This window comes from Capricornis sumatraensis, chromosome X (assembly GCF_032405125.1).
Source record: "Capricornis sumatraensis isolate serow.1 chromosome X, serow.2, whole genome shotgun sequence".
NCBI lineage: Eukaryota > Metazoa > Chordata > Mammalia > Artiodactyla > Bovidae > Capricornis > Capricornis sumatraensis.
This window is the reverse complement of record NC_091092.1, coordinates 139885937-139955623: the sequence shown is the minus strand read 5'-3', so window position 1 is coordinate 139955623 and position 69687 is coordinate 139885937.

The window sequence follows — 69687 nt, the reverse complement described above, 5'->3', positions numbered from 1 at the left end:
CGCCCTGGTGGCCTCAGGAGAGGCCAGTCCCCATGCGAGTTGCTAGGGGGCCTCTCGGGATTCCTCTCCCGTCGATACCGGGGCCAAAAACCTTGTGTGGAGTCAGGGCCGGAACCAAGGATTCCTCTCAGGGGCTGACATGGATCTTTGGGTACTTCTGGAGTCTCCCCAGGGGAGTCAGGCCTCGTCTCGTGTGGGGGCATGCACGTGCGATTTCCTTCCAGGCTGTAGCAGCAATGTCACGCTTCCTGTCGCGTGGATCAAAGGATCTGTGGTTTTCCCTCGAGGCTTTCCCTCGAGGCTTTCCCACAGGGCTGTCCCACGTGCCACCGTGGTGTGAGTCGATCCTCGGCGTGAAAGATGAGCCAGTGCAGGGCAAAGAGGTTCCTCTGGAATGGACTGAGACATCTGGGGGACTCTTGGCATGGTGGTACGACCATGGAGTTCCTCTCGCCTTTCCTGTTGAGAGTGCCTCCTCTTGAGATGCGACGGGAAAGCCGGGAATTCTTTCCCGTTGAAAGCAGGGAAAGGATCCCTCATCTCGAGCTACGAGGGGGAAACGGGGCTCCTCTGGATGTGGGCGGGACCATCGTGCTTCCTCTCGAGTGGAGACGGGTATGGCGGTGAACTTCTTGAGTTGCAGCAAGGGTGTGAAAGACCCTTTCGAAGTTCCAGAGGTGAGGTGTCATTAGTCTCCAGACGCCTCATGGGAAATAGGCCTCATCTCGCCTGGAAGGGAGAACTTCCTGGATTTTCTCGAGTTGCGGCAGGTATTCTCGAGTTACGACGGGGACCTCAGGCACCCGCCCTGGTGGCCTCAGGAGAGGCCAGTCCCCATGCGAGTTGCTAGGGGGCCTCTCGGGATTCCTCTCCCGTCGATACCGGGGCCAAAAACCTTGTGTGGAGTCAGGGCCGGAACCGAGGATTCCTCTCAGGGGCTGACATGGAACTTTGGGTACTTCTGGAGTCTCCCCAGGGGAGTCAGGCCTCGTCTCGAGTGGGGGCATGCACGTGCGCTTTCCTTCCAGGCTGTAGCAGCAATGTCACGCTTCCCGTCGCGTGGATCAAAGGATCTGTGGTTTTCCCTCGAGGCTTTCCCTCGAGGCTTTCCCACAGGGCTCTCCCACGTGCCACCGTGGTGTGAGTCGATCCTCGGCGTGAAAGATGAGCCAGTGCAGGGCAAAGAGGTTCCTCTGGAATGGACTGAGACATCTGGGGGACTCTTGGCATGGTGGTACGACCATGGAGTTCCTCTCGCCTTTCCTGTTGAGAGTGCCTCCTCTTGAGATGCGACGGGAACGCCGGGAATTCTTTCCCGTTGAAAGCAGGGAACGGATCCCTCATCTCGAGCTACGAGGGGGAAACGGGGCTCCTCTGGATGTGGGCGGGACCATCGTGCTTCCTCTCGAGTAGAGACGGGTATGGCGGTGAACTTCTTTAGTTGCAGCAAGGGTGTAAAAGACCCTTTCGAAGTTACAGAGGTTAGGTGGCGTTAGTCTCCAGACGCCTCATGGGAAATAGGCCTCATCTCGCCTGGAAGGGAGAACTTCCTGGATTTTCTCGAGTTGCGGCAGGTGTTCTCGAGTTACGACGGGGACCTCAGGCACCCGCCCTGGTGGCCTCAGGAGAGGCCAGTCCCCATGCGAGTTGCTAGGGGGCCTCTCGGGATTCCTCTCCCGTCGATACCGGGGCCAAAAACCTTGTGTGGAGTCAGGGCCGGAACCGAGGATTCCTCTCAGGGGCTGACATGGATCTTTGGGTACTTCTGGAGTCTCCCCAGGGGAGTCAGGCCTCGTCTCGAGTGGGGGCATGCACGTGCGCTTTCCTTCCAGGCTGTAGCAGCAATGTCACGCTTCCCGTCGCGTGGATCAAAGGATCTGTGGTTTTCCCTCGAGGCTTTCCCTCGAGGCTTTCCCACAGGGCTGTCCCACGTGCCACCGTGGTGTGAGTCGATCCTCGGCGTGAAAGATGAGCCAGTGCAGGGCAAAGAGGTTCCTCTGGAATGGACTGAGATATCTGGGGGTCTCTTGGCATGATGGTACGACCATGGAGTTCCTCTCGCCTTTCCTGTTGAGAGTGCCTCCTCTTGAGATGCGACGGGAACGCCGGGAATTCTTTCCCGTTGAAAGCAGGGAAAGGATCCCTCATCTCGAGCTACGAGGGGGAAACGGGGCTCCTCTGGATGTGGGCGGGACCATCGTGCTTCCTCTCGAGTAGAGACGGGTATGGCGGTGAACTTCTTTAGTTGCAGCAAGGGTGTAAAAGACCCTTTCGAAGTACAGAGGTTAGGTGGCGTTAGTCTCCAGACGCCTCATGGGAAATAGGCCTCATCTCGCCTGGAAGGGAGAACTTCCTGGATTTTCTCGAGTTGCGGCAGGTGTTCTCGAGTTACGACGGGGACCTCAGGGACCCGACCTGGTGGCCTCAGGAGAGGCCAGTCCCCATGCGAGTTGCTAGGGGGCCTCTCGGGATTCCTCTCCCGTCGATACCGGGGCCAAAAACCTTGTGTGGAGTCAGGGCCGGAACCGAGGATTCCTCTCACGGGCTGACATGGATCTTTGGGTACTTCTGGAGTCTCCCCAGGGGAGTCAGGCCTCGTCTCGAGTGGGGGCATGCACGTGCGCTTTCCTTCCAGGCTGTAGCAGCAATGTCACGCTTCCTGTCGCGTGGATCAAAGGATCTGTGGTTTTCCCTCGAGGCTTTCCCTCGAGGCTTTCCCACAGGGCTGTCCCACGTGCCACCGTGGTGTGAGTCGATCCTCGGCGTGAAAGATGAGCCAGTGCAGGGCAAAGAGGTTCCTCTGGAATGGACTGAGACATCTGGGGGTCTCTTGGCATGGTGGTACGACCATGGAGTTCCTCTCGCCTTTCCTGTTGAGAGTGCCTCCTCTTGAGATGCGACGGGAACGCCGGGAATTCTTTCCCGTTGAAAGCAGGGAAAGGATCCCTCATCTCGAGCTACGAGGGGGAAACGGGGCTCCTCTGGATGTGGGCGGGACCATCGTGCTTCCTCTCGAGTGGAGACGGGTATGGCGGTGAACTTCTTGAGTTGCAGCAAGGGTGTGAAAGACCCTTTCGAAGTTCCAGAGGTGAGGTGTCATTAGTCTCCAGACTCCTCATCGGAAATAGGCCTCATCTCGCCTGGAAGGGAGATCTTCCTGGATTTTCTCGAGTTGCGGCAGGTGTTCTCGAGTTACGACGGGGACCTCAGGGACCCGCCCTGGTGGCCTCAGGAGAGGCCAGTCCCCATGCGAGTTGCTAGGGGGCCTCTCGGGATTCCTCTCCCGTCGATACCGGGGCCAAAAACCTTGTGTGGAGTCAGGGCCGGAACCAAGGATTCCTCTCAGGGGCTGACATGGATCTTTGGGTACTTCTGGAGTCTCCCCAGGGGAGTCAGGCCTCGTCTCGTGTGGGGGCATGCACGTGCGATTTCCTTCCAGGCTGTAGCAGCAATGTCACGCTTCCCGTCGCGTGGATCAAAGGATCTGTGGTTTTCCCTCGAGGCTTTCCCTCGAGGCTTTCCCACAGGGCTGTCCCACGTGCCACCGTGGTGTGAGTCGATCCTCGGCGTGAAAGATGAGCCAGTGCAGGGCAAAGAGGTTCCTCTGGAATGGACTGAGACATCTGGGGGACTCTTGGCATGGTGGTACGACCATGGAGTTCCTCTCGCCTTTCCTGTTGAGAGTGCCTCCTCTTGAGATGCGACGGGAAAGCCGGGAATTCTTTCCCGTTGAAAGCAGGGAAAGGATCCCTCATCTCGAGCTACGAGGGGGAAACGGGGCTCCTCTGGATGTGGGCGGGACCATCGTGCTTCCTCTCGAGTGGAGACGGGTATGGCGGTGAACTTCTTGAGTTGCAGCAAGGGTGTGAAAGACCCTTTCGAAGTTCCAGAGGTGAGGTGTCATTAGTCTCCAGACGCCTCATCGGAAATAGGCCTCATCTCGCCTGGAAGGGAGAACTTCCTGGATTTTCTCGAGTTGCGGCAGGTATTCTCGAGTTACGACGGGGACCTCAGCCACCCGCCCTGGTGGCCTCAGGAGAGGCCAGTCCCCATGCGAGTTGCTAGGGGGCCTCTCGGGATTCCTCTCCCGTCGATACCGGGGCCAAAAACCTTGTGTGGAGTCAGGGCCGGAACCGAGGATTCCTCTCAGGGGCTGACATGGATCTTTGGGTACTTCTGGAGTCTCCCCAGGGGAGTCAGGCCTCGTCTCGAGTGGGGGCATGCACGTGCGCTTTCCTTCCAGGCTGTAGCAGCAATGTCACGCTTCCCGTCGCGTGGATCAAAGGATCTGTGGTTTTCCCTCGAGGCTTTCCCTCGAGGCTTTCCCACAGGGCTGTCCCACGTGCCACCGTGGTGTGAGTCGATCCTCGGCGTGAAAGATGAGCCAGTGCAGGGCAAAGAGGTTCCTCTGGAATGGACTGAGACATCTGGGGGACTCTTGGCATGGTGGTACGACCATGGAGTTCCTCTCGCCTTTCCTGTTGAGAGTGCCTCCTCTTGAGATGCGACGGGAACGCCGGGAATTCTTTCCCGTTGAAAGCAGGGAACGGATCCCTCATCTCGAGCTACGAGGGGGAAACGGGGCTCCTCTGGATGTGGGCGGGACCATCGTGCTTCCTCTCGAGTAGAGACGGGTATGGCGGTGAACTTCTTTAGTTGCAGCAAGGGTGTAAAAGACCCTTTCGAAGTTACAGAGGTTAGGTGGCGTTAGTCTCCAGACGCCTCATGGGAAATAGGCCTCATCTCGCCTGGAAGGGAGAACTTCCTGGATTTTCTCGAGTTGCGGCAGGTGTTCTCGAGTTACGACGGGGACCTCAGGCACCCGCCCTGGTGGCCTCAGGAGAGGCCAGTCCCCATGCGAGTTGCTAGGGGGCCTCTCGGGATTCCTCTCCCGTCGATACCGGGGCCAAAAACCTTGTGTGGAGTCAGGGCCGGAACCGAGGATTCCTCTCAGGGGCTGACATGGATCTTTGGGTACTTCTGGAGTCTCCCCAGGGGAGTCAGGCCTCGTCTCGAGTGGGGGCATGCACGTGCGCTTTCCTTCCAGGCTGTAGCAGCAATGTCACGCTTCCCGTCGCGTGGATCAAAGGATCTGTGGTTTTCCCTCGAGGCTTTCCCTCGAGGCTTTCCCACAGGGCTGTCCCACGTGCCACCGTGGTGTGAGTCGATCCTCGGCGTGAAAGATGAGCCAGTGCAGGGCAAAGAGGTTCCTCTGGAATGGACTGAGATATCTGGGGGTCTCTTGGCATGATGGTACGACCATGGAGTTCCTCTCGCCTTTCCTGTTGAGAGTGCCTCCTCTTGAGATGCGACGGGAACGCCGGGAATTCTTTCCCGTTGAAAGCAGGGAAAGGATCCCTCATCTCGAGCTACGAGGGGGAAACGGGGCTCCTCTGGATGTGGGCGGGACCATCGTGCTTCCTCTCGAGTAGAGACGGGTATGGCGGTGAACTTCTTTAGTTGCAGCAAGGGTGTAAAAGACCCTTTCGAAGTACAGAGGTTAGGTGGCGTTAGTCTCCAGACGCCTCATGGGAAATAGGCCTCATCTCGCCTGGAAGGGAGAACTTCCTGGATTTTCTCGAGTTGCGGCAGGTGTTCTCGAGTTACGACGGGGACCTCAGGGACCCGCCCTGGTGGCCTCAGGAGAGGCCAGTCCCCATGCGAGTTGCTAGGGGGCCTCTCGGGATTCCTCTCCCGTCGATACCGGGGCCAAAAACCTTGTGTGGAGTCAGGGCCGGAACCGAGGATTCCTCTCACGGGCTGACATGGATCTTTGGGTACTTCTGGAGTCTCCCCAGGGGAGTCAGGCCTCGTCTCGAGTGGGGGCATGCACGTGCGCTTTCCTTCCAGGCTGTAGCAGCAATGTCACGCTTCCTGTCGCGTGGATCAAAGGATCTGTGGTTTTCCCTCGAGGCTTTCCCTCGAGGCTTTCCCACAGGGCTGTCCCACGTGCCACCGTGGTGTGAGTCGATCCTCGGCGTGAAAGATGAGCCAGTGCAGGGCAAAGAGGTTCCTCTGGAATGGACTGAGACATCTGGGGGTCTCTTGGCATGGTGGTACGACCATGGAGTTCCTCTCGCCTTTCCTGTTGAGAGTGCCTCCTCTTGAGATGCGACGGGAACGCCGGGAATTCTTTCCCGTTGAAAGCAGGGAAAGGATCCCTCATCTCGAGCTACGAGGGGGAAACGGGGCTCCTCTGGATGTGGGCGGGACCATCGTGCTTCCTCTCGAGTGGAGACGGGTATGGCGGTGAACTTCTTGAGTTGCAGCAAGGGTGTGAAAGACCCTTTAAAAGTTCCAGAGGTTAGGTGGCATTAGTCTCCAGACGCCTTATGGGAAATAGGCCTCATCTCGCCTGGAAGGGAGAACTTCCTGGATTTTCTCGAGCTGCGGCAGGTGTTCTCGAGTTACGACGGGGACCACAGGGACCCGCCCTGGTGGCCTCAGGAGAGGCCAGTCCCCATGCGAGTTGCTAGGGGGCCTCTCGGGATTCCTCTCCCGTTGATACCGGGGCCAAAATCCTTGTGTGGAGTCAGGGCCGGAACCCAGAATTCCTCTCAGGGGCTGACATGGATCTTTGGGTACTTCTGGAGTCTCCCCAGGGGAGTCAGGCCTCGTCACGAGTGGGGGCATGCACGTGCGCTTTCCTTTCAGGCTGTAGCAGCAATGTCACGATTCCCGTCGCGTGGATCAAAGGATCTGTGGTTTTCCCTCGAGGCTTTCCCTCGAGGCTTTCCCACTGGGCTGTCCCACGTGCCACCGTGGTGTGAGTCGATCCTCGGCATGAAAGATGAGCCAGTGCAGGGCAAAGAGGTTCCTCTGGAATGGACTGAGACATCTGGGGGACTCTTGGCATGGTGGTACGACCATGGAGTTCCTCTCGCCTTTCCTGTTGAGAGTGCCTCCTCTTGAGATGCGACGGGAACGCCGGGAATTCTTTCCCGTTGAAAGCAGGGAAAGGATCCCTCATCTCGAGCTACGAGGGGGAAACGGGGCTCCTCTGGATGTGGGCGGGACCATCGTGCTTCCTCTCGAGTGGAGACGGGTATGGCGGTGAACTTCTTGAGTTGCAGCAAGGGTGTGAAAGACCCTTTCGAAGTTCCAGAGCTTAGGTGTCATTAGTCTCCAGACGCCTCATCGGAAATAGGCCTCATCTCGCCTGGAATGGAGAACTTCCTGGATTTTCTCGAGTTGCGGCAGGTGTTCTCGAGTTATGACGGGGACCTCAGGGACCCGCCCTGGTGGCCTCAGGAGAGGCCAGTCCCCATGCGAGTTGCTAGAGGGCCTCTCGGGATTCCTCTCCCGTCGATACCGGGGCCAAAAACCTTGTGTGGAGTCAGGGCCGGAACCGAGGATTCCTCTCAGGGGCTGACATGGATCTTTGGGTACTTCTGGAGTCTCCCCAGGGGAGTCAGGCCTCGTCTCGAGTGGGGGCATGCACGTGCGCTTTCCTTCCAGGCTGTAGCAGCAATGTCACGCTTCCCGTCGCGTGGATCAAAGGATCTGTGGTTTTCCCTCGAGGCTTTCCCTCGAGGCTTTCCCACAGGGCTGTCCCACGTGCCACCGTGGTGTGAGTCGATCCTCGGCGTGAAAGATGAGCCAGTGCAGGGCAAAGAGTTTCCTCCGGAATGGACTGAGACATCTGGGGGACTCTTGGCATGGTGGTACGACCATGGAGTTCCTCTCGCCTTTCCTGTTGAGAGTGCCTCCTCTTGAGATGCGATGGGAACGCCGGGAATACTTTCCCGTTGAAAGCAGGGAAAGGATCCCTCATCTCGAGCTACGAGGGGAAAACGGGGCTCCTCTGGATGTGGGCGGGACCATCGTGCTTCCTCTCGAGTGGAGACGGGTATGGCGGTGAACTTCTTGAATTGCAGCAAGGGTGTGAAAGACCCTTTCGAAGTTCCAGAGGTTAGGTGTCATTAGTCTCCAGACGCCTCATCGGAAATAGGCCTCATCTCGCCTGGAAGGGAGAACTTCCTGGATTTTCTCGAGTTGCGGCAGGTGTTCTCGAGTTACGACGGGGACCTCAGGGACCCGCCCTGGTGGCCTCAGGAGAGGCCAGTCCCCATGCGAGTTGCTAGGGGGCCTCTCGGGATTCCTCTCCCGTCGATACCGGGGCCAAAAACCTTGTGTGGAGTCAGGGCCGGAACCTAGGATTCCTCTCACGGGCTGACATGGATCTTTGGGGACTTCTGGAGTCTCCCCAGGGGAGTCAGGCCTCGTCTCGAGTGGGGGCATGCACGTGCGCTTTCCTTCCAGGCTGTAGCAGCAATGTCACGCTTCCTGTCGCGTGGATCAAAGGATCTGTGGTTTTCCCTCGAGGCTTTCCCTCGAGGCTTTCCCACAGGGCTGTCCCACGTGCCACCGTGGTGTGAGTCGATCCTCGGCGTGAAAGATGAGCCAGTGCAGGGCAAAGAGGTTCCTCTGGAATGGACTGAGACATCTGGGGGTCTCTTGGCATGGTGGTACGACCATGGAGTTCCTCTCGCCTTTCCTGTTGAGAGTGCCTCCTCTTGAGATGCGACGGGAACGCCGGGAATTCTTTCCCGTTGAAAGCAGGGAAAGGATCCCTCATCTCGAGCTACGAGGGGGAAACGGGGCTCCTCTGGATGTGGGCGGGACCATCGTGCTTCCTCTCGAGTGGAGACGGGTATGGCGGTGAACTTCTTGAGTTGCAGCAAGGGTGTGAAAGACCCTTTAAAAGTTCCAGAGGTTAGGTGGCATTAGTCTCCAGACGCCTCATGGGAAATAGGCCTCATCTCGCCTGGAAGGGAGAACTTCCTGGATTTTCTCGAGCTGCGGCAGGTGTTCTCGAGTTACGACGGGGACCACAGGGACCCGCCCTGGTGGCCTCAGGAGAGGCCAGTCCCCATGCGAGTTGCTAGGGGGCCTCTCGGGATTCCTCTCCCGTTGATACCGGGGCCAAAATCCTTGTGTGGAGTCAGGGCCGGAACCCAGAATTCCTCTCAGGGGCTGACATGGATCTTTGGGTACTTCTGGAGTCTCCCCAGGGGAGTCAGGCCTCGTCACGAGTGGGGGCATGCACGTGCGCTTTCCTTTCAGGCTGTAGCAGCAATGTCACGATTCCCGTCGCGTGGATCAAAGGATCTGTGGTTTTCCCTCGAGGCTTTCCCACAGGGCTGTCCCACGTGCCACCGTGGTGTGAGTCGATCCTCGGGGAGAATGATGAGCCAGTGCAGGGCAAAGAGGTTCCTCTGGAATGGACTGAGACATCTGGGGGACTCTTCGCATGGTGGTACGACCATGGAGTTCCTCTCGCCTTTCCTGTTGAGAGTGCCTCCTCTTGAGATGCGATGGGAACGCCGGGAATACTTTCCCGTTGAAAGCAGGGAAAGGATCCCTCATCTCGAGCTACGAGGGGGAAACGGGGCTCCTCTGGATGTGGGCGGGACCATCGTGCTTCCTCTCGAGTGGAGACGGGTATGGCGGTGAACTTCTTGAGTTGCAGCAAGGGTGTGAAAGACCCTTTCGAAGTTCCAGAGGTTAGGTGTCATTAGTCTCCAGACGCCTCATCGGAAATAGGCCTCATCTCGCCTGGAAGGGAGAACTTCCTGGATTTTCTCGAGTTGCGGCAGGTGTTCTCGAGTTACCACGGGGACCTCAGGGACCCGCCCTGGTGGCCTCAGGAGAGGCCAGTCCCCATGCGAGTTGCTAGGGGGCCTCTCGGGATTCCTCTCCCGTCGATACCGGGGCCAAAAACCTTGTGTGGAGTCAGGGCCGGAACCGAGGATTCCTCTCAGGGGCTGACATGGATCTTTGGGTACTTCTGGAGTCTCCCCAGGGGAGTCAGGCCTCGTCTCGAGTGGGGGCATGCACGTGCGATTTCCTTCCAGGCTGTAGCAGCAATGTCACGCTTCCCGTCGCGTGGATCAAAGGATCTGTGGTTTTCCCTCGAGGCTTTCCCTCGAGGCTTTCCCACAGGGCTGTCCCACGTGCCACCGTGGTGTGAGTCGATCCTCGGCGTGAAAGATGAGCCAGTGCAGGGCAAAGAGGTTCCTCTGGAATGGACTGAGACATCTGGGGGACTCTTGGCATGGTGGTACGACCATGGAGTTCCTCTCGCCTTTCCTGTTGAGAGTGCCTCCTCTTGAGATGCGACGGGAACGCCGGGAATTCTTTCCCGTTGAAAGCAGGGAAAGGATCCCTCATCTCGAGCTACGAGGGGGAAACGGGGCTCCTCTGGATGTGGGCGGGACCATCGTGCTTCCTCTCGAGTGGAGACGGGTATGGCGGTGAACTTCTTGAGTTGCAGCAAGGGTGTGAAAGACCCTTTCGAAGTTCCAGAGCTTAGGTGTCATTAGTCTCCAGACGCCTCATCGGAAATAGGCCTCATCTCGCCTGGAATGGAGAACTTCCTGGATTTTCTCGAGTTGCGGCAGGTGTTCTCGAGTTATGACGGGGACCTCAGGGACCCGCCCTGGTGGCCTCAGGAGAGGCCAGTCCCCATGCGAGTTGCTAGGGGGCCTCTCGGGATTCCTCTCCCGTCGATACCGGGGCCAAAAACCTTGTGTGGAGTCAGGGCCGGAACCGAGGATTCCTCTCAGGGGCTGACATGGATCTTTGGGTACTTCTGGAGTCTCCCCAGGGGAGTCAGGCCTCGTCTCGATTGGGGGCATGCACGTGCGCTTTCCTTCCAGGCTGTAGCAGCAATGTCACGCTTCCCGTCGCGTGGATCAAAGGATCTGTGGTTTTCCCTCGAGGCTTTCCCTCGAGGCTTCCCCACTTTGCACTCCCACGTGCCACCGTGGTGTGAGTCGATCCTCGGCGTGAAAGATGAGCCAGTGCAGGGCAAAGAGGTTCCTCTGGAATGGACTGAGACATCTGGGGGACTCTTGGCATGGTGGTACGACCATGGAGTTCCTCTCGCCTTTCCTGTTGAGAGTGCCTCCTCTTGAGATGCGACGGGAACGCCGGCAATTCTTTCCCGTTGAAAGCAGGGAAAGGATCCCTCATCTCGAGCTACGAGGGGGAAACGGGGCTCCTCTGGATGTGGGCGGGACCATCGTGCTTCCTTTCGAGTGGAGACGGGTATGGCGGTGAACTTCTTGAGTTACAGCAAGGGTGTGAAAGACCCTTTCGAAGTTCCAGAGGTGAGGTGTCATTAGTCTCCAGACGCCTCATCGGAAATAGGCCTCATCTCGCCTGGAAGGGAGATCTTCCTGGATTTTCTCGAGTTGCGGCAGGTGTTCTCGAGTTACGATGGGGACCTCAGGCACCCGCCCTGGTGGCCTCAGGAGAGGCCAGTCCCCATGCGAGTTGCTAGGGGGCCTCTCGGGATTCCTCTCCCGTCGATACCGGGGCCAAAAACCTTGTGTGGAGTCAGGGCCGGAACCGAGGATTCCTCTTAGGGGCTGACATGGATCTTTGGGTACTTCTGGAGTCTCCCCAGGGGAGTCAGGCCTCGTCACGAGTGGGGGCATGCACGTGCGATTTCCTTCCAGGCTGTAGCAGCAATGTCACGCTTCCCGTCGCGTTGATCAAAGGATCTGTGGTTTTCCCTCGAGGCTTTCCCTCGAGGCTTTCCCACAGGGCTGTCCCACGTGCCACCGTGGTGTGAGTCGATCCTCGGCGTGAAAGATGAGCCAGTGCAGGGCAAAGAGGTTCCTCTGGAATGGACTGAGACATCTGGGGGACTCTTGGCATGGTGGTACGACCATGGAGTTCCTCTCGCCTTTCCTGTTGAGAGTGCCTCCTCTTGAGATGCGACGGGAACGCCGGGAATTCTTTCCCGTTGAAAGCAGGGAAAGGATCCCTCATCTCGAGCTACGAGGGGGAAACGGGGCTCCTCTGGATGTGGGCGGGACCATCGTGCTTCCTCTCGAGTGGAGACGGGTATGGCGGTGAACTTCTTGAGTTGCAGCAAGGGTGTGAAAGACCCTTTCGAAGTTCCAGAGGTTAGGTGTCATTAGTCTCCAGACGCCTCATCGGAAATAGGCCTCATCTCGCCTGGAATGGAGAACTTCCTGGATTTTCTCGAGTTGCGGCAGGTGTTCTCGAGTTATGACGGGGACCTCAGGGACCCGCCCTGGTGGCCTCAGGAGAGGCCAGTCCCCATGCGAGTTGCTAGGGGGCCTCTCGGGATTCCTCTCCCGTCGATACCGGGGCCAAAAACCTTGTGTGGAGTCAGGGCCGGAACCGAGGATTACTCTCAGGGGCTGACATGGATCTTTGGGTACTTCTGGAGTCTCCCCAGGGGAGTCAGGCCTCGTCTCGAGTGGGGGCATGCACGTGCGCTTTCCTTCCAGGCTGTAGCTGCAATGTCACGCTTCCCGTCGCGTGTATCAAAGGATCTGTGGTTTTCCCTCGAGGCTTTCCCTCGAGGCTTTCCCACAGGGCTGTCCCACGTGCCACCGTGGTGTTAGTCGATCCTCTGCGTGAAAGATGAGCCAGTGCAGGGCAAAGAGTTTCCTCCGGAATGGACTGAGACATCTGGGGGACTCTTGGCATGGTGGTACGACCATGGAGTTCCTCTCGCCTTTCCTGTTGAGAGTGCCTCCTCTTGAGATGCGATGGGAACGCCGGGAATACTTTCCCGTTGAAAGCAGGGAAAGGATCCCTCATCTCGAGCTACGAGGGGAAAACGGGGCTCCTCTGGATGTGGGCGGGACCATCGTGCTTCCTCTCGAGTGGAGACGGGTATGGCGGTGAACTTCTTGAGTTGCAGCAAGGGTGTGAAAGACCCTTTAAAAGTTCCAGAGGTTAGGTGGCATTAGTCTCCAGACGCCTCATGGGAAATAGGCCTCATCTCGCCTGGAAGGGAGAACTTCCTGGATTTTCTCGAGCTGCGGCAGGTGTTCTCGAGTTACGACGGGGACCACAGGGACCCGCCCTGGTGGCCTCAGGAGAGGCCAGTCCCCATGCGAGTTGCTAGGGGGCCTCTCGGGATTCCTCTCCCGTTGATACCGGGGCCAAAATCCTTGTGTGGAGTCAGGGCCGGAACCCAGAATTCCTCTCAGGGGCTGACATGGATCTTTGGGTACTTCTGGAGTCTCCCCAGGGGAATCAGGCCTCGTCACGAGTGGGGGCATGCACGTGCGCTTTCCTTTCAGGCTGTAGCAGCAATGTCACGATTCCCGTCGCGTGGATCAAAGGATCTGTGGTTTTCCCTCGAGGCTTTCCCTCGAGGCTTTCCCACTGGGCTGTCCCACGTGCCACCGTGGTGTGAGTCGATCCTCGGCGTGAAAGATGAGCCAGTGCAGGGCAAAGAGGTTCCTCTGGAATGGACTGAGACATCTGGGGGACTCTTGGCATGGTGGTACGACCATGGAGTTCCTCTCGCCTTTCCTGTTGAGAGTGCCTCCTCTTGAGATGCGATGGGAACGCCGGGAATACTTTCCCGTTGAAAGCAGGGAAAGGATCCCTCATCTCGAGCTACGAGGGGGAAACGGGGCTCCTCTGGATGTGGGCGGGACCATCGTGCTTCCTCTCGAGTGGAGACGGGTATGGCGGTGAACTTCTTGAGTTGCAGCAAGGGTGTGAAATACCCTTTCGAAGTTCCAGAGGTTAGGTGTCATTAGTCTCCAGACGCCTCATCGGAAATAGGCCTCATCTCGCCTGGAAGGGAGAACTTCCTGGATTTTCTCGAGTTGCGGCAGGTGTTCTCGAGTTACGACGGGGACCTCAGGGACCCGCCCTGGTGGCCTCAGGAGAGGCCAGTCCCCATGCGAGTTGCTAGGGGGCCTCTCGGGATTCCTCTCCCGTCGATACCGGGGCCAAAAACCTTGTGTGGAGTCAGGGCCGGAACCGAGGATTCCTCTCAGGGGCTGACATGGATCTTTGGGTACTTCTGGAGTCTCCCCAGGGGAGTCAGGCCTCGTCTCGAGTGGGGGCATGCACGTGCGATTTCCTTCCAGGCTGTAGCAGCAATGTCACGCTTCCCGTCGCGTGGATCAAAGGATCTGTGGTTTTCCCTCGAGGCTTTCCCTCGAGGCTTTCCCACAGGGCTGTCCCACGTGCCACCGTGGTGTGAGTCGATCCTCGGCGTGAAAGATGAGCCAGTGCAGGGCAAAGAGGTTCCTCCGGAATGGACTGAGACATCTGGGGGACTCTTGGCATGGTGGTACGACAATGGAGTTCCTCTTGCCTTTCTTGTTGAGAGTGCCTCCTCTTGAGATGCGACGGGAACGCCGGGAATTCTTTCCCGTTGAAAGCAGGGAAAGAATCCCTCATCTCGAGCTACGAGGGGGAAACGGGGCTCCTCTGGATGTGGGCGGGACCATCGTGCTTCCTCTCGAGTGGAGACGGGTATGGCGGTGAACTTCTTGAGTTGCAGCAAGGGTGTGAAAGACCCTTTCGAAGTTCCAGAGTTTAGGTGTCATTAGTCTCCAGACGCCTCATTGGAAATAGGCCTCATCTCGCCTGGAAGGGAGAACTTCCTGGATTTTCTCGAGTTGCGGCAGGTGTTCTCGAGTTACGACGGGGACCTCAGGGACCCGCCCTGGTGGCCTCAGGAGTGGCCAGTCCCCATGCGAGTTGCTAGGGGGCCTCTCGGGATTCCTCTCCCGTCGATACCGGGGCCAAAAACCTTGTGTGGAGTCAGGGCCGGAACCTAGGATTCCTCTCACGGGCTGACATGGATCTTTGGGGACTTCTGGAGTCTCCCCAGGGGAGTCAGGCCTCGTCTCGAGTTGGGGCATGCACGTGCGCTTTCCTTCCAGGCTGTAGCAGCAATGTCACGCTTCCTGTCGCGTGGATCAAAGGATCTGTGGTTTTCCCTCGAGGCTTTCCCTCGAGGCTTTCCCACAGGGCTGTCCCACGTGCCACCGTGGTGTGAGTCGATCCTCGGCGTGAAAGATGAGCCAGTGCAGGGCAAAGAGGTTCCTCTGGAATGGACTGAGACATCTGGGGGTCTCTTGGCATGGTGGTACGACCATGGAGTTCCTCTCGCCTTTCCTGTTGAGAGTGCCTCCTCTTGAGATGCGATGGGAACGCCGGGAATTCTTTCCCGTTGAAAGCAGGGAAAGGATCCCTCATCTCGAGCTACGAGGGGGAAACGGGGCTCCTCTGGATGTGGGCGGGACCATCGTGCTTCCTCTCGAGTGGAGACGGGTATGGCGGTGAACTTCTTGAGTTGCAGCAAGGGTGTGAAAGACCCTTTAAAAGTTCCAGAGGTTAGGTGGCATTAGTCTCCAGACGCCTCATGGGAAATAGGCCTCATCTCGCCTGGAAGGGAGAACTTCCTGGATTTTCTCGAGCTGTGGCAGGTGTTCTCGAGTTACGACGGGGACCTCAGGGACCCGCCCTGGTGGCCTCAGGAGAGGCCAGTCCCCATGCGAGTTGCTAGGGGGCCTCTCGGGATTCCTCTCCCGTTGATACCGGGGCCAAAATCCTTGTGTGGAGTCAGGGCCGGAACCGAGGATTCCTCTCAGGGGCTGACATGGATCTTTGGGTACTTCTGGAGTCTCCCCAGGGGAGTCAGGCCTCGTCACGAGTGGGGGCATGCACGTGCGCTTTCCTTTCAGGCTGTAGCAGCAATGTCACGATTCCCGTCGCGTGGATCAAAGGATCTGTGGTTTTCCCTCGAGGCTTTCCCTCGAGGCTTTCCCACTGGGCTGTCCCACGTGCCACCGTGGTGTGATTCGATCCTCGGCGTGAAAGATGAGCCAGTGCAGGGCAAAGAGGTTCCTCTGGAATGGACTGAGACATCTGGGGGACTCTTGGCATGGTGGTTCGACCATGGAGTTCCTCTCGCCTTTCCTGTTGAGAGTGCCTCCTCTTGAGATGCGACGGGAACGCCGGGAATTCTTTCCCGTTGAAAGCAGGGAAAGGATCCCTCATCTCGAGCTACGAGGGGGAAACGGGGCTCCTCTGGATGTGGGCGGGACCATCGTGCTTCCTCTCGAGTGGAGACGGGTATGGCGGTGAACTTCTTGAGTTGCAGCAAGGGTGTGAAAGACCCTTTCGAAGTTCCAGAGCTTAGGTGTCATTAGTCTCCAGACGCCTCTTCGGAAATAGGCCTCATCTCGCCTGGAATGGAGAACTTCCTGGATTTTCTCGAGTTGCGGCAGGTGTTCTCGAGTTATGACGGGGACCTCAGGGACCCGCCCTGGTGGCCTCAGGAGAGGCCAGTCCCCATGCGAGTTGCTAGGGGGCCTCTCGGGATTCCTCTCCCGTTGATACCGGGGCCAAAATCCTTGTGTGGAGTCAGGGCCGGAATCCAGAATTCCTCTCAGGGGCTGACATGGATCTTTGGGTACTTCTGGAGTATCCCCAGGGGAGTCAGGCCTCGTCACGAGTTGGGGCATGCACGTGCGCTTTCCTTTCAGGCTGTAGCAGCAATGTCACGATTCCCGTCTCGTGGATCAAAGGATCTGTGGTTTTCCCTCGAGGCTTTCCCTCGAGGCTTTCCCACTGGGCTGTCCCACGTGCCACCGTGGTGTGAGTCGATCCTCGGCGTGAAAGATGAGCCAGTGCAGGGCAAAGAGGTTCCTCTGGAATGGACTGAGACATCTGGGGGAATCTTGGCATGGTGGTACGACCATGGAGTTCCTCTCGCCTTTCCTGTTGAGAGTGCCTCCTCTTGAGATGCGACGGGAACGCCGGGAATTCTTTCCCGTTGAAAGCAGGGAAAGGATCCCTCATCTCGAGCTACGAGGGGGAAACGGGGCTCCTCTGGATGTGGGCGGGACCATCGTGCTTCCTCTCGAGTGGAGACGGGTATGGCGGTGAACTTCTTGAGTTGCAGCAAGGGTGTGAAAGACCCTTTCGAAGTTCCAGAGCTTAGGTGTCATTAGTCTCCAGACGCCTCATCGGAAATAGGCCTCATCTCGCCTGGAATGGAGAACTTCCTGGATTTTCTCGAGTTGCGGCAGGTGTTCTCGAGTTATGACGGGGACCTCAGGGACCCGCCCTGGTGGCCTCAGGAGAGGCCAGTCCCCATGCGAGTTGCTAGGGGGCCTCTCGGGATTCCTCTCCCGTCGATACCGGGGCCAAAAACCTTGTGTGGAGTCAGGGCCGGAACCGAGGATTCCTCTCAGGGGCTGACATGGATCTTTGGGTACTTCTGGAGTCTCCCCAGGGGAGTCAGGCCTCGTCTCGAGTGGGGGCATGCACGTGCGCTTTCCTTCCAGGCTGTAGCAGCAATGTCACGCTTCCCGTCGCGTGGATCAAAGGATCTGTGGTTTTCCCTCGAGGCTTTCCCACAGGGCTGTCCCACGTGCCACCGTGGTGTGAGTCGATCCTCGGGGTGAATGATGAGCCAGTGCAGGGCAAAGAGGTTCCTCTGGAATGGACTGAGACATCTGGGGGACTCTTGGCATGGTGGTACGACCATGGAGTTCCTCTCGCCTTTCCTGTTTAGAGTGCCTCCTCTTGAGATGCGATGGGAACGCCGGGAATACTTTCCCGTTGAAAGCAGGGAAAGGATCCCTCATCTCGAGCTACGAGGGGGAAACGGGGCTCCTCTGGATGTGGGCGGGACCATCGTGCTTCCTCTCGAGTGGAGACGGGTATGGCGGTGAACTTCTTGAGTTGCAGCAAGGGTGTGAAAGACCCTTTCGAAGTTCCAGAGGTTAGGTGTCATTAGTCTCCAGACGCCTCATCGGAAATAGGCCTCATCTCGCCTGGAAGGGAGAACTTCCTGGATTTTCTCGAGTTGCGGCAGGTGTTCTCGAGTTACCACGGGGACCTCAGGGACCCGCCCTGGTGGCCTCAGGAGAGGCCAGTCCCCATGCGAGTTGCTAGGGGGCCTCTCGGGATTCCTCTCCCGTCGATACCGGGGCCAAAAACCTTGTGTGGAGTCAGGGCCGGAACCGAGGATTCCTCTCAGGGGCTGACATGGATCTTTGGGTACTTCTGGAGTCTCCCCAGGGGAGTCAGGCCTCGTCTCGAGTGGGGGCATGCACGTGCGATTTCCTTCCAGGCTGTAGCAGCAATGTCACGCTTCCCGTCGCGTGGATCAAAGGATCTGTGGTTTTCCCTCGAGGCTTTCCCTCGAGGCTTTCCCACAGGGCTGTCCCACGTGCCACCGTGGTGTGAGTCGATCCTCGGCGTGAAAGATGAGCCAGTGCAGGGCAAAGAGGTTCCTCCGGAATGGACTGAGACATCTGGGGGACTCTTGGCATGGTGGTACGACCATGGAGTTCCTCTTGCCTTTCTTGTTGAGAGTGCCTCCTCTTGAGATGCGACGGGAAAGCCGGGAATTCTTTCCCGTTGAAAGCAGGGAAAGGATCCCTCATCTCGAGCTACGAGGGGGAAACGGGGCTCCTCTGGATGTGGGCGGGACCATCGTGCTTCCTCTCGAGTGGAGACGGGTATGGCGGTGAACTTCTTGAGTTGCAGCAAGGGTGTGAAAGACCCTTTCGAAGTTCCAGAGCTTAGGTGTCATTAGTCTCCAGACGCCTCATCGGAAATAGGCCTCATCTCGCCTGGAAGGGAGATCTTCCTGGATTTTCTCGAGTTGCGGCAGGTGTTCTCGAGTTACGACGGGGACCTCAGGGACGCGCCCTGGTGGCCTCAGGAGAGGCCAGTCCCCATGCGAGTTGCTAGGGGGCCTCTCGGGATTCCTCTCCCGTCGATACCGGGGCCAAAAACCTTGTGTGGAGTCAGGGCCGGAACCGAGGATTCCTCTCAGGGGCTGACATGGATCTTTGGGTACTTCTGGAGTCTCCCCAGGGGAGTCAGGCCTCGTCACGAGTGGGGGCATGCACGTGCGATTTCCTTCCAGGCTGTAGCAGCAATGTCATGCTTCCCGTCGCGTGGATCAAAGGATCTGTGGTTTTCCCTCGAGGCTTTCCCTCGAGGCTTTCCCACAGGGCTGTCCCACGTGCCACCGTGGTGTGAGTCGATCCTCGGCGTGAAAGATGAGCCAGTGCAGGGCAAAGCGGTTCCTCTGGAATGGACTGAGACATCTGGGGGACTCTTGGCATGGTGGTACGACCATGGAGTTCCACTCGCCTTTCCTGTTGAGAGTGCCTCCTCTTGAGATGCGACGGGAACGCCGGGAATTCTTTCCCGTTGAAAGCAGGGAAAGGATCCCTCATCTCGAGCTACGAGGGGGAAACGGGGCTCCTCTGGATGTGGGCGGGACCATCGTGCTTCCTCTCGAGTGGAGACGGGTATGGCGGTGAACTTCTTGAGTTGCAGCAAGGGTGTGAAAGACCCTTTAAAAGTTCCAGAGGTTAGGTGGCATTAGTCTCCAGACGCCTCATGGGAAATAGGCCTCATCTCGCCTGGAAGGGAGAACTTCCTGGATTTTCTCGAGCTGCGGCAGGTGTTCTCGAGTTACGACGGGGACCTCAGGGACCCGCCCTGGTGGCCTCAGGAGAGGCCAGTCCCCATGCGAGTTGCTAGGGGGCCTCTCGGGATTCCTCTCCCGTCGATACCGGGGCCAAAAACCTTGTGTGGAGTCAGGGCCGGAACCGAGGATTCCTCTCAGGGGCTGACATGGATCTTTGGGTACTTCTGGAGTCTCCCCAGGGGAGTCAGGCCTCGTCACGAGTGGGGGCATGCACGTGCGATTTCCTTCCAGGCTGTAGCAGCAATGTCATGCTTCCCGTCGCGTGGATCAAAGGATCTGTGGTTTTCCCTCGAGGCTTTCCCTCGAGGCTTTCCCACAGGGCTGTCCCACGTGCCACCGTGGTGTGAATCGATCCTCGGCGTGAAAGATGAGCCAGTGCAGGGCAAAGAGGTTCCTCTGGAATGGACTGAGACATCTGGGGGACTCTTGGCATGGTGGTACGACCATGGAGTTCCACTCGCCTTTCCTGTTGAGAGTGCCTCCTCTTGAGATGCGACGGGAACGCCGGGAATTCTTTCCCGTTGAAAGCAGGGAAAGGATCCCTCATCTCGAGCTACGAGGGGGAAACGGGGCTCCTCTGGATGTGGGCGGGACCATCGTGCTTCCTCTCGAGTGGAGACGGGTATGGCGGTGAACTTCTTGAGTTGCAGCAAGGGTGTGAAAGACCCTTTCGAAGTTCCAGAGGTGAGGTGTCATTAGTCTCCAGACGCCTCATCGGAAATAGGCCTCATCTCGCCTGGAAGGGAGAACTTCCTGGATTTTCTCGAGTTGCGGCAGGTGTTCTCGAGTTATGACGGGGACCTCAGGGACCCGCCCTGGTGGCCTCAGGAGAGGCCAGTCCCCATGCGAGTTGCTAGGGGGCCTCTCGGGATTCCTCTCCCGTCGATACCGGGGCCAAAAACCTTGTGTGGAGTCAGGGCCGGAACCGAGGATTCCTCTCAGGGGCTGACATGGATCTTTGGGTACTTCTGGAGTCTCCCCAGGGGAGTCAGGCCTCGTCTCGAGTGGGGGCATGCACGTGCGCTTTCCTTCCAGGCTGTAGCAGCAATGTCACGCTTCCCGTCGCCTGGATCAAAGGATCTGTGGTTTTCCCTCGAGGCTTTCCCTCGAGGCTTTCCCACAGGGCTGTCCCACGTGCCACCGTGGTGTGAGTCGATCCTCGGGGTGAAAGATGAGCCAGCGCAGGGCAAAGAGGTTCCTCTGGAATGGACTGAGACATCTGGGGGTCTCTTTGCATGGTGGTACGACCATGGAGTTCCTCTCGCCTTTCCTGTTGAGAGTGCCTCCTCTTGAGATGCGATGGGAACGCCGGGAATACTTTCCCGTTGAAAGCAGGGAAAGGATCCCTCATCTCGAGCTAAGAGGGGGAAACGGGGCTCCTCTGGATGTGGGCGGGACCATCGTGCTTCCTCTCGAGTGGAGACGGGTATGGCGGTGAACTTCTTGAGTTGCAGCAAGGGTGTGAAAGACCCTTTCGAAGTTCCAGAGGTTAGGTGTCATTAGTCTCCACACGCCTCATCGGAAATAGGCCTCATCTCGCCTGGAAGGGAAAACTTCCTGGATTTTCTCGAGTTGCGGCAGGTGTTCTCGAGTTACCACGGGGACCTCAGGGACCCGCCCTGGTGGCCTGAGGAGAGGCCAGTCCCCATGCGAGTTGCTAGGGGGCCTCTCGGGATTCCTCTCCCGTCGATACCGGGGCCAAAAACCTTGTGTGGAGTCAGGGCCGGAACCGAGGATTCCTCTCATCGGCTGACATGGATCTTTGGGTACTTCTGGAGTCTCCCCAGGGGAGTCAGGCCTCGTCTCGAGTGGGGGCATGCACGTGCGCTTTCCTTCCAGGCTGTAGCAGTAATGTCACGCTTCCTGTCGCGTGGATCAAAGGATCTGTGGTTTTCCCTCGAGGCTTTCCTTCGAGGCTTTCCCACAGGGCTGTCCCACGTGCCCCGTGGTGTGAGTCGATCCTCGGCGTGAAAGATGAGCCAGTGCAGGGCAAAGAGGTTCCTCTGGAATGGACTGAGACATCTGGGGGACTCTTGGCATGGTGGTAAGACCATGGAGTTCCTCCCGCCTTTCCTGTTGAGAGTGCCTCCTCTTGAGATGCGACGGGAACGCCGGGAATTCTTTCCCGTTGAAAGCAGGGAAAGGATCCCTCATCTCGAGCTACGAGGGGGAAACGGGGCTCCTCTGGATGTGGGCGGGACCATCGTGCTTCCTCTCGAGTGGAGACGGGTATGGCGGTGAACTTCTTGAGTTGCAGCAAGGGTGTGAGAGACCCTTTCGAAGTTCCAGAGGTTAGGTGTCATTAGTCTCCAGACGTCTCATCGGAAATAGGCCTCATCTCGCCTGGAAGGGAGAACTTCCTGGATTTTCTCGAGTTGGGGCAGGTGTTCTCAAGTTACGACGGGGACCTCAGGGACCCGCCCTGGTGGCCTCAGGAGAGGCCAGTCCCCATGCAAGTTGCTAGGGGGCCTCTCGGGATTCCTCTCCCGTCGATACCGGGGCCAAAAACCTTGTGTGGAGTCAGGGCCGGAACTGAGGATTCCTCTCAGGGGCTGACATGGATCTTTGGGTACTTCTGGAGTCTCCCCAGGGGAGTCAGGCCTCGTCTCGAGTGGGGGCATGCACGTGCGCTTTCCTTCCAGACTGTAGCAGCAATGTCACGCTTCCCGTCACGTGAATCAAAGGATCTGTGGTTTTCCCTCGAGGCTTTCCCTCGAGGCTTTCCCACAGGGCTGTCCCACGTGCCACCGTGGTGTGAGTCGATCTTCAGCGTGAAAGATGAGCCAGTGCAGGGCAAAGAGGTTCCTCCGGAATGGACTGAGACATCTGGGGGACTCTTGGCATGGTGGTACGACCATGGAGTTCCTCTCGCCTTACCTGTTGAGAGTGATTCCTCTTGAGATGCGACGGGAACGCCGGGAATTCTTTCCCGTTGAAAGCAGGGAAAGGATCCCTCATCTCGAGCTACGAGTGGGAAACGGGGCTCCTCTGGATGTGGGCGGGACCATCGTGCTTCCTCTCGAGTGGAGACGGGTATGGCGGTGAACTTCTTGAGTTGCAGCAAGGGTGTGAAAGACCCTTTCGAAGTTCCAGAGCTTAGGTGTCATTAGTCTCCAGACGCCTCATCGGAAATAGGCCTCATCTCGCCTGGAAGGGAGATCTTCCTGGATTTTCTCGAGTTGCGGCAGGTGTTCTCGAGTTACGACGGGGACCTCAGGGACCCGCCCTGGTGGCCTCAGGAGAGGCCAGTCCCCATGCGAGTTGCTAGGGGGCCTCTCGGGATTCCTCTCCCGTCGATACCGGGGCCAAAAACCTTGTGTGGAGTCAGGGCCGGAACCGAGGATTCCTCTCAGGGGCTGACATGGATCTTTGGGTACTTCTGGAGTCTCCCCAGGGGAGTCAGTCCTCGTCACGAGTGGGGGCATGCACGTGCGATTTCCTTCCAGGCTGTAGCAGCAATGTCATGCTTCCCGTCGCGTGGATCAAAGGATCTGTGGTTTTCCCTCGAGGCTTTCCCTCGAGGCTTTCCCACAGGGCTGTCCCACGTGCCACCGTGGTGTGAGTCGATCCTCGGCGTGAAAGATGAGCCAGTGCAGGGCAAAGAGGTTCCTCTGGAATGGACTGAGACATCTGGGGGACTCTTGGCATGGTGGTACGACCATGGAGTTCCACTCGCCTTTCCTGTTGAGAGTGCCTCCTCTTGAGATGCGACGGGAACGCCGGGAATTCTTTCCCGTTGAAAGCAGGGAAAGGATCCCTCATCTCGAGCTACGAGGGGGAAACGGGGCTCCTCTGGATGTGGGCGGGACCATCGTGCTTCCTCTCGAGTGGAGACGGGTATGGCGGTGAACTTCTTGAGTTGCAGCAAGGGTGTGAAAGACCCTTTCGAAGTTCCAGAGGTGAGGTGTCATTAGTCTCCAGACGCCTCATCGGAAATAGGCCTCATCTCGCCTGGAAGGGAGAACTTCCTGGATTTTCTCGAGTTGCGGCAGGTGTTCTCGAGTTACGACGGGGACCTCAGGGACCCGCCCTGGTGGCCTCAGGAGAGGCCAGTCCCCATGCGAGTTGCTAGGGGGCTTCTCGGGATTGCTCTCCCGTCGATACCGGGGCCAAAAACCTTGTGTGGAGTCAGGGCCAGAACCGAGGATTCCTCTCAGGGGCTGACATGGATCTTTGGGTACTTCTGGAGTCTCCCCAGGGGAGTCAGGCCTCGTCTCGAGTGGGGGCATGCACGTGCGCTTTCCTTCCAGGCTGTAGCAGCAATGTCACGCTTCCCGTCGCGTGGATCAAAGGATCTGTGGTTTTCCCTCGAGGCTTTCCCTCGAGGCTTTCCCACAGGGCTGTCCCACGTGCCACCGTGGTGTGAGTCGATCCTCTGCGTGAAAGATGAGCCAGTGCAGGGCAAAGAGTTTCCTCCGGAATGGACTGAGACATCTGGGGGACTCTTGGCATGGTGGTACGACCATGGAGATCCTCTCGCCTTTCCTGTTGAGAGTGCCTCCTCTTGAGATGCGACGGGAATGCCGGGAATTCTTTCCCGTTGAAAGCAGGGAAAGGATCCCTCATCTCGAGCTACGAGCGGGAAACGGGGCTCCTCTGGATGTGGGCGGGACCATCGTGCTTCCTCTCGAGTGGAGACGGGTATGGCGGTGAACTTCTTGAGTTGCAGCAAGGGTGTGAAAGACCCTTTCGAAGTTCCAGAGGTTAGGTGTCATTAGTCTCCAGACGCCTCATCGGAAATAGGCCTCATCTCGCCTGGAAGGGAGAACTTCCTGGATTTTCTCGAGTTGCGGCAGGTGTTCTCGAGTTACGACGGGGACCTCAGGGACCCGCCCTGGTGGCCTCAGGAGAGGCCAGTCCCCATGCGAGTTGCTAGCGGGCCTCTCGGGATTCCTCTCCCGTCGATACCGGGGCCAAAAACCTTGTGTGGAGTCAGGGCCGGAACCGAGGATTCCTCTCACGGGCTGACATGGATCTTTGGGTACTTCTGGAGTCTCCCCAGGGGAGTCAGGCCTCGTCTCGAGTGGGGGCATGCACGTGCGCTTTCCTTCCAGGCTGTAGCAGCAATGTCACGCTTCCTGTCGCGTGGATCAAAGGATCTGTGGTTTTCCCTCGAGGCTTTCCCTCGAGGCTTTCCCACAGGGCTGTCCCACGTGCCACCGTGGTGTGAGTCGATCCTCGGCGTGAAAGATGAGCCAGTGCAGGGCAAAGAGGTTCCTCTGGAATGGACTGAGACATCTGGGGGTCTCTTGGCATGGTGGTACGACCATGGAGTTCCTCTCGCCTTTCCTGTTGAGAGTGCCTCCTCTTGAGATGCGACGGGAACGCCGGGAATTCTTTCCCGTTGAAAGCAGGGAAAGGATCCCTCATCTCGAGCTACGAGGGGGAAACGGGGCTCCTCTGGATGTGGGCGGGACCATCGTGCTTCCTCTCGAGTGGAGACGGGTATGGCGGTGAACTTCTTGAGTTGCAGCAAGGGTGTAAAAGACCCTTTCGAAGTTCCAGAGGTTAGGTGGCATTAGTCTCCAGACGCCTCATGGGAAATAGGCCTCATCTCGCCTGGAAGGGAGAACTTCCTGGATTTTCTCGAGTTGCGGCAGGTGTTCTCGAGTTATGACGGGGACCTCAGGGACCCGCCCTGGTGGCCTCAGGAGAGGCCAGTCCCCATGCGAGTTGCTAGGGGGCCTCTCGGGATTCCTCTCCCGTCGATACCGGGGCCAAAAACCTTGTGTGGAGTCAGGGCCGGAACCGAGGATTCCTCTCAGGGGCTGACATGGATCTTTGGGTACTTCTGGAGTCTCCCCAGGGGAGTCAGGCCTCGTCTCGAGTGGGGGCATGCACGTGCGCTTTCCTTCCAGGCTGTAGCAGCAATGTCACGCTTCCCGTCGCCTGGATCAAAGGATCTGTGGTTTTCCCTCGAGGCTTTCCCTCGAGGCTTTCCCACAGGGCTGTCCCACGTGCCACCGTGGTGTGAGTCGATCCTCGGGGTGAAAGATGAGCCAGCGCAGGGCAAAGAGGTTCCTCTGGAATGGACTGAGACATCTGGGGGTCTCTTGGCATGGTGGTACGACCATGGAGTTCCTCTCGCCTTTCCTGTTGAGAGTGCCTCCTCTTGAGATGCGATGGGAACGCCGGGAATACTTTCCCGTTGAAAGCAGGGAAAGGATCCCTCATCTCGAGCTAAGAGGGGGAAACGGGGCTCCTCTGGATGTGGGCGGGACCATCGTGCTTCCTCTCGAGTGGAGACGGGTATGGCGGTGAACTTCTTGAGTTGCAGCAAGGGTGTGAAAGACCCTTTCGAAGTTCCAGAGGTTAGGTGTCATTAGTCTCCACACGCCTCATCGGAAATAGGCCTCATCTCGCCTGGAAGGGAAAACTTCCTGGATTTTCTCGAGTTGCGGCAGGTGTTCTCGAGTTACCACGGTGACCTCAGGGACCCGCCCTGGTGGCCTGAGGAGAGGCCAGTCCCCATGCGAGTTGCTAGGGGGCCTCTCGGGATTCCTCTCCCGTCGATACCGGGGCCAAAAACCTTGTGTGGAGTCAGGGCCGGAACCGAGGATTCCTCTCATCGGCTGACATGGATCTTTGGGTACTTCTGGAGTCTCCCCAGGGGAGTCAGGCCTCGTCTCGAGTGGGGGCATGCACGTGCGCTTTCCTTCCAGGCTGTAGCAGTAATGTCACGCTTCCTGTCGCGAGGATCAAAGGATCTGTGGTTTTCCCTCGAGGCTTTCCTTCGAGGCTTTCCCACAGGGCTTTCCCACGTGCCCCGTGGTGTGAGTCGATCCTCGGCGTGAAAGATGAGCCAGTGCAGGGCAAAGAGGTTCCTCTGGAATGGACTGAGACATCTGGGGGACTCTTGGCATGGTGGTAAGACCATGGAGTTCCTCCCGCCTTTCCTGTTGAGAGTGCCTCCTCTTGAGATGCGACGGGAACGCCGGGAATTCTTTCCCGTTGAAAGCAGGGAAAGGATCCCTCATCTCGAGCTACGAGGGGGAAACGGGGCTCCTCTGGATGTGGGCGGGACCATCGTGCTTCCTCTCGAGTGGAGACGGGTATGGCGGTGAACTTCTTGAGTTGCAGCAAGGGTGTGAGAGACCCTTTCGAAGTTCCAGAGGTTAGGTGTCATTAGTCTCCAGACGTCTCATCGGAAATAGGCCTCATCTCGCCTGGAAGGGAGAACTTCCTGGATTTTCTCGAGTTGGGGCAGGTGTTCTCAAGTTACGACGGGGACCTCAGGGACCTGCCCTGGTGGCCTCAGGAGAGGCCAGTCCCCATGCAAGTTGCTAGGGGGCCTCTCGGGATTCCTCTCCCGTCGATACCGGGGCCAAAAACCTTGTGTGGAGTCAGGGCCGGAACTGAGGATTCCTCTCAGGGGCTGACATGGATCTTTGGGTACTTCTGGAGTCTCCCCAGGGGAGTCAGGCCTCGTCTCGAGTGGGGGCATGCACGTGCGCTTTCCTTCCAGACTGTAGCAGCAATGTCACGCTTCCCGTCACGTGAATCAAAGGATCTGTGGTTTTCCCTCGAGGCTTTCCCTCGAGGCTTTCCCACAGGGCTGTCCCACGTGCCACCGTGGTGTGAGTCGATCTTCAGCGTGAATGATGAGCCAGTGCAGGGCAAAGAGGTTCCTCCGGAATGGACTGAGACATCTGGGGGACTCTTGGCATGGTGGTACCACCATGGAGTTCCTCTCGCCTTACCTGTTGAGAGTGATTCCTCTTGAGATGCGACGGGAACGCCGGGAATTCTTTCCCGTTGAAAGCAGGGAAAGGATCCCTCATCTCGAGCTACGAGGGGGAAACGGGGCTCCTCTGGATGTGGGCGGGACCATCGTGCTTCCTCTCGAGTGGAGACGGGTATGGCGGTGAACTTCTTGAGTTGCAGCAAGGGTGTGAAAAACCCTTTCGAAGTTCCAGAGGTGAGGTGTCATTAGTCTCCAGACGCCTCATGGGAAATAGGCCTCATCTCGCCTGGAAGGGAGAACTTCCTGGATTTTCTGGAGTTGCGGCAGGTGTTCTCGAGTTTCGACGGGGACCTCAGGGACCCGCCCTGGTGGCCTCAGGAGAGGCCAGTCCCCATGCGAGTTGCCTGGGGGCCTCTCGGGATTCCTCTCCCGTCGATACCGGGGCCAACAACCTTGTGTGGAGTCAGGGCCGGAACCGAGGATTCCTCTCAGGGGCTGACATGGATCTTTGGGTACTTCTGGAGTCTCCCCAGGGGAGTCAGGCCTCGTCTCGAGTGGGGGCATGCACGTGCGCTTTCCTTCCAAGCTGTAGCAGCAATGTCACGCTTCCCGTCGCGTGGATCAAAGGATCTGTGGATTTCCCTCGAGGCTTTCCCTCGAGGATTTCCCACAGGGCTGTCCCACGTGCCACCGTGGTGTGAGTCGATCCTCGGCTTGAAAGATGAGCCAGTGCAGGGCAAAGAGGTTCCTCTGGAATGGACTGAGACATCTGGGGGACTCTTGGCATGGTGGTACGACCATGGAGTTCCTCTCGCCTTACCTGTTGAGAGTGCCTCCTCTTGAGATGCGACGGGAACGCCGGGAATTCTTTCCCGTTGAAAGCAGGGAAAGGATCCCTCATCTCGAGCTACGAGGGGGAAACGGGGCTCCTCTGGATGTGGGTGGGACCATCGTGCTTCCTCTCGAGTGGAGACGGGTATGGCGGTGAACTTCTTGAATTGCAGCAAGGGTGTGAAAGACCCTTTCGAAGTTCCAGAGCTTAGGTGTCATTAGTCTCCAGACGCCTCATCGGAAATAGGCCTCATCTCGCCTGGAAGGGAGAACTTCCTGGATTTTCTCGAGTTGCGGCAGATGTTCTCGAGTTACGACGGGGACCTCAGGGACCCGCCCTGGTGGCCTCAGGAGAGGCCAGTCCCCATGCGAGTTGCTAGGGGGCCTCTCGGGATTCCTCTCCCGTTGATACCGGGGCCAAAATCCTTGTGTGGAGTCAGGCCCGGAACCGAGGATTCCTCTCAGGGGCTGACATGGATCTTTGGGTACTTCTGGAGTCTCCCCAGGGGAGTCAGGCCTCGTCTCGTGTGGGGGCATGCACGTGCGCTTTCCTTCCAGGCTGTAGCAGCAATGTCACGCTTCCCGTCGCGTGGATCAAAGGATCTGTGGTTTTCCCTCGAGGTTTTCCCTCGAGGCTTTCCCACAGGGCTGTCCCACGTGCCACCGTGGTGTGAGTCGATCCTCGGCATGAAAGATGAGCCAGTGGAGGGCAAAGAGGTTCCTCTGGAATGGACTGAGACATCTGGGGGACTCTTGGCATGGTGGTACGACCATGGAGTTCCTCCCGCCTTTCCTGTTGAGAGTGCCTCCTCTTGAGATGCGACGGGAACGCCGGGAATTCTTTCCCGTTGAAAGCAGGGAAAGGATCCCTCATCTCGAGCTACGAGGGGGAAACGGGGCTCCTCTGGATGTGGGCCAGACCATCGTGCTTCCTCTCGAGTGGAGACGGGTATGGCGGTGAACTTCTTGAGTTGCAGCAAGGGTGTGAAAGACCCTTTCGAAGTTCCAGAGGTTAGGTGTCATTAGTCTCCAGACGCCTCATCGGAAATAGGCCTCATCTCGCCTGGAAGGGAGAACTTCCTGGATTTTCTCGAGTTGCGGCAGGTGTTCTCAAGTTACGACGGGGACCTCAGGGACCCGCCCTGGTGGCCTCAGGAGAGGCCAGTCCCCATGCGAGTTGCTAGTGGGCCTCTCGGGATTCCTCACCCGTCGATACCGGGGCCAAAAACCTTGTGTGGAGTCAGGGCGGGAACCGAGGATTCCTCTCAGGGGCTGACATGGATCTTTGGGTACTTCTGGAGTCTCCCCAGGGGAGTCAGGCCTCGTCTCGAGTGGGGGCATGCACGTGCGCTTTCCTTCCAGGCTGTAGCAGCAATGTCACGCTTCCCGTCACGTGGATCAAAGGATCTGTGGTTTTCCCTTGAGGCTTTCCCTCGAGGCTTTACCACAGGGCTGTCCCACGTGCCACCGTGGTTTGCGTCGATCCTCAGCGTGAAAGATGAGCCAGTGCAGGGCAAAGAGGTTCCTCTGGAATGGACTGAGACATCTGGGGGACTCTTGGCATGGTGGTACGACCATGGAGTTCCTCTCGCCTTACCTGTTCAGAGTGCCTCCTCTTGAGATGCGACGGGAACGCCGGGAATTCTTTCCCGTTGAAAGCAGGGAAAGGATCCCTCATCTCGAGCTACGAGGGGGAAACGGGGCTCCTCTGGATGTGGGCGGGACCATCGTGCTTCCTCTCGAGTGGAGACGGGTATGGCGGTGAACTTCTTGAGTTGCAGCAAGGGTGTGAAAGACCCTTTCGAAGTTCCAGAGGTGAGGTGTCATTAGTCTCCAGACGCCTCATCGGAAATAGGCCTCATCTCGCCTGGAAGGGAGAACTTCCTGGATTTTCTCGAGTTGCGGCAGGTGTTCTCGAGTTACGACGGGGACCTCAGGGACCCGCCCTGGTGGCCTCAGGAGAGGCCAGTCCCCATGCGAGTTGCCTGGGGGCCTCTCGGGATTCCTCTCCCGTCGATACCGGGGCCAACAACCTTGTGTGGAGTCAGGGCCGGAACCGAGGATTCCTCTCAGGGGCTGACATGGATCTTTGGGTACTTCTGGAGTCTCCCCAGGGGAGTCAGGCCTCGTCTCGAGTGGGGGCACGCACGTGCGCTTTCCTTCCAGGCTGTAGCAGCAATGTCACTCTTCCCGTCGCGTGGATCAAAGGATCTGTGGTTTTCCCTCGAGGCTTTCCCTCGAGGCTTTCCCACAGGGCTGTCCCACGTGCCACCGTGGTGTGAGTCGATCCTCGGCGTGAAAGATGAGCCAGTGCAGGGCAAAGAGGTTCCTCTGGAATGGACTGAGACATCTGTGGGACTCTTGGCATGGTAGTACGACCATGGAGTTCCTCTCGCCTTTCCTGTTGAGAGTGCCTCCTCTTGAGATGCGACGGGTATGCCGGGAATTCTTTCCCGTTGAAAGCAGGGAAAGGATCCCTCATCTCGAGCTACGAGGGGGAAACGGGGCTCCTCTGGATGTGGGCGGGACCATCGTGCTTCCTCTCGAGTGGAGACCGGTATGGCGGTGAAGTTCTTGAGTTGCAGCAAGGGTGTGAAAGACCCTGTCGAAGTTCCAGAGGTTAGGTGTCATTAGTCTCCAGACGCCTCATCGGAAATAGGCCTCATCTCGCCTGGAAGGGAGAACTTCCTGGATTTTCTGGAGTTGCGGCAGGTGTTCTGGAGTTACGACGGGGACCTCAGGGACCCGCCCTTGTGGCCTCAGGAAAGGCCAGTCCCCATGCGCGTTGCTAGGGGGTCTTTCAGGATCCCTCTCCCGTCGATACCGGGGCCAAACACCTTGTGTGGAGTCAGGGCCGGAACCGAGGATTCCTCTCAGGGGCTGACATGGATCTTTGGGTACTTCTGGAGTCTCCCCAGGGGATTCAGGCCTCGTCTCGAGTGGGGGCATGCACGTGCGCTTTCTTTCCAGGCTGTAGCAGCAATGTCACGCTTCCCGTCTCGTGGATCAAAGGATCTGTGTTTTTCCCTTGAGGCTTTCCCACAGGGCTGTCCCACGTGCCACCATGGTGTGAGTCGATCCTCGGCGTGAAAGATGAGCCAGTGCAGGGCACTGAGGTTCCTCTGTAATGGACTGAGACACCTGGGGGACTCTTGGAATGGTGGTACGACCATGGAGTTCCTCTTGCCTTTCCTGTTGAGAGTGCCTCCTCTTGAGATGCGACGGGAACGCCGGGAATTCTTTCCCGTTGAAAGCAGGGAAAGGATCCCTCATCTCGAGCTACGAGGGGGAAACGGGGCTCCTCTGGATGTGGGCGGGACCATCGTGCTTCATCTCGAGTGGAGACGGGTATGGCGGTGAACTTCTTGAGTTGCCGCAAGGGTGTGAAAGACCCTTTCGACGTTCCAGAGGTTAGGTGTCATTAGTCTCCAGACGCCTCATCGGAAATAGGCCTCATCTCGCCTGGAAGGGAGAACTTCCTGGATTTTCTGGAGTTGCGGCAGGTGTTCTGGAGTTACGACGGGGACCTCAGGGACCCGCCCTTGTGGCCTCAGGAAAGGCCAGTCCCCATGCGCGTTGCTAGGGGGTCTTTCAGGATCCCTCTCCCGTCGATACCGGGGCCAAACACCTTGTGTGGAGTCAGGGCCGGAACCGAGGATTCCTCTCAGGGGCTGACATGGATCTTTGGGTACTTCTGGAGTCTCCCCAGGGGATTCAGGCCTCGTCTCGAGTGGGGGCATGCACGTGCGCTTTCTTTCCAGGCTGTAGCAGCAATGTCACGCTTCCCGTCTCGTGGATCAAAGGATCTGTGGTTTTCCCTTGAGGCTTTCCCACAGGGCTGTCCCACGTGCCACCATGGTGTGAGTCGATCCTCGGCGTGAAAGATGAGCCAGTGCAGGGCACTGAGGTTCCTCTGTAATGGAGTGAGACACCTGGGGGACTCTTGGAATGGTGGTACGACCATGGAGTTCCTCTTGCCTTTCCTGTTGAGAGTGCCTCCTCTTGAGATGCGACGGGAACGCCGGGAATTCTTTCCCGTTGAAAGCAGGGAAAGGATCCCTCATCTCGAGCTACGAGGGGGAAACGGGGCTCCTCTGGATGTGGGCGGGACCATCGTGCTTCCTCTCGAGTGGAGACGGGTATGGCGGTGAACTTCTTGAGTTGCCGCAAGGGTGTGAAAGACCCTTTCGAAGTTCCAGAGTTTAGGTGTCATTAGTCTCCAGACGCCTCATCGGAAATAGGCCTCATCTCGCCTGGAAGGGAGAACTTCCTGGATTTTCTCGAGTTGCGGCAGGTGTTCTCGAGTTACGACGGGAACCTCAGGGACCCGCCCTGGTGGCCTCAGGAGAGGCCAGTCCCCATGCGAGTTGCTAGGGGTCCTCTCGGGATTCCTCTCCCATCGATACCGGGCCAAAAACCTTGTGTGGAGTCAGGGCCGGAACCGAGGATTCCTCTCAGGGGCTGACATGGATCTTTGGGTACTTCTGGAGTCTCCCCAGGGGAGTCAGGCCTCGTCTCGAGTGGGGGCATGCACGTGCGCTTTCCTTCCAGGCTGTAGCAGCAATGTCACGCTTCCCGTCGCGTGGATCAAAGGATCTGTGGTTTTCCCTCGAGGCTTTCCCTCGAGGCTTTCCCACAGTGCTGTCCCACGTGCCACCGTGGTGTGAGTCGATCCTCGGCGTGAAAGATGAGCCAGTGCAGGGCAAAGAGGTTCCTCTGGAATGGACTGAGACATCTGGGGGACTCTTGGCATGGTGGTACGACCATGGAGTTCCTCTCGCCTTTCCTGTTGAGAGTGCCTCCTCTTGAGATGCGACGGGAACGCCGGGAATACTTTCCCGTTGAATGCAGGGAAAGGATCCCTCATCTCGAGCTACGAGGGGGAAACGGGGCTCCTCTGGATGTGGGCGGGACCATCGTGCTTCCTCTCGAGTGGAGACGGGTATGGCGGTGAACTTCTTGAGTTGCAGCAAGGGTGTGAAAGACCCTTTCGAAGTTCCAGAGGTTAGGTGTCATTAGTCTCCAGACGCCTCATCGGAAATAGGCCTCATCTCGCCTGGAAGGGAGAACTTCCTGGATTTTCTCGAGTTGCGGCAGGTGTTCTCGAGTTACGACGGGGACCTCAGGGACCCGCCCTGGTGGCCTCAGGAGAGGCCAGTCCCCATGCGAGTTGCTAGGGGGCCTCTCGGGATTCCTCTCCCGTCGATACCGGGGCCAAAAACCTTGTGTGGAGTCAGGGCCGGAACTGAGGATTCCTCTCAGGGGCTGACATGGATCTTTGGGTACTTCTGGAGTCTCCCCAGGGGAGTCAGGCCTCGTCTCGAGTGGGGGCATGCACGTGCGCTTTCCTTCCAGGCTGTAGCAGCAATGTCACGCTTCCCGTCACGTGAATCAAAGGATCTGTGGTTTTCCCTCGAGGCTTTCCCTCGAGGCTTTCCCACAGTGCTGTCCCACGTGCCACCGTGGTGTGAGTCGATCTTCAGCGTGAAAGATGAGCCAGTGCAGGCAAAGAGGTTCCTCTGGAATGGACTGAGACATATGGGGGACTCTTGGCATGGTGGTACGACCATGGAGTTCCTCTCGCCTTACCTGTTGAGAGTGCCTCCTCTTGAGATGCGACGGGAACGCCGGGAATTCTTTCCCGTTGAAAGCAGGGAAAGGATCCCTCATCTCGAGCTACGAGGGGGAAACGGAGCTCCTCTGGATGTGGGCGGGACCATCGTGCTTCCTCTCGAGTGGAGACGGGTATGGCGGTGAACTTCTTGAGTTGCAGCAAGGGTGTGAAAGACCCTTTCGAAGTTCCAGAGGTGAGGTGTCATTAGTCTCCAGACGCCTCATGGGAAATAGGCCTCATCTCGCCTGGAAGGGAGAACTTCCTGGATTTTCTCGAGTTGCGGCAGGTGTTCTCGAGTTACGACGGGGACCTCAGGGACCCGCCCTGGTGGCCTCAGGAGAGGCCAGTCCCCATGCGAGTTGCCTGGGGGCCTCTCGGGATTCCTCTCCCGTCGATACCGGGGCCAACAACCTTGTGTGGAGTCAGGGCCGGAACCGAGGATTCCTCTCAGGGGCTGACATGGATCTTTGGGTACTTCTGGAGTCTCCCCAGGGGAGTCAGGCCTCGTCTCGAGTGGGGGCATGCACGTGCGCTTTCCTTCCATGCTGTAGCAGCAATGTCACGCTTCCCGTCGCGTGGATCAAAGGATCTGTGGTTTTCCCTCGAGGCTTTCCCTCGAGGCTTTCCCACAGGGCTGTCCCACGTGCCACCGTGGTGTGAGTCGATCCTCGGCGTGAAAGATGAGCCAGTGCAGGGCAAAGAGTTTCCTATGGAATGGACTGAGACATCTGGGGGACTCTTGGAATGGTGGTACGACCATGGAGTTCCTCTCGCCTTTCCTGTTGAGAGTGCCTCCTCTTGAGATGCGACGGGAACGCCGGGAATTCTTTCCCATTGAAAGCAGGGAAAGGATCCCTCATCTGGAGCTACGAGGGGGAAACGGGGCTCCTCTGGATGTGGGCGGGACCATCGTGCTTCCTCTCGAGTGGAGACGAGTACGGCGGTGAACTTCTTGGGTTGCAGCAAGGGTGTGAAAGACCCTTTCTAAGTTCCAGAGGTTAGGTGTCATTAGTCTCCAGACGCCTCATCGGAAATAGGCCTCATCTCGCCTGGAAGGGAGAACTTCCTGGATTTTCTGGAGTTGCGGCAGGTGTTCTGGAGTTACGACGGGGACCTCAGGGACCCGCCCTTGTGGCCTCAGGAAAGGCCAGTCCCCATGCGCGTTGCTAGGGGGTCTTTCAGGATCCCTCTCCCGTCGATACCGGGGCCAAACACCTTGTGTGGAGTCAGGGACAGAACTGAGGATTCCTCTCAGGGGCTGACATGGATCTTTGGGTACTTCTGGAGTCTCCCCAGGGGATTCAGGCCTCGTCTCGAGTGGGGGCATGCACGTGCGCTTTCCTTCCATGCTGTAGCAGCAATGTCACGCTTCCCGTCTCGTGGATCAAAGGATCTGTGGTTTTCCCTTGAGGCTTTCCCACAGGGCTGTCCCACGTGCCACCATGGTGTGAGTCGATCCTCGGCGTGAAAGATGAGCCAGTGCAGGGCACTGAGGTTCCTCTGTAATGGAGTGAGACACCTGGGGGACTCTTGGAATGGTGGTACGACCATGGAGTTCCTCTCGCCTTTCCTGTTGAGAGTGCCTCCTCTTGAGATGCGACGGGAACGCCGGGAATTCTTTCCCGTTGAAAGCAGGGAAAGGATCCCTCATCTCGAGCTACGAGGGGGAAACGGGGCTCCTCTGGATGTGGGCGGGACCATCGTGCTTCCTCTCGAGTGGAGACGGGTATGGCGGTGAACGTCTTGAGTTGCCGCAAGGGTGTGAAAAACCCTTTCGACGTTCCAGAGGTTAGGTGTTATTAGTCTCCAGACGCCTCATCGGAAATAGGCCTCATCTCGCCTGGAAGGGAGAACTTCCTGGATTTTCTCGAGTTGCGGCAGGTGTTCTCGAGTTACGACGGGAACCTCAGGGACCCGCCCTGGTGGCCTCAGGAGAGGCCAGTCCCCATGCGAGTTGCTAGGGGGCCTCTCGGGATTCCTCTCCCGTCGATACCGGGGCCAAAAACCTTGTGTGGAGTCAGGGCCGGAACCGAGGATTCCTCTCAGGGGCTGACATGGATCTTTGGGTACTTCTGGAGTCTCCCCAGGGGAGTCAGGCCTCGTCTCGAGTGGGGGCATGCACGTGCGCTTTCCTTCCAGGCTGTAGCAGCAATGTCACGCTTCCCGTCGCGTGGATCAAAAGATCTGTGGTTTTCCATCGAGGCTTTCCCTTGAGGCTTTCCCACAGGGCTGTCCCTCGTGCCACCGTGGTGTGAGTCGATCCTCGGCGTGAAAGATGAGCCAGTGAAGGGCAAAGAGGTTCCTCTGGAATGGACTAAGATATCTGGGGGACTCTTGGAATGGTGGTACGACCATGGAGTTCCTCTCGCGTTTCCTGTTGAGAGTGCCTCCTCTTGAGATGCGACGGGAACGCCGGGAATTCTTTCCCGTTGAAAGCAGGGAAAGGATCCCTCATCTCGAGCTACGAGGGGGAAACGGGGCTCCTCTGGATGTGGGCGGGACCATCGTGCTTCCTCTCGAGTGGAGACGGGTATGGTGGTGAACTTCTTGAGTTGCAGCAAGGGTGTGAAAGACCCTTTCGAAGTTCCAGAGGTTAGGTGTCATTAGTCTCCAGACGCCTCATTGGAAATAGGACTCATATCGTCTGGAAGGGAGAACTTCCTGGATTTTCTCGAGTTGCGGCAGGTGTTCTCGAGTTACGACGGGGACGTCAGGGACCGGCCCTGGTGGCCTCAGGAAAGGCCAGTCCCCATGCAAGTTGCTAGGGGGCCTCTCGTGATTCCTCTCCCGTCGATACCGGCGCCAAAAACCATGTGTTTCGTCAGGGCCGGAACCTAGGATTCCTCTCAGGGGCTGACATGGATCCTTGGGTACTTCTGGAGTCTCCGCAGGGGAGTCAGGCCTCGTCTCGAGTGGGGGCATGCACGTGCGCTTTCCTTCCAGGCTGTAGCAGCAATGTCACGCTTCCCGTGGCATGGATCAAAGGATCTGTGGTTTTCCCTCGAGGCTTTCCCACAGGGCTGTCACACATGACACCGTGGTGTGAGTCGATCCTCAGCGTGAAAGATGAGCCAGTGCAGGGCAAAGAAGTTCCTCTGGAATGGACTGAGACATCTGGGGGACTCTTGGAATGGTGGTACGACCATAGAGCTCCTCTCGCCTTTCCTGTTGAGAGTGCCTCCTCTTGAGATACGATAATAACGCCGGGAATTCTTTCCCGTTGAAAGCAAGGAAAGGATACCTCATCTCGAGCTACGAGGGGGAAACGGGGCTCCTCTGGATGTGGGCGGGACCATCGTGCTTCCTCTCGAGTGGAGACGGGTATGGCGGTGAACTTCTTGAGTTGCAGCAAGGGTGTGAAAGACCCTTTCGAAGTTCCAGTGGTTGGGTGTCATTAGTCTCCAGACGCCTCATCGGAAATAGGCCTCATCTCGCCTGGAAGGGAGAACTTCCTGGATATTCTCGAGTTGTGGCAGGTGTTCTCGAGTTACGACGGGGACATCAGGGACCCGACCGGGTGGCCTCAGGACAGGCCAGTCCCAATGCGAGTTGCTAGGGGGCCTCTCGGGACTCCTCTCCTGTCGATACTGGGGCCAAAAACCTTGTGTGGAGTCAGGGCCGGAACCGAGGATTCCTCTCAGGGGTTGACATGGATTTTTGGGTACTTCTGGAGTCTCCCCAGGGGAGTCAGGCCTCGTCTCGAGTGGGGGCATGCACGTGTGCTTTCCTTCCAGGCACTACCAGCAATGTCACGCTTCCCGTTGCGTGGATCAAAGGATCTGTAGTTATCCCTCGAGGCTTTCCCTCGAGGCTTTCCAACAGGGCTGTCCAACGTGCCACCATGGTGTGAGTCGATCCTCGGCGTGAAATATGAGCCAGTGCAGGGCAAAGAGGTTCCTCTGGAATGGACTTAGACATCTGGGGGACTATTGGAATGGTGGTATGACCATGGAATTCCTCTCGCCTTTCCTGTTGAGAGTGCCTCCTCTTGAGAGGCGACGGGAACGCTGGGAATTCTTTCCCGTTCAAAGCAGGGAAAGGATCCCTCATCTCGAGCTACGAGGTGGAAACGGGTCTCCTCTGGATGTGGGCGGGACCATCGTGCTTCCTCTCGAGTGGAGACGGGTATGGCGGTGAACTTCCTGAGTTGCAGAAAGGGTGTGAAAGACCTTTTCGAAGTTCCAGATGTTAGGTGCCATTAGTCTCCAGACACCTCATCGGAAATAGGCCTCATCTCGCCTGGAAGGGAGAACTTCCTGGAATTTCTCGAGTTGCGGCAGGTGTTCGCGAGTTATGACGGGGACTTCAGGGACCCGCCCTGTTGGCCTCAGGAAAGGCCAGTCCCCATGCGAGTTGCTAGGGTGCCTCTCCGGATTTCTCTCCCGTCGATACCTGGGCCAAAAAACTTGTGTGAATACAGGGCCGGAACCGAGGATTCCTCCAGGGGCTGACATGGTTCTTTGGGTACTTCTGGAGTCTCCCCAGGGGAGTCAGGCCTCGTCTCGAGTGGGGGCATGCACGTGCGCTTTCCTTCCAGGCTGTAGCAGCAATGTCACGCTTCCCGTCGCGTGGATCAAAGGATCTGTGGTTTTCCCTCAAGGCTTTCCCTCGAGGCTTTCCCAAAGGGTTGTCCCATTTGCCACCGTGGTGTGAGTCGATCCTCGGCGTGACAGATGAGCCAGTGCAGGGCAAAGAGGTTCCTCTGGAATGGACTGAGACATCTGGGGGACTCTTGGAATGGTGGTACGACCATGGAGTTCCTCCTGTCTTTCCAGTTGAGAGTGCCTCCTCTTGAGATGCGACTGGAAGGCAGGGAATTCTTTCCCGTTGAAAGCAGGGAAAGGATCCCTCATCTCGAGCTACGAGTGGGAAACGGGGCTCCTCTGGATGTGGGCGGGACCATCGTGCTTCCTCTCGAGTGGAGACGGGTATGGCGGTGAACTTTTTGAGTTGCAGCAAGGGTGTGAAAGACCCTTTCGAAGTTCCAGAGGTTAGGTGTCATTAATCTCCAGACGCCTCATCGGAAATAGGCCTCATCTCACCTGGAAGGGAGAACTTCCTGGATTTTCTCTTTATGGCAGGTGTTCTCGAGTTACGACGGGGACCTCAGGGACCCGCCCTGGTGGCCTCCCGAAAGGCCAGTCCCCATGCGAGTTGCTAGGGGGCCTCTCGGGATTCCTCTCCCGTCGATACCGGGGCCAAAAACCTTGTGTGGAGTCAGGGCCGGAACTGAGGATTCCTCTCAGGGGCTGACATGGATCTTTGGGTACTTCTGGAGTCTCCCCAGGGGAGTCAGGCCTCGTCTCGAGTGGGGGCATGCACGTGCGCTTTCCTTCCAGGCTGTAGCAGCAATGTCACGCTTCCCGTCACGTGAATCAAAGGATCTGTGGTTTTCCCTCGAGGCTTTCCCTCGAGGCTTTCCCACAGTGCTGTCCCACGTGCCACCGTGGTGTGAGTCGATCTTCAGCGTGAAAGATGAGCCAGTGCAGGCAAAGAGGTTCCTCTGGAATGGACTGAGACATCTGGGGGACTCTTGGCATGGTGGTACGACCATGGAGTTCCTCTCGCCTTACCTGTTGAGAGTGCCTCCTCTTGAGATGCGACGGGAACGCCGGGAATTCTTTCCCGTTGAAAGCAGGGAAAGGATCCCTCATCTCGAGCTACGAGGGGGAAACGGGGCTCCTCTGGATGTGGGCGGGACCATCGTGCTTCCTCTCGAGTGGAGACGGGTACGGCGGTGAACTTCTTGAGTTGCAGCAAGGGTGTGAAAGACCCTTTCGAAATTCCAGAGGTGAGGTGTCATTAGTCTCCAGACGCCTCATGGGAAATAGGTCTCATCTCGCCTGGAAGGGAGAACTTCCTGGATTTTCTCGAGTTGCGGCAGGTGTTCTCGAGTTACGACGGGGACCTCAGGGACCCGCCCTGGTGGCCTCAGGAGAGGCCAGTCCCCATGCGAGTTGCCTGGGGGCCTCTCGGGATTCCTCTCCCGTCGATACCGGGGCCAAAAACCTTGTGTGGAGTCAGGGCCGGAACCGAGGATTCCTCTCAGGGGCTGACATGGATCTTTGGGTACTTCTGGAGTCTCCCCAGGGGAGTCAGGCCTCGTCTCGAGTGGGGGCATGCACGTGCGCTTTCCTTCCATGCTGTAGCAGCAATGTCACGCTTCCCGTCGCGTGGATCAAAGGATCTGTGGTTTTCCCTCGAGGCTTTCCCTCGAGGCTTTCCCACAGGGCTGTCCCACGTGCCACCGTGGTGTGAGTCGATCCTCGGCGTGAAAGATGAGCCAGTGCAGGGCAAAGAGGTTCCTATGGAATGGACTGAGACATCTGGGGGACTCTTGGAATGGTGGTACGACCATGGAGTTCCTCTCGCCTTTCCTGTTGAGAGTGCCTCCTCTTGAGATGCGACGGGAACGCTGGAAATTCTTTCCCATTGAAAGCAGGGAAAGGATCCCTCATCTGGAGCTACGAGGGGGAAACGGGGCTCCTCTGGATGTGGGCGGGACCATCGTGCTTCCTCTCGAGTGGAGACGAGTACGGCGGTGAACTTCTTGAGTTGCAGCAAGGGTGTGAAAGACCCTTTCTAAGTTCCAGAGGTTAGGTGTCATTAGTCTCCAGACGCCTCATCGGAAATAGGCCTCATCTCGCCTGGAAGGGAGAACTTCCTGGATTTTCTGGAGTTGCGGCAGGTGTTCTGGAGTTACGACGGGGACCTCAGGGACCCGCCCTTGTGGCCTCAGGAAAGGCCAGTCCCCATGCGCGTTGCTAGGGGGTCTTTCAGGATCCCTCTCCCGTCGATACCGGTGCCAAACAACTTGTGTGGAGTCAGGGACGGAACTGAGGATTCCTCTCAGGGGCTGACATGGATCTTTGGGTACTTCTGGAGTCTCCCCAGGGGATTCAGGCCTCGTCTCGAGTGGGGGCATGCACGTGCGCTTTCCTTCCATGCTGTAGCAGCAATGTCATGCTTCCCGTCTCGTGGATCAAAGGATCTGTGGTTTTCCCTTGAGGCTTTCCCACAGGGCTGTCCCACGTGCCACCATGGTGTGAGTCGATCCTCGGCGTGAAAGATGAGCCAGTGCAGGGCACTGAGGTTCCTCTGTAATGGAGTGAGACACCTGGGGGATTCTTGGAATGGTGGTACGACCATGGAGTTCCTCTCGCCTTTCCTGTTGAGAGTGCCTCCTCTTGAGATGCGACGGGAACGCCGGGAATTCTTTCCCGTTGAAAGCAGGGAAAGGATCCCTCATCTCGAGCTACGAGGGGGAAACGGGGCTCCTCTGGATGTGGGCGGGACCATCGTGCTTCCTCTCGAGTGGAGACGGGTATGGCGGTGAACTTCTTGAGTTGCCGCAAGGGTGTGAAAGACCCTTTCGACGTTCCAGAGGTTAGGTGTTATTAGTCTCCAGACGCCTCATCGGAAATAGGCCTCATCTCGCCTGGAAGGGAGAACTTCCTGGATTTTCTCGAGTTGCGGCAGGTGTTCTCGAGTTACGACGGGAACCTCAGGGACCCGCCCTGGTGGCCTCAGGAGAGGCCAGTCCCCATGCGAGTTGCTAGGGGTCCTCTCGGGATTCCTCTCCCGTCGATACCGGGGCCAAAATCCTTGTGTGGAGTCAGGGCCGGTACCGAGGATTCCTCTCAGGGGCTGACATGGATCTTTGGGTACTTCTGGAGTCTCCCCAGGGGAGTCAGGCCTCGTCTCGAGTGGGGGCATGCACGTGCGCTTTCCTTCCAGGCTGTAGCAGCAATGTCACGCTTCCCGTCGCGTGGATCAAAAGATCTGTGGTTTTCCATCGAGGCTTTCCCTTGAGGCTTTCCCACAGGGCTGTCCCTCGTGCCACCGTGGTGTGAGTCGATCCTCGGCGTGAAAGATGAGCCAGTGAAGGGCAAAGAGGTTCCTCTGGAATGGACTAAGATATCTGGGGGACTCTTGGAATGGTGGTACGACCATGGAGTTCCTCTCGCGTTTCCTGTTGAGAGTGCCTCCTCTTGAGATGCGACGGGAACGCCGGGAATTCTTTCCCGTTGAAAGCAGGGAAAGGATCCCTCATCTCGAGCTACGAGGGGGAAACGGGGCTCCTCTGGATGTGGGTGGGACCATCGTGCTTCCTCTCGAGTGGAGACGGGTATGGCGGTGAACTTCTTGAGTTGCAGCAAGGGTGTGAAAGACCCTTTCGAAGTTCCAGAGGTTAGGTGTCATTAGTCTCCAGACGCCTCATTGGAAATAGGACTCATATCGCCTGGAAGGGAGAACTTCCTGGATTTTCTCGAGTTGCGGCAGGTGTTCTCGAGTTATGACGGGGACGTCAGGGACCGGCCCTGGTGGCCTCAGGAAAGGCCAGTCCCCATGCAAGTTGCTAGGGGGCCTCTCGTGATTCCTCTCCCGTCGATACCGGCGCCAAAAACCATGTGTGGCGTCAGGGCCGGAACCTAGGATTCCTCTCAGGGGCTGACATGGATCCTTGGGTACTTCTGGAGTCTCCGCAGGGGAGTCAGGCCTCGTCTCGAGTGGGGGCATGCACGTGTGCTTTCCTTCCAGGCACTACCAGCAATGTCACGCTTCCCGTTGCGTGGATCAAAGGATCTGTAGTTATCCCTCGAGGCTTTCCCTCGAGGCTTTCCAACAGGGCTGTCCAACGTGCCACCATGGTGTGAGTCGATCCTCGGCGTGAAATATGAGCCAGTGCAGGGCAAAGAGGTTCCTCTGGAATGGACTTAGACATCTGGGGGACTATTGGAATGGTGGTATGACCATGGAATTCCTCTCGCCTTTCCTGTTGAGAGTGCCTCCTCTTGAGAGGCGACGGGAACGCTGGGAATTCTTTCCCGTTCAAAGCAGGGAAAGGATCCCTCATCTCGAGCTACGAGGTGGAAACGGGTCTCCTCTGGATGTGGGCGGGACCATCGTGCTTCCTCTCGAGTGGAGACGGGTATGGCGGTGAACTTCCTGAGTTGCAGAAAGGGTGTGAAAGACCTTTTCGAAGTTCCAGATGTTAGGTGCCATTAGTCTCCAGACACCTCATCGGAAATAGGCCTCATCTCGCCTGGAAGGGAGAACTTCCTGGAATTTCTCGAGTTGCGGCAGGTGTTCGCGAGTTATGACGGGGACTTCAGGGACCCGCCCTGTTGGCCTCAGGAAAGGCCAGTCCCCATGCGAGTTGCTAGGGTGCCTCTCCGGATTTCTCTCCCGTCGATACCTGGGCCAAAAAACTTGTGTGGATACAGGGCCGGAACCGAGGATTCCTCTCAGGGGCTGACATGGTTCTTTGGGTACTTCTGGAGTCTCCCCAGGGGAGTCAGGCCTCGTCTCGAGTGGGGGCATGCACGTGCGCTTTCCTTCCAGGCTGTAGCAGCAATGTCACGCTTCCCGTCGCGTGGATCAAAGGATCTGTGGTTTTCCCTCAAGGCTTTCCCTCGAGGCTTTCCCAAAGGGTTGTCCCATTTGCCACCGTGGTGTGAGTCGATCCTCGGCGTGACAGATGAGCCAGTGCAGGGCAAAGAGGTTCCTCTGGAATGGACTGAGACATCTGGGGGACTCTTGGAATGGTGGTACGACCATGGAGTTCCTCCTGTCTTTCCAGTTGAGAGTGCCTCCTCTTGAGATGCGACTGGAAGGCAGGGAATTCTTTCCCGTTGAAAGCAGGGAAAGGATCCCTCATCTCGAGCTACGAGGGGGAAACGGGGCTCCTCTGGATGTGGGCGGGACCATCGTGCTTCCTCTCGAGTGGAGACGGGTATGGCGGTGAACTTTTTGAGTTGCAGCAAGGGTGTGAAAGACCCTTTTGAAGTTCCAGAGGTTAGGTGTCATTAATCTCCAGACGCCTCATCGGAAATAGGCCTCATCTCACCTGGAAGGGAGAACTTCCTGGATTTTCTCTTTATGGCAGGTGTTCTCGAGTTACGACGGGGAACTCAGGGACCCGCCCTGGTGGCCTCCCGAAAGGCCAGTCCCCATGCGAGTTGCTAGGGGGCCTCTCGGGATTCCTCTCCCGTCGATACCGGGGCCAAAAACCTTGTGTGGAGTCAGGGCCGGAACCGAGGATTACTCTCAGGGGCTGACATGTAAATTGGGGAAATTCTGGAGTCTCCCCAGGGGAGTCAGGCCTCGTCTCGAGTGGGGGCATGCACGTGCGCTATCCTTCCAGGCTGTAGCAGCAATGTCACGCTTCCCGTCGCGTGGATCAAAGCATCTGTGGTTTTCCCTCGAGGCTTTCCCTCGAGGCTTTCCCACAGGGCTGTCCCACGTGCCACCTAGGTGTGAGTCGATCCTCGTCGTGAAAGATGAGCCAGTGCAGGGCAAAGAGGTTCCTCTGGAATGGACTGAGACATCTGGGGGACTCTTGGAATGGTGGTACGACCATGGACTTCCTCTCGCCTTTCCTGTTGAGAGTGCCTCCTCTTGAGATGCGACGGGAACGCCGGGAATTCTTTGCCGTTGAATGCAGGGAAAGGATCCCTCATCTCGATCTACGAGGGGGAAACGGGGCTCCTCTGGATGTGGGCGGGACCATCGTGCTTCCTCTCGAGTGGAGACGGGTATGGCGGTGGACTTCTTGAGTTGCAGCAAGGAATTGAAAGACCCTTTCGAAGTTCCAGAGTTTAGTTGTCATTAGTCTCCAGACGCCTCATCGGAAATAGGCTTCATCTCGCCTGGAATGGAGAACTTCCTGGATTTTCTCGAGTTGTGGCAGGTGTTCTCGAGTTACGACGGGGACCTCAGGGACCCGGCCTGGTGGCCTCAGGAAAGGCCAGTCCCCATGCGAGTTGCTAGGGGTCGTCTCGGGATTCCTCTCCCGTCGATACCGGGGCCAAAATCCTTGTGTGGAGTCAGGGCCGGAACCGAGGATTCCTCTCAGGGGCTGACATGGAACTTTGGGTAATTCTGTAGTCTCCCCAGGGGAGTCAGGCCTCGTCTCGAGTGGGGGCATGCACGTGCGCTTTCCTTCCAGGCTGTAGCAGCAATGTCACGCTTCCCGTCGCGTGGATCAAAGGATCTGTGGTTTTCCCTCGAGGCTTTCCCACAGAGCTGTACCACGTGCCACCGTGGTGTGAGTCGATCCTCGGCGTGAAAGATGAGCCAGTGCAGGGCAAAGAGGTTCCTCTGGTATGGACTGAGACATCTGGGGGACTCTTGGCATGGTGGTACCACCATGGAGTTCCTCTCGCCTTTCCTGTTGAGAGTGCCTCCTCTTGAGATGCGACGGGTACGCCGGGAATTCTTTCCCGTTGAAAGCAGGGAAAGGATCCCTCATCTCGAGCTACGAGGGGGAAACGGGGCTCCTCTGGATGTGCTCGGGACCATGGTGCTTCTCTCGAGTGGAGACGGGTATGGCGGTGAACTTGTTGAGTTGAAGCAAGGGTGTGAAAGACCCTTTCGAAGTTCCAGAGGTTAGGTGTCATTAGTCTCCAGACGCCTCATCGGAAATAGGCCTCATGTCGCCTGGAAGGGAGAACTTCCTGTATTTTCTCGAGTTGCGGCAGGTGTTCTCGAGTTTCGACGGGGACCTCAGGGACCCGCCCTGGTGGCCTCAGGAAAGGCCAGTCTCCATGCGAGTTGCTAGGGGGCCACTCGGGATTCCTCTCCAGTCGATACCGGGGCCAAAAACCTTGTGTGGAGTCAGGGCCGGAACCGAGGATTCCTCTCAGGGGCAGACATGGATCTTTGGGTACTTCTGGAGCCTCCCCAGGGCATTCAGGCCTCGTCTCGAGTGGGGGCATGCACGTGCGCTTTCCTTCCAGGCTGTAGCAGCAATGTCACGCTTCCCGTCCCGGGGATCAAAGGATTTGTGGTTTTCCCTCGAGGCTTTCCCTCGAGGCTTTCCCACAAGGTGGTCCCACGTGCCACCGTGGTGTGAGTCGATCCTCGGCGTGAAAGATGAGCCAGTGCAGGGCAAAGAGGTTCCTCTGGAATGGACTGAGACATGTGGGGGACTCTTGGAATGGTGGTACGACCATGGAGTTCCTCTCGCCTTTCCTGTTGAGAGTGCCTTCTCTTGAGATACGATGGGAACGCCGGGAATTCTTTCCCATTGAATGCAGGGAAAGGATCCCTCATCTCGAGCTACGAGGGGGAAACCGGGCTCCTCTGGATGTGGGCGGGACCATCGTGCTTCCTCTCGAGTGGAGACGGGTATGGCGGTGAACTTCTTGAGTTGCAGCAAGGGTGTGAAAGACCCTTTCGAAGTTCCAGACGTTAGGTGTCATTAGTCTCCAGACGCCTCATCGGAAATAAGCCTCATCTCGCCTGGAAGGGAGAACTTCCTGGATTTTCTCGAGTTGCGGCAGGTGTTCTCGAGTTACGACGGGGACCTCAGGGACCCGCCCTGGTGGCCTCAGGAGAGGCCAGTCCCCATGCGAGTTGCTAGGGGGCCTCTCGGGATTCCTCTCCAGTCGATACCGGGGCCAAAAACCTTGTGTGGAGTCAGGGCCGGAACCAAGGACTCCTCTCAGGGACTGACATGGATCTTTGGGTACTTCTGGAGTCTCCCCAGGGGAGTCAGGCCTCGTCTCGAGTGGGGGCATGCACGTGCGCTTTCCTTCCAGGCTGTAGCAGCAATGTCACGCTTCCCGTCGTGTGGATCAAAGGATCTGTGGTTTTCCCTCGAGGCTTTCCCACAGGGCTGTCCCACGTGCCACCGTGGTGTGAGTCGATCCTCGGCGTGAACGATGAGCCAGTGCAGGGCAAAGAGGTTCCTCTGGAATGGACTGAGACATCTGGGGGTCTCTTGGAATGGTGGTACGACCATGGAGTTCCTCTCGCCTTTCCTGTTGAGAGTGCCTCCTCTTGAGATGCGACGTGAACGCCAGGAATTCTTTCCCGTTGAAAGCAGGAAAAGGATCCCTCATCTCGAGATACGAGGGGGAAACGGGGCTCCTCTGGATGTGGGCGGGACCATCGTGTTTCCTCTCGAGTGGAGACGGGTATGGCGGTGAACTTCTTGATTTGCTACAAGGGTGTGAAAGACCCTTTCGAAGTTCCAGAGGTTAGGTGTCATTAGTCTCCAGACGCCTCATCGGAAATAGGCCTCATCTCGCCTGGAAGGGAGAACTTCCTGGATTTTCTCGAGTTGCGGCAGGTGTTCTCGAGTTACGACGGGGACGTCAGGGACCCGCCCTGGTGGCCTCAGGAAAGGCCAGTCCCCATGCGAGTTGCTAGGGGGCCTCTCGGGATTCCTCTCCCGTCGATACCGGGGCCAAAATCCTTGTGTGGAGCCAGGGCCGGAATCGAAGATTCCTCTCAGGGGCTGACATGGATCTTTGGGTACTTCTGGAGTCTCCCCACGGGAGTCAGGCCTCGTCTCGAGTGGGGGCATGCACGTGCGCTTTCCTTCCAGGCTGTAGCAGCAATATCACGCTTCCCGTCGCGTGGATCAAAGGATCTGTGGTTTTCCCTCGAGGCTTTCCCTCGAGGCTTCCCCACAGGGCTGTCCCACGTGCCACCGGGGTGTGAGTCGATCCTCGGCGTGACAGATGAGCCAGTGCAGGGCAAACAGGTTCCTCTGGAATGGACTGAGAAATCTGGGGGACTCCTGGCATGGTGGTAAAACCATGGAGTTCCTCTCGCCTTTCCTGTTGAGAGTGCCTCCTCTTGAGATGCGACGGGAACGCCGGGAATTCTTTCCCGTTGAAAGCAGGGAAAGGATCCCTCATCTCGAGCTACGAGGGGGAAACGGGGCTCCTCTGGATGTGGGAGGGACCATCGTGCTTCCTCTCGAGTGGAGACGGGTATGGCGGTGAACTTCTTGAGTTGCAGCAAGGGTGTGAAAGACCCTTTCGAAGTTCCAGACGTTAGGTGTAATTAGTCTGCAGACGCCTCATCGGAAATAGGCCTCATCTCGCCTGGAAGGGAGTTCTTCCTGAATTTTCTCGAGTTGCGGCAGGTTTTCTCGAGTTACAACGGGGACCTCAGGGACCCGCCCTGGTGGCCTCAGGAAAGGCCAGTCCCCATGCGAGTTGCTAGGGGGCCTCTCGGGATTCCTCTCCCGGCGATACCGGGGCCCAAAACCTTGTGTGGAGTCAGGTCCGGAACCGAGGATTCCTCTCAGGGGCTGACATGGATCTTTGGGTATTTCTGGAGTCTCCCCAGGGGAGTCAGGCCTCGTCTCGAGTGGGGGCATGCACGTGTCTTTTCTTCCCGGCTGTAGCAGCAATGTCGCGTGGATCAAAGGGTCTGTGGTTTTCCCTCGAGGCTTTCCCTCGAGGCTTTCCCACAGGGCTGTCCCACGTTCCACCGTGGTGTGAGTCGATCCTCGGAGTGAAAGATGAGCCAGTGCAGGGCAAGAGGTTCCTCTGGAATGGACTGAGACATCTGGGGGACTCTTGGAATGTTGGTACGACCATGGAGTTCCTCTCTCATTTCCTGTTGAGAGTGCCTCCTCTTGAGATGCGACGTGAACGCCGGGAATTCTTTCCCGTTTAAAGCAGGGAAAGGATCCCTCATCTCGAGCTACGAGGGGGAAACGGGGCTCCTCTGGATGTGGGCGGGACCATCGTGTTTCCTCTCGAGTGAAGACGGGTATGGCGGTGAACTTCTTGAGTTGCAGCAAGGGTGTGAAAGACCCTTTCGAAGTTCCAGACGTTAGGTATCATTAGTCTCTAGACGCCTCATCGGATATAGGCCTCATCTCGCCTGGAAGGGAGAACTTCCTGGATTTTCTCGAGTTGCGGCAGGTGTTCTGGAGTTACGACGGGGACCTCAGGGACCCGCCCTGGTGGCCTCAGGAAAGGCCAGTCCCCATGCGAGTTGCTAGGGGGCCTCTCGGGATTCCTCTCCCGTCCTTACCGGGGCCAAAAACCTTGTGTGGAGTCAGGGCCGGAACTGAGGATTCCTCTCAGGGGCTGACATGGATCTTTGGGTACTTCTGGAGTCTCCCCAGGGGAGTCAGGCCTCGTCTCGAGTGGGGGCATGCACGTGCGCTTTCCTTCCAGGCTGTAGCAGCAATGTCACGCTTCCCGTCACGTGAATCAAAGGATCTGTGGTTTTCCCTCGAGGCTTTCCCTCGAGGCTTTCCCACAGTGCTGTCCCACGTGCCACCGTGGTGTGAGTCGATCTTCAGCGTGAAAGATGAGCCAGTGCAGGCAAAGAGGTTCCTCTGGAATGGACTGAGACATCTGGGGGACTCTTGGCATGGTGGTACGACCATGGAGTTCCTCTCGCCTTACCTGTTGAGAGTGCCTCCTCTTGAGATGCGACGGGAACGCCGGGAATTCTTTCCCGTTGAAAGCAGGGAAAGGATCCCTCATCTCGAGCTACGAGGGGGAAACGGGGCTCCTCTGGATGTGGGCGGGACCATCGTGCTTCCTCTCGAGTGGAGACGGGTATGGCGGTGAACTTCTTGAGTTGCAGCAAGGGTGTGAAAGACCCTTTCGAAGTTCCAGAGGTGAGGTGTCATTAGTCTCCAGACGCCTCATGGGAAATAGGCCTCATCTCGCCTGGAAGGGAGAACTTCCTGGATTTTCTCGAGTTGCGGCAGGTGTTCTCGAGTTACGACGGGGACCTCAGGGACCCGCCCTGGTGGCCTCAGGAGAGGCTAGTCCCCATGCGAGTTGCCTGGGGGCCTCTCGGGATTCCTCTCCCGTCGATACCGGGGCCAACAACCTTGTGTGGAGTCAGGGCCGGAACCGAGGATTCCTCTCAGGGGCTGACATGGATCTTTGGGTACTTCTGGAGTCTCCCCAGGGGAGTCAGGCCTCGTCTCGAGTGGGGGCATGCACGTGCGCTTTCCTTCCAGGCTGTAGCAGCAATGTCACGCTTCCCGTCGCGTGGATCAAAGGATCTGTGGTTTTCCCTCGAGGCTTTCCCACAGGGCTGTCCCACGTGCCACCGTGGTGTGAGTCGATCCTCGGCGTGAAAGATGAGCCAGTGCAGGGCAAAGAGGTTCCTATGGAATGGACTGAGACATCTGGGGGACTCTTGGAATGGTGGTACGACCATGGAGTTCCTCTCGCCTTTCCTGTTGAGAGTGCCTCCTCTTGAGATGCGACGGGAACGCCGGGAATTCTTTCCCATTGAAAGCAGGGAAAGGATCCCTCATCTGGAGCTACGAGGGGGAAACGGGGCTCCTCTGGATGTGGGCGGGACCATCGTGCTTCCTCTCGAGTGGAGACGAGTACGGCGGTGAACTTCTTGAGTTGCAGCAAGGGTGTGAAAGACCCTTTCTAAGTTCCAGAGGTTAGGTGTCATTAGTCTCCAGACGCCTCATCGGAAATAGGCCTCATCTCGCCTGGAAGGGAGAACTTCCTGGATTTTCTGGAGTTGCGGCAGGTGTTCTGGAGTTACGACGGGGACCTCAGGGACCCGCCCTTGTGGCCTCAGGAAAGGCCAGTCCCCATGCGCGTTGCTAGGGGGTCTTTCAGGATCCCTCTCCCGTCGATACCGGGGCCAAACACCTTGTGTGGAGTCAGGGACGGAACTGAGGATTCCTCTCAGGGGCTGACATGGATCTTTGGGTACTTCTGGAGTCTCCCCAGGGGATTCAGGCCTCGTCTCGAGTGGGGGCATGCACGTGCGCTTTCCTTCCATGCTGTAGCAGCAATGTCACGCTTCCCGTCTCGTGGATCAAAGGATCTGTGGTTTTCCCTTGAGGCTTTCCCACAGGGCTGTCCCACGTGCCACCATGGTGTGAGTCGATCCTCGGCGTGAAAGATGAGCCAGTGCAGGGCACTGAGGTTCCTCTGTAATGGAGTGAGACACCTGGGGGACTCTTGGAATGGTGGTACGACCATGGAGTTCCTCTCGCCTTTCCTGTTGAGAGTGCCTCCTCTGGAGATGCGACGGGAACGCCGGGAATTCTTTCCCGTTGAAAGCAGGGAAAGGATCCCTCATCTCGAGCTACGAGGGGGAAACGGGGCTCCTCTGGATGTGGGCGGGACCATCGTGCTTCCTCTCGAGTGGAGACGGGTATGGCGGTGAACTTCTTGAGTTGCCGCAAGGGTGTGAAAGACCCTTTCGACGTTCCAGAGGTTAGGTGTTATTAGTCTCCAGACGCCTCATCGGAAATAGGCCTCATCTCGCCTGGAAGGGAGAACTTCCTGGATTTTCTCGAGTTGCGGCAGGTGTTCTCGAGTTACGACGGGAACCTCAGGGACCCGCCCTGGTGGCCTCAGGAGAGGCCAGTCCCCATGCGAGTTGCTAGGGGGCCTCTCGTGATTCCTCTCCCGTCGATACCGGCGCCAAAAACCATGTGTGGCGTCAGGGCCGGAACCTAGGATTCCTCTCAGGGGCTGACATGGATCCTTGGGTACTTCTGGAGTCTCCGCAGGGGAGTCAGGCCTCGTCTCGAGTGGGGGCATGCACGTGCGCTTTCCTTCCAGGCTGTAGCAGCAATGTCACGCTTCCCGTGGCATGGATCAAAGGATCTGTGGTTTTCCCTCGAGGCTTTCCCACAGGGCTGTCACACATGACACCGTGGTGTGAGTCGATCCTCAGCGTGAAAGATGAGCCAGTGCAGGGCAAAGAAGTTCCTCTGGAATGGACTGAGACATCTGGGGGACTCTTGGAATGGTGGTACGACCATAGAGCTCCTCTCGCCTTTCCTGTTGAGAGTGCCTCCTCTTGAGATAGGATAATAACGCCGGGAATTCTTTCCCGTTGAAAGCAAGGAAAGGATACCTCATCTCGAGCTACGAGGGGGAAACGGGGCTCCTCTGGATGTGGGCGGGACCATCGTGCTTCCTCTCGAGTGGAGACGGGTATGGCGGTGAACTTCTTGAGTTGCAGCAAGGGTGTGAAAGACCCTTTCGAAGTTCCAGTGGTTGGGTGTCATTAGTCTCCAGACGCCTCATCGGAAATAGGCCTCATCTCGCCTGGAAGGGAGAACTTCCTGGATAATCTCGAGTTGTGGCAGGTGTTCTCGAGTTACGACGGGGACATCAGGGACCCGACCGGGTGGCCTCAGGACAGGCCAGTCCCAATGCGAATTGCTAGGGGGCCTCTCGGGACTCCTCTCCTGTCGATACTGGGGCCAAAAACCTTGTGTGGAGTCAGGGCCGGAACCGAGGATTCCTCTCAGGGGTTGACATGGATTTTTGGGTACTTCTGGAGTCTCCCCAGGGGAGTCAGGCCTCGTCTCGAGTGGGGGCATGCACGTGTGCTTTCCTTCCAGGCACTACCAGCAATGTCACGCTTCCCGTTGCATGGATCAAAGGATCTGTAGTTATCCCTCGAGGCTTTCCCTCGAGGCTTTCCAACAGGGCTGTCCAACGTGCCACCATGGTGTGAGTCGATCCTCGGCGTGAAATATGAGCCAGTGCAGGGCAAAGAGGTTCCTCTGGAATGGACTTAGACATCTGGGGGACTATTGGAATGGTGGTATGACCATGGAATTCCTCTCGCCTTTCCTGTTGAGAGTGCCTCCTCTTGAGAGGCGACGGGAACGCTGGGAATTCTTTCCCGTTCAAAGCAGGGAAAGGATCCCTCATCTCGAGCTACGAGGTGGAAACGGGTCTCCTCTGGATGTGGGCGGGACCATCGTGCTTCCTCTCGAGTGGAGACGGGTATGGCGGTGAACTTCCTGAGTTGCAGAAAGGGTGTGAAAGACCTTTTCGAAGTTCCAGATGTTAGGTGCCATTAGTCTCCAGACACCTCATCGGAAATAGGCCTCATCTCGCCTGGAAGGGAGAACTTCCTGGAATTTCTCGAGTTGCGGCAGGTGTTCGCGAGTTATGACGGGGACTTCAGGGACCCGCCCTGTTGGCCTCAGGAAAGGCCAGTCCCCATGCGAGTTGCTAGGGTGCCTCTCCGGATTTCTCTCCCGTCGATACATGGGCCAAAAAACTTGTGTGGATACAGGGCCGGAACCGAGGATTCCTCCAGGGGCTGACATGGTTCTTTGGGTACTTCTGGAGTCTCCCCAGGGGAGTCAGGCCTCGTCTCGAGTGGGGGCATGCACGTGCGCTTTCCTTCCAGGCTGTAGCAGCAATGTCACGCTTCCCGTCGCGTGGATCAAAGGATCTGTGGTTTTCCCTCAAGGCTTTCCCTCGAGGCTTTCCCAAAGGGTTGTCCCATTTGCCACCGTGGTGTGAGTCGATCCTCGGCGTGACAGATGAGCCAGTGCAGGGCAAAGAGGTTCCTCTGGAATGGACTGAGACATCTGGGGGACTCTTGGAATGGTGGTACGACCATGGAGTTCCTCCTGTCTTTCCAGTTGAGAGTGCCTCCTCTTGAGATGCGACTGGAAGGCAGGGAATTCTTTCCCGTTGAAAGCAGGGAAAGGATCCCTCATCTCGAGCTACGAGGGGGAAACGGGGCTCCTCTGGATGTGGGCGGGACCATCGTGCTTCCTCTCGAGTGGAGACGGGTATGGCGGTGAACTTTTTGAGTTGCAGCAAGGGTGTGAAAGACCCTTTCGAAGTTCCAGAGGTTAGGTGTCATTAATCTCCAGACGCCTCATCGGAAATAGGCCTCATCTCACCTGGAAGGGAGAACTTCCTGGATTTTCTCTTTATGGCAGGTGTTCTCGAGTTACAACGGGGACCTCAGGGACCCGCCCTGGTGGCCTCCCGAAAGGCCAGTCCCCATGCGAGTTGCTAGGGGGCCTCTCGGGATTCCTCTCCCGTCGATACCGGGGCCAAAAACCTTGTGTGGAGTCAGGGCCGGAACTGAGGATTCCTCTCAGGGGCTGACATGGATCTTTGGGTACTTCTGGAGTCTCCCCAGGGGAGTCAGGCCTCGTCTCGAGTGGGGGCATGCACGTGCGCTTTCCTTCCAGGCTGTAGCAGCAATGTCACGCTTCCCGTCACGTGAATCAAAGGATCTGTGGTTTTCCCTCGAGGCTTTCCCTCGAGGCTTTCCCACAGTGCTGTCCCACGTGCCACCGTGGTGTGAGTCGATCTTCAGCGTGAAAGATGAGCCAGTGCAGGCAAAGAGGTTCCTCTGGAATGGACTGAGACATCTGGGGGACTCTTGGCATGGTGGTACGACCATGGAGTTCCTCTCGCCTTACCTGTTGAGAGTGCCTCCTCTTGAGATGCGACGGGAACGCCGGGAATTCTTTCCCGTTGAAAGCAGGGAAAGGATCCCTCATCTCGAGCTACGAGGGGGAAACGGGGCTCCTCTGGATGTGGGCGGGACCATCGTGCTTCCTCTCGAGTGGAGACGGGTATGGCGGTGAACTTCTTGAGTTGCAGCAAGGGTGTGAAAGACCCTTTCGAAGTTCCAGAGGTGAGGTGTCATTAGTCTCCAGACGCCTCATGGGAAATAGGCCTCATCTCGCCTGGAAGGGAGAACTTCCTGGATTTTCTCGAGTTGCGGCAGGTGTTCTCGAGTTACGACGGGGACCTCAGGGACCCGCCCTGGTGGCCTCAGGAAAGGCCAGTCCCCATGCGAGTTGCCTGGGGGCCTCTCGGGATTCCTCTCCCGTCGATACCGGGGCCAACAACCTTGTGTGGAGTCAGGGCCGGAACCGAGGATTCCTCTCAGGGCCTGACATGGATCTTTGGGTACTTCTGGAGTCTCCCCAGGGGAGTCAGGCCTCGTCTCGAGTGGGGGCATGCACGTGCGCTTTCCTTCCATGCTGTAGCAGCAATGTCACGCTTGCCGTCGCGTGGATCAAAGGATCTGTGGTTTTCCCTCGAGGCTTTCCCTCGAGGCTTTCCCACAGGGCTGTCCCACGTGCCACCGTGGTGTGAGTCGATCCTCGGCGTGAAAGATGAGCCAGTGCAGGGCAAAGAGGTTCCTATGGAATGGACTGAGACATCTGGGGGACTCTTGGCATGGTGGTACGACCATGGAGTTCCTCTCGCCTTTCCTGTTGAGAGTGCCTCCTCTTGAGATGCGACGGGAACGCCGAGAATACTTTCCCGTTGAAAGCAGGGAAAGGATCCCTCATCTGGAGCTACGAGGGGGAAACGGGGCTCCTCTGGATGTGGGCGGGACCATCGTGCTTCCTCTCGAGTGGAGACGAGTACGGCGGTGAACTTCTTGAGTTGCAGCAAGGGTGTGAAAGACCCTTTCTAAGTTCCAGAGGTGAGGTGTCATTAGTCTCCAGACGCCTCATCGGAAATAGGCCTCATCTCGCCTGGAAGGGAGAACTTCCTGGATTTTCTGGAGTTGCGGCAGGTGTTCTGGAGTTACGACGGGGACCTCAGGGACCCGCCCTTGTGGCCTCAGGAAAGGCCAGTCCCCATGCGCGTTGCTAGGGGGTCTTTCAGGATCCCTCTCCCGTCGATACCGGGGCCAAACTCCTTGTGTGGAGTCAGGGACGGAACTGAGGATTCCTCTCAGGGGCTGACATGGATCTTTGGGTACTTCTGGAGTCTCCCCAGGGGATTCAGGCCTCGTCTCGAGTGGGGGCATGCACGTGCGCTTTCCTTCCATGCTGTAGCAGCAATGTCACGCTTCCCGACTCGTGGATCAAAGGATCTGTGGTTTTCCCTCGAGGCTTTCCCTCGAGGCTTTCCCACAGGGCTGTCCCACGTGCCACCGTGGTGTGAGTCGATCCTCGGCGTGAAAGATGAGCCAGTGCAGGGCAAAGAGGTTCCTATGGAATGGACTGAGACATCTGGGGGACTCTTGGCATGGTGGTACGACCATGGAGTTCCTCTCGCCTTTCCTGTTGAGAGTGCCTCCTCTTGAGATGCGATGGGAACGCCGGGAATACTTTCCCGTTGAAAGCAGGGAAAGGATCCCTCATCTGGAGCTACGAGGGGGAAACGCGGCTCCTCTGGATGTGGGCGGGACCATCGTGCTTCCTCTCGAGTGGAGACGAGTACGGCGGTGAACTTCTTGAGTTGCAGCAAGGGTGTGAAAGACCCTTTCTAAGTTCCAGAGGTTAGGTGTCATTAGTCTCCAGACGCCTCATCGGAAATAGGCCTCATCTCGCCTGGAAGGGAGAACTTCCTGGATTTTCTGGAGTTGCGGCAGGTGTTCTGGAGTTACGACGGGGACCTCAGGGACCCGCCCTTGTGGCCTCAGGAAAGGCCAGTCCCCATGCGCGTTGCTAGGGGGTCTTTCAGGATCCCTCTCCCGTCGATACCGGGGCCAAACACCTTGTGTGGAGTCAGGGACGGAACTGAGGATTCCTCTCAGGGGCTGACATGGATCTTTGGGTACTTCTGGAGTCTCCCCAGGGGATTCAGGCCTCGTCTCGAGTGGGGGCATGCACGTGCGCTTTCCTTCCATGCTGTAGCAGCAATGTCACGCTTCCCGTCTCGTGGATCAAAGGATCTGTGGTTTTCCCTTGAGGCTTTCCCACAGGGCTGTCCCACGTGCCACCATGGTGTGAGTCGATCCTCGGCGTGAAAGATGAGCCAGTGCAGGGCACTGAGGTTCCTCTGTAATGGAGTGAGACACCTGGGGGACTCTTGGAATGGTGGTACGACCATGGAGTTCCTCTCGCCTTTCCTGTTGAGAGTGCCTCCTCTTGAGATGCGACGGGAACGCCGGGAATTCTTTCCCGTTGAAAGCAGGGAAAGGATCCCTCATCTCGAGCTACGAGGGGGAAACGGGGCTCCTCTGGATGTGGGCGGGACCATCGTGCTTCCTCTCGAGTGGAGACGGGTATGGCGGTGAACTTCTTGAGTTGCCGCAAGGGTGTGAAAGACCCTTTCGACGTTCCAGAGGTTAGGTGTTATTAGTCTCCAGACGCCTCATCGGAAATAGGCCTCATCTCGCCTGGAAGGGAGAACTTCCTGGATTTTCTCGAGTTGCGGCAGGTGTTCTCGAGTTACGACGGGGACCTCAGGGACCCGCCCTGGTGGCCTCAGGAGAGGCCAGTCCCCATGCGAGTTGCTAGGGGGCCTCTCGGTATTCCTCTCCCGTCGATACCGGGGCCAAAAACCTTGTGTGGATTCAGGGCCGGAAACCAGGATTCCTCTCAGGGGCTGACATGGATCTTTGGGTACTTCTGGAGTCTCCCCAGGGGAGTCAGACCTCGTCTCGAGTGGGGGCATGCACGTGCGCTTTCCTTCCAGGCTGTAGCAGCAATGTCACGCTTCCCGTCGCGTGGATCAAAGGATCTGTGGTTTTCCCTCGAGGCTTTCCCTCGAGGCTTTCCCACTGGGCTGTCCCACGTGCCACCGTGGTGTGAGTCGATCCTCGGCGTGAAAGATGAGCCAGTGCAGGGCAAAGAGGTTCCTCTGGAATGGACTGAGACATCTGGGGGACTCTTGGCATGGTGGTACGACCATGGAGTTCCTCTCGCCTTTCGTGTTGAGAGTGCCTCCTCTTGAGATGCGACGGGAACGCCGGGAATTCTTTCCCGTTGAAAGCAGGGAAAGGATCCCTCATCTCGAGCTACGAGGGTGAAACGGGGCTCCTCTGGATGTGGGCGGGACCATCGTGCTTCCTCTCGAGTGGAGACGGGTATGGCGGTGAACTTCTTGAGTTGCAGCAAGGGTGTAAAAGACCCTTTCGAAGTTCCAGAGGTTAGGTGGCGTTCGTCTACAGACGCCTCATGGGAAATAGGCCTCATCTCGGCTGGAAGGGAGAACTTCCTGGATTTTCTCGAGCTGCGACAGGTGTTCTCGAGTTACGACGGGGACCTCAGGGACCCGCCCTGGTGGCCACAGGAGAGGCCAGTCCCCATGCGAGTTGCTAGGGGGCCTCTAGGGATTCCTCTCCCGTCGATACCGGGGCCAAAATCCTTGTGTGGAGTCAGGGCCGGAACCCAGAATTCCTCTCAGGGGCTGACATGGATCTTTGGGTACTTCTGGAGTCTCCCCAGGGGAGTCAGGCCTCGTCACGAGTGGGGGCATACACGTGCGCTTTCCTTCCAGGCTGTAGCAGCAATGTCACGCTTCCCGTCGCGTGGATCAAAGGATCTGTGGTTTTCCCTCGAGGCTTTCCCTCGAGGCTTTCCCACTGGGCTGTCCCACGTGCCACCGTGGTGTGAGTCGATCCTCGGCGTGAAAGATGAGCCAGTGCAGGGCAAAGAGGTTCCTCTGGAATGGACTGAGACATCTGGGGGACTCTTGGCATGGTGGTACGACCATGGAGTTCCTCTCGGCTTTCCTGTTGAGAGTGCCTCCTCTTGAGATGCGACGGGAACGCCGGGAATTCTTTCCCGTTGAAAGCAGGGAAAGGATCCCTCATCTCGAGCTACGAGGGGGAAACGGGGCTCCTCTGGATGTGGGCGGGACCATCGTGCTTCCTCTCGAGTGGAGACGGGTATGGCGGTGAACTTCTTGAGTTGCAGCAAGGGTGTGAAAGACCCTTTCAAAGTTCCAGAGGTTAGGTGGCATTAGTCTCCAGACGCCTCATGGGAAATAGGCCTCATCTCGCCTGGAAGGGAGAACTTCCTGGATTTTCTGGAGTTGCTGCAGGTGTTCTCGAGTTACGACGGGGACCTCAGGGACCCGCCCTGGTGGCCTCAGGAGAGGCCAGTCCCCATGCGAGTTGCTAGGGGGCCTCTCGGGATTCCTCTCCCGTCGATACCGGGGCCAAAATCCTTGTGTGGAGTCAGGGCCGAAACCGAGGATTCCTCTCAGGGGCTGACATGGATCTTTGGGTACTTCTGGAGTCTCCCCAGGGGAGTCAGGCCTCGTCTCGAGTGGGGGCATGCACGTGCGCTTTCCTTCCAGGCTGTAGCAGCAATGTCACGCTTCCCGTCGCGTGGATCAAAGGATCTGTGGTTTTCCCTCGAGGCTTTCCCTCGAGGCTTTTCCACAGGGCTGTCCCACTTGCCACCGTGGTGTGAGTCGATCCTCGGCGTGAAAGATGAGCCAGTGCAGGGCAAAGAGGTTCCTCTGGAATGGACTGAGACATCTGGGGGACTCTTGGCATGGTGGTAGGACCATGGAGTTCCTCTCGCCTTTCCTGTTGAGAGTGCCTCCTCTTGAGATGCGACGGGAACGCCGGGAATTCTTTCCCGTTGAAAGCAGGGAAAGGATCCCTCATCTCGAGCTACGAGGGGGAAACGGGGCTCCTCTGGATGTGGGCAGGACCATCGTGCTTCCTCTCGAGTGGAGAAGGGTATGGCGGTGAATTTCTTGAGTTGCAGCCATGGTGTGAAAGACCCTTTCGAAGTTCCGGAGGTGAGGTGTCATTAGTCTCCAGACGCCTCATCGGAAATAGGCCTCATCTCGCCTGGAAGGGAGAACTTCCTGGATTTTCTCGAGTTGCGGCAGGTGTTCTCGAGTTACGACGGGGACCTCAGGGACCCGCCCTGGTGGCCTCAGGAGAGGCCAGTCCCCATGCGAGTTGCTAGGGGGCCTCTCGGGATTCCTCTCCCGTCGATACCGGGGCCAAAAACCTTGTGTGGAGTCAGGGCCGGAACCGAGGATTCCTCTCAGGGGCTGACATGGATCTTTGGGTACTTCTGGAGTCTCCCCAGGGGAGTCAGGCCTCGTCTCGAGTGGGGGCATGCACGTGCGCTTTCCTTCCAGGCTGTAGCAGCAATGTCACGCTTCCCGTCGCGTGGATCAAAGGATCTGTGGTTTTCCCTCGAGGCTTTCCCTCGAGGCTTTCCCACAGGGCTGTCCCACGTGCCACCGTGGTGTGAGTCGATCCTCGGCGTGAAAGATGAGCCAGTGCAGGGCAAAGAGGTTCCTCTGGAATGGACTGAGACATCTGGGGGACTCTTGGCATGGTGGTACGACCATGGAGTTCCTCTCGCCTTTCCTGTTGAGAGTGCCTCCTCTTGAGATGCGACGGGAACGCAGGGAATTCTTTCCCGTTGAAAGCAGGGAAAGGATCCCTCATCTCGAGCTACGAGGGGGAAACGGGGCTCCTCTGGATGTGGGCGGGACCATCGTGCTTCCTCTCGAGTGGAGACGGGTATGGCGGTGAACTTCTTGATTTGCAGCAAGGGTGTGAAAGACCCTTTCGAAGTTCCAGAGTTTAGGTGTCATTAGTCTCCAGACGCCTCATCGGAAATAGGCCTCATCTCGCCTGAAAGGGAGAACTTCCTGGATTTTCTCGAGTTGTGGCAGGTGTTCTCGAGTTACGACGGGGACCTCAGGGACCCGCCCTGGTGGCCTCAGGAGAGGCCAGTCCCCATGCGAGTTGCTAGGGGGCCTCTCGGGATTCCTCTCCCGTCGATACCGGGGCCAAAAACCTTGTGTGGAGTCAGGGCCGGAACCGAGGATTCCTCTCAGGGGCTGACATGGATCTTTGGGTACTTCTGGAGTCTCCCCAGGGGAGTCAGGCCTCGTCTCGAGTGGGGGCATGCACGTGCGATTTCCTTCCAGGCTGTAGCAGCAATGTCACGCTTCCCGTCGCGTGGATCAAAGGATCTGTGGTTTTCCCTCGAGGCTTTCCCTCGAGGCTTTCCCACAGGGCTGTCCCACGTGCCACCGTGGTGTGACTCGATCCTCGGCGTGAAAGATGAGCCAGTGCAGGGCAAAGAGGTTCCTCTGGAATGGACTGAGACATCTGGGGGACTCTTGGCATGGTGGTACGACCATGGAGTTCCTCTCGCCTTTCCTGTTGAGAGTGCCTCCTCTTGAGATGCGACGGGAACGCCGGGAATTCTTTCCCGTTGAAAGCAGGGAAAGGATCCCTCATCTCGAGCTACGAGGGGGAAACGGGGCTCCTCTGGATGTGGGCGGGACCATCGTGCTTCCTCTCGAGTGGAGACGGGTATGGCGGTGAACTTCTTGAGTTGCAGCAAGGGTTTGAAAGACCCTTTCGAAGTTCCAGAGGTGAGGTGTCATTAGTCTCCAGACGCCTCATCGGAAATAGGCCTCATCTCGCCTGAAAGCGAGAACTTCCTGGATTTTCTCGAGTTGTGGCAGGTGTTCTCGAGTTACGACGGGGACCTCAGGGACCCGCCCTGGTGGCCTCAGGAGAGGCCAGTCCCCATGCGAGTTGCTAGGGGGCCTCTCGGGATTCCTCTCCCGTCGATACCGGGGCCAAAAACCTTGTGTGGAGTCAGGGCCGGAACCGAGGATTCCTCTCAGGGGCTGACATGGATCTTTGGGTACTTCTGGAGTCTCCCCAGGGGAGTCAGGCCTCGTCTCGAGTGGGGGCATGCACGTGCGCTTTCCTTCCAGGCTGTAGCAGCAATGTCACGCTTCCCGTCGCCTGGATCAAAGGAAATGTGGTTTTCCCTCGAGGCTTTCCCTCGAGGCTTTCCCACAGGGCTGTCCCACGTGCCACCGTGGTGTGAGTCGATCCTCGGCGTGAAAGATGAGCCAGTGCAGGGCAAAGAGGTTCCTCTGGAATGGACTGAGACATCTGGGGGACTCTTGGCATGGTGGTACGACCATGGAGTTCCTCTCGCCTTTCCTGTTGAGAGTGCCTCCTCTTGAGATGCGACGGGAACGCCGGGAATTCTTTCCCGTTGAAAGCAGGGAAAGGATCCGTCATCTCGAGCTACGAGGGGGAAACGGGGCTCCTCTGGATGTGCGCGGGACCATCGTGCTTCCTCTCGAGTGGAGACGGGTATGGCGGTGAACTTCTTGAGTTGCAGCAAGGGTTTGAAAGACCCTTTCGAAGTTCCAGAGGTTAGGTGTCATTAGTCTCCAGACGCCTCATCGGAAATAGGCCTCATCTCGCCTGGAAGGGAGAACTTCCTGGATTTTCTCGAGGTGCGGCAGGTGTTCTCGAGTTACGACGGGGACCTCAGGGACCCGCCCTGGTGGCCTCAGGAGAGGCCAGTCCCCATGCGAGTTGCTAGGGGGCCTCTCGGGATTCCTCTCCCGTCGATACCGGGGCCAAAAACCTTGTGTGGAGTCAGGGCCGGAACCGAGGATTCCTCTCACGGGCTGACATGGATCTTTGGGTACTTCTGGAGTCTCCCCAGGGGAGTCAGGCCTCGTCTCGAGTGGGGGCATGCACGTGCGCTTTCCTTCCAGGCTGTAGCAGCAATGTCACGCTTCCCGTCGCGTGCATCAAAGGATCTGTGGTTTTCCCTCGAGGCTTTCCCTCGAGGCATTCCCACAGGGCTGTCCCACGTGCCACCGTGGTGTGAGTCGATCCTCGGCGTGAAAGATGAGCCAGTGCAGGGCAAAGAGGTTCCTCTGGAATGGACTGAGACATCTGGGGGACTCTTGGCATGGTGGTACGACCATGGAGTTCCTCTCGCCTTTCCTGTTGAGAGTGCCTCCTCTTGAGATGCGACGGGAACGCCGGGAATTCTTTCCCGTTGAAAGCAGGGAAAGGATCCCTCATCTCGAGCTACGAGGGGGAAACGGGGCTCATCTGGATGTGGGCGGGACCATCGTGCTTCCTCTCGAGTGGAGACGGGTATGGCGGTGAACTTCTTGAGTTTCCGCAAGGGTGTGAAAGACCCTTTTGAAGTTCCAGAGGTGAGGTGTCATTAGTCTCCAGACGCCTCATCGGAAATAGGCCTCATCTCGCCTGGAAGGGAGATCTTCCTGGATTTTCTCGAGTTGCCGCAGGTGTTCTCGAGTTACGACGGGGACCTCAGGGACCCGCCCTGGTGGCCTCAGGAGAGGCCAGTCCCCATGCGAGTTGCTAGGGGGCCTCTCGGGATTCCTCTCCCGTCGATACCAGGGCCAAAAACCTTGTGTGGAGTCAGGGCCGGAACCGAGGATTCCTCTCAGGGGCTGACATGGATCTTTGGGTACTTCTGGAGTCTCCCCAGGGGAGTCAGGCCTCGTCTCGAGTGGGGGCATGCACGTGCGCTTTCCTTCCAGGCTGTAGCAGCAATGTCACGCTTCCCGTCGCGTGGATCAAAGGATCTGTGGTTTTCCCTCGAGGCTTTCCCACAGGGCTGTCCCACGTGCCACCGTGGTGTGAGTCGATCCTCGGCGTGAAAGATGAGGCAGTGCAGGGCAAACAGGTTCCTCTGGAATGGACTGAGACATCTGGGGGACTCTTGGCATGGTGGTACGACCATGGAGTTCCTCTCGCCTTTCCTGTTGAGAGTGCCTCCTCTTGAGATGCGACGGGAACCCCGGGAATTCTTTCCCGTTGAAAGCAGGGAAAGGATCCCTCATCTCGAGCTACGAGGGGGAAACGGGGCTCCTCTGGATGTGGGCGGGACCATCGTGCTTCCTCTCGAGTGGAGACGGGTATGGCGGTGAACTTCTTGAGTAGCAGCAAGGGTTTGAAAGACCCTCTCGAAGTTCCAGAGGTTAGGTGTCATTAGTCTCCAGACGCCTCATCGGAAATAGGCCTCATCTCGCCTGGAAGGGAGAACTTCCTGGATTTTCTCGAGTTGCGGCAGGTGTTCTCGAGTTACGACGGGGACCTCAGGGACCCGCCCTGGTGACCTCAGGAGAGGCCAGTCCCCATGCGAGTTGCTAGGGGGCCTCTCGGGATTCCTCTCCCGTCGATACCGGGGCCAAAAACCTTGTGTGGAGTCAGGGCCGGAACCGAGGATTCCTCTCAGGGGCTGACATGGATCTTTGGGTATTTCTGGAGTCTCCCAAGGGGAGTCTAGCCTCGTCTCGAGTGGGGGCATGCACGTGCGATTTCCTTCCAGGCTGTAGCAGCAATGTCACGCTTCCCGTCGCGTTGATCAAAGGATCTGTGGTTTTCCCTCGAGGCTTTCCCTCGAGGCTTTCCCACAGGGCTGTCCCACGTGCCACCATGGTGTGAGTCGATCCTCGGCATGAAAGATGAGCCAGTGCAGGGCAAAGAGCTTCCTCTGGAATGGACTGAGACATCTGGGGGACTCTTGGCATGGTGGTATGACCATGGAGTTCCTCTCGCCTTTCCTGTTGAGAGTGCCTCCTCTTGAGATGCGACGGGAACGCCAGGAATTCTTTCCCGTTGAAAGCAGGGAAAGGATCCCTCATCTCGAGCTACGAGGGGGAAACGGGGCTCCTTTGGATGAGGGCGGGACCATTGTGCTTCCTCTCGAGTGGAGACGGGTATGGCAGTGAACTTCTGAGTTGCAGCAAGGGTGTGAAAGACCCTTTCGAAGTTCCAGAGGTGAGGTGTCATTAGTCTCCAGACGCCTCATCGGAAATAGGCCTCATCTCGCCTGGAAGGGAGAACTTCCTGGATTTTCTCGAGTTGCGGCATGTGTTCTCGAGTTACGATGGGGACCTCAGGGACCCGCCCTGGTGGCCTCAGGAGAGGCCAGTCCCCATGCGAGCTGCTAGGGGGCCTCTCGGGATTCCTCTCCCGTCGATTCCGGGGCCAAAAACCTTGTGTGGAGTCAGGGCCGGAACCGAGGATTCCTCTCAGGGGCTGACATGGATCTTTGGGTACTTCTGGAGTCTCCCCAGGGGAGTCAGGCCTCGTCTCGAGTGGGGGCATGCACGTGCGCTTTCCTTCCATGCTCTAGCAGCAATGTCACGCTTCTCGTCGCGTGGATCAAAGGATCTGTGGTTTTTCCTCGAGGCTTTCCCTCGAGGCTTTCCCACAGGGCTGTCCCACGTGCCACCGTGGTGTGAGTCGATCCTCGGCGTGAAAGATGAGCCAGTGCAGGGCAAAGAGGTTCCTCTGGAATGGACTAAGATATCTGGGGGACTCTTGGCATGGTGGTACGACCATGGAGTTCCTCTCGCCTTTCCTGTTGAGAGTGCCTCCTCTTGAGATGCGACGGGAACGCCGGGAATTCTTTCCCGTTGAAAGCAGGGAAAGGATCCCTCATCTCGAGCTACGAGGGGGAAACGGGGCTCATCTGGATGTGGGCGGGACCATCGTGCTTCCTCTCGAGTGGAGACGGGTATGGCGGTGAACTTCTTGAGTTTCCGCAAGGGTGTGAAAGACCCTTTTGAAGTTCCAGAGGTGAGGTGTCATTAGTCTCCAGACGCCTCATCGGAAATAGGCCTCATCTCGCCTGGAAGGGAGATCTTCCTGGATTTTCTCGAGTTGCCGCAGGTGTTCTCGAGTTACGACGGGGACCTCAGGGACCCGCCCTGGTGGCCTCAGGAGAGGCCAGTCCCCATGCGAGTTGCTAGGGGGCCTCTCGGGATTCCTCTCCCGTCGATACCAGGGCCAAAAACCTTGTGTGGAGTCAGGGCCGGAACCGAGGATTCCTCTCAGGGGCTGACATGGATCTTTGGGTACTTCTGGAGTCTCCCCAGGGGAGTCAGGCCTCGTCTCGAGTGGGGGCATGCACGTGCGCTTTCCTTCCAGGCTGTAGCAGCAATGTCACGCTTCCCGTCGCGTGGATCAAAGGATCTGTGGTTTTCCCTCGAGGCTTTCCCACAGGGCTGTCCCACGTGCCACCGTGGTGTGAGTCGATCCTCGGCGTGAAAGATGAGGCAGTGCAGGGCAAACAGGTTCCTCTGGAATGGACTGAGACATCTGGGGGACTCTTGGCATGGTGGTACGACCATGGAGTTCCTCTCGCCTTTCCTGTTGAGAGTGCCTCCTCTTGAGATGCGACGGGAACCCCGGGAATTCTTTCCCGTTGAAAGCAGGGAAAGGATCCCTCATCTCGAGCTACGAGGGGGAAACGGGGCTCCTCTGGATGTGGGCGGGACCATCGTGCTTCCTCTCGAGTGGAGACGGGTATGGCGGTGAACTTCTTGAGTAGCAGCAAGGGTTTGAAAGACCCTCTCGAAGTTCCAGAGGTTAGGTGTCATTAGTCTCCAGACGCCTCATCGGAAATAGGCCTCATCTCGCCTGGAAGGGAGAACTTCCTGGATTTTCTCGAGTTGCGGCAGGTGTTCTCGAGTTACGACGGGGACCTCAGGGACCCGCCCTGGTGACCTCAGGAGAGGCCAGTCCCCATGCGAGTTGCTAGGGGGCCTCTCGGGATTCCTCTCCCGTCGATACCGGGGCCAAAAACCTTGTGTGGAGTCAGGGCCGGAACCGAGGATTCCTCTCAGGGGCTGACATGGATCTTTGGGTATTTCTGGAGTCTCCCAAGGGGAGTCTAGCCTCGTCTCGAGTGGGGGCATGCACGTGCGATTTCCTTCCAGGCTGTAGCAGCAATGTCACGCTTCCCGTCGCGTTGATCAAAGGATCTGTGGTTTTCCCTCGAGGCTTTCTCTCGAGGCTTTCCCACAGGGCTGTCCCACGTGCCACCATGGTGTGAGTCGATCCTCGGCATGAAAGATGAGCCAGTGCAGGGCAAAGAGCTTCCTCTGGAATGGACTGAGACATCTGGGGGACTCTTGGCATGGTGGTATGACCATGGAGTTCCTCTCGCCTTTCCTGTTGAGAGTGCCTCCTCTTGAGATGCGACGGGAACGCCAGGAATTCTTTCCCGTTGAAAGCAGGGAAAGGATCCCTCATCTCGAGCTACGAGGGGGAAACGGGGCTCCTTTGGATGAGGGCGGGACCATTGTGCTTCCTCTCGAGTGGAGACGGGTATGGCAGTGAACTTCTGAGTTGCAGCTTGGGTGTGAAAGACCCTTTCGAAGTTCCAGAGGTGAGGTGTCATTAGTCTCCAGACGCCTCATCGGAAATAGGCCTCATCTCGCCTGGAAGGGAGAACTTCCTGGATTTTCTCGAGTTGCGGCATGTGTTCTCGAGTTACGATGGGGACCTCAGGGACCCGCCCTGGTGGCCTCAGGAGAGGCCAGTCCCCATGCGAGCTGCTAGGGGGCCTCTCGGGATTCCTCTCCCGTCGATTCCGGGGCCAAAAACCTTGTGTGGAGTCAGGGCCGGAACCGAGGATTCCTCTCAGGGGCTGACATGGATCTTTGGGTACTTCTGGAGTCTCCCCAGGGGAGTCAGGCCTCGTCTCGAGTGGGGGCATGCACGTGCGCTTTCCTTCCATGCTCTAGCAGCAATGTCACGCTTCTCGTCGCGTGGATCAAAGGATCTGTGGTTTTTCCTCGAGGCTTTCCCTCGAGGCTTTCCCACAGGGCTGTCCCACGTGCCACCGTGGTGTGAGTCGATCCTCGGCGTGAAAGATGAGCCAGTGCAGGGCAAAGAGGTTCCTCTGGAATGGACTAAGATATCTGGGGGACTCTTGGCATGGTGGTACGACCATGGAGTTCCTCTCGCCTTTCCTGTTGAGAGTGCCTCCTCTTGAGATGCGACGGGAACGCCGGGAATTCTTTCCCGTTGAAAGCAGGGAAAGGATCCCTCATCTCGAGCTACGAGGGGGAAACGGGGCTCCTCTGGATGTGGGCAGGACCATCGTGCTTCCTCTCGAGTGGAGAAGGGTATGGCGGTGAATTTCTTGAGTTGCAGCCATGGTGTGAAAGACCCTTTCGAAGTTCCGGAGGTGAGGTGTCATTAGTCTCCAGACGCCTCATCGGAAATAGGCCTCATCTTGCCTGGAAGGGAGAACTTCCTGGATTTTCTCGAGTTGCGGCAGGTGTTCTCGAGTTACGACGGGGACCTCAGGGACCCGCCCTGGTGGCCTCAGGAGAGGCCAGTCCCCATGCGAGTTGCTAGGGGGCCTCTCGGGATTCCTCTCCCGTCGATACCGGGGCCAAAAACCTTGTGTGGAGTCAGGGCCGGAACCGAGGATTCCTCTCAGGGGCTGACATGGATCTTTGGGTACTTCTGGAGTCTCCCCAGGGGAGTCAGGCCTCGTCTCGAGTGGGGGCATGCACGTGCGCTTTCCTTCCAGGCTGTAGCAGCAATGTCACGCTTCCCGTCGCGTGGATCAAAGGATCTGTGGTTTTCCCTCGAGGCTTTCCCTCGAGGCTTTCCCACAGGGCTGTCCCACGTGCCACCGTGGTGTGAGTCGATCCTCGGCGTGAAAGATGAGCCAGTGCAGGGCAAAGAGGTTCCTCTGGAATGGACTGAGACATCTGGGGGACTCTTGGCATGGTGGTACGACCATGGAGTTCCTCTCGCCTTTCCTGTTGAGAGTGCCTCCTCTTGAGATGCGACGGGAACGCCGGGAATTCTTTCCCGTTGAAAGCAGGGAAAGGATCCCTCATCTCGAGCTACGAGGGGGAAACGGGGCTCCTCTGGATGTGGGCGGGACCATCGTGCTTCCTCTCGAGTGGAGACGGGTATGGCGGTGAACTTCTTGATTTGCAGCAAGGGTGTGAAAGACCCTTTCGAAGTTCCAGAGTTTAGGTGTCATTAGTCTCCAGACGCCTCATCGGAAATAGGCCTCATCTCGCCTGAAAGGGAGAACTTCCTGGATTTTCTCGAGTTGTGGCAGGTGTTCTCGAGTTACGACGGGGACCTCAGGGACCCGCCCTGGTGGCCTCAGGAGAGGCCAGTCCCCATGCGAGTTGCTAGGGGGCCTCTCGGGATTCCTCTCCCGTCGATACCGGGGCCAAAAACCTTGTGTGGAGTCAGGGCCGGAACCGAGGATTCCTCTCAGGGGCTGACATGGATCTTTGGGTACTTCTGGAGTCTCCCCAGGGGAGTCAGGCCTCGTCTCGAGTGGGGGCATGCACGTGCGCTTTCCTTCCAGGCTGTAGCAGCAATGTCACGCTTCCCGTCGCCTGGATCAAAGGAAATGTGGTTTTCCCTCGAGGCTTTCCCTCGAGGCTTTCCCACAGGGCTGTCCCACGTGCCACCGTGGTGTGAGTCGATCCTCGGCGTGAAAGATGAGCCAGTGCAGGGCAAAGAGGTTCCTCTGGAATGGACTGAGACATCTGGGGGACTCTTGGCATGGTGGTACGACCATGGAGTTCCTCTCGCCTTTCCTGTTGAGAGTGCCTCCTCTTGAGATGCGACGGGAACGCCGGGAATTCTTTCCCGTTGAAAGCAGGGAAAGGATCCGTCATCTCGAGCTACGAGGGGGAAACGGGGCTCCTCTGGATGTGCGCGGGACCATCGTGCTTCCTCTCGAGTGGAGACGGGTATGGCGGTGAACTTCTTGAGTTGCAGCAAGGGTTTGAAAGACCCTTTCGAAGTTCCAGAGGTTAGGTGTCATTAGTCTCCAGACGCCTCATCGGAAATAGGCCTCATCTCGCCTGGAAGGGAGAACTTCCTGGATTTTCTCGAGGTGCGGCAGGTGTTCTCGAGTTACGACGGGGACCTCAGGGACCCGCCCTGGTGGCCTCAGGAGAGGCCAGTCCCCATGCGAGTTGCTAGGGGGCCTCTCGGGATTCCTCTCCCGTCGATACCGGGGCCAAAAACCTTGTGTGGAGTCAGGGCCGGAACCGAGGATTCCTCTCACGGGCTGACATGGATCTTTGGGTACTTCTGGAGTCTCCCCAGGGGAGTCAGGCCTCGTCTCGAGTGGGGGCATGCACGTGCGCTTTCCTTCCAGGCTGTAGCAGCAATGTCACGCTTCCCGTCGCGTGCATCAAAGGATCTGTGGTTTTCCCTCGAGGCTTTCCCACAGGGCTGTCCCACGTGCCACCGTGGTGTGAGTCGATCCTCGGCGTGAAAGATGAGGCAGTGCAGGGCAAACAGGTTCCTCTGGAATGGACTGAGACATCTGGGGGACTCTTGGCATGGTGGTACGACCATGGAGTTCCTCTCGCCTTTCCTGTTGAGAGTGCCTCCTCTTGAGATGCGACGGGAACCCCGGGAATTCTTTCCCGTTGAAAGCAGGGAAAGGATCCCTCATCTCGAGCTACGAGGGGGAAACGGGGCTCCTCTGGATGTGGGCGGGACCATCGTGCTTCCTCTCGAGTGGAGACGGGTATGGCGGTGAACTTCTTGAGTAGCAGCAAGGGTTTGAAAGACCCTCTCGAAGTTCCAGAGGTTAGGTGTCATTAGTCTCCAGACGCCTCATCGGAAATAGGCCTCATCTCGCCTGGAAGGGAGAACTTCCTGGATTTTCTCGAGTTGCGGCAGGTGTTCTCGAGTTACGACGGGGACCTCAGGGACCCGCCCTGGTGACCTCAGGAGAGGCCAGTCCCCATGCGAGTTGCTAGGGGGCCTCTCGGGATTCCTCTCCCGTCGATACCGGGGCCAAAAACCTTGTGTGGAGTCAGGGCCGGAACCGAGGATTCCTCTCAGGGGCTGACATGGATCTTTGGGTATTTCTGGAGTCTCCCAAGGGGAGTCTAGCCTCGTCTCGAGTGGGGGCATGCACGTGCGATTTCCTTCCAGGCTGTAGCAGCAATGTCACGCTTCCCGTCGCGTTGATCAAAGGATCTGTGGTTTTCCCTCGAGGCTTTCCCTCGAGGCTTTCCCACAGGGCTGTCCCACGTGCCACCATGGTGTGAGTCGATCCTCGGCATGAAAGATGAGCCAGTGCAGGGCAAAGAGCTTCCTCTGGAATGGACTGAGACATCTGGGGGACTCTTGGCATGGTGGTATGACCATGGAGTTCCTCTCGCCTTTCCCGTTGAGAGTGCCTCCTCTTGAGATGCGACGGGAACGCCAGGAATTCTTTCCCGTTGAAAGCAGGGAAAGGATCCCTCATCTCGAGCTACGAGGGGGAAACGGGGCTCCTTTGGATGAGGGCGGGACCATTGTGCTTCCTCTCGAGTGGAGACGGGTATGGCAGTGAACTTCTGAGTTGCAGCAAGGGTGTGAAAGACCCTTTCGAAGTTCCAGAGGTGAGGTGTCATTAGTCTCCAGACGCCTCATCGGAAATAGGCCTCATCTCGCCTGGAAGGGAGAACTTCCTGGATTTTCTCGAGTTGCGGCATGTGTTCTCGAGTTACG